Below are 72,089 nucleotides of genomic sequence, written 5' to 3'. Positions count from 1 at the left end.
TTGGCCTCAAGAAAGTCAGCCAAAGAAAAAACTTTGATAACTCATCTTTAAAAACCAAAAAGACGTAGAGTTGAAGTCTTATTGCAATCGCAGAGTGCCAATGAATTAACAACAGCTGCTGAAATAGAACATCATTTGTCGGGTCAAAGAAACGTAGCTACTTCTTTTAGAAAAAGTACAGAAACCTTAGAGCAAAGAAAATCTACTTATGTTATTTGTGGTAGCAGGCAGTTGAGTAGCGATGGGGCACTAGCTTATTATGTAGATTCCAAGTGTACTAGTCACTCTTATAAAAAAACAAGAAAGTGGTCAATGAAAGCAGGGCATGAAGTGTTTCCGTCTTACTATAATTTATGTAAATCCAAAAAGTTGTGTTACCCTCCAGAAGAATTTATTTCTATCTAAGAAACGCGAGGTGAAAATAAACTTCAAGCCATATTGAATAAAACAACTGAACGTTTAATTGAAACGCTAAGTCAATTTCCCAAAAATGCATCCTCTAGCTTGTTGCTTACATTAATAAGCAAATGGGGATGTGAAGGAAGTTGTGGCCACAATACCTATAAACAAAGATTTGAGAACTCCGATGCTAATAATAAGTTTCTGTTTGTGTTTGCGTTTGTCTCGTTGAGATTGAGACTCTAATACTATTATTTGGCAAAATCCTCAGCCATCGTCAATACTTTATTGGCAACCCATTAAATTCATATTTTCAAAAGAAAAAGGAACTTGCTGTAATAGAAACTGACAAAGTTTTAAAAGAAATATCTGAACTTTTTCCAACATTGTGTATTGTTGGTGAATTTAAACTTATTGTGAAACACAATCTGTTACTTACAATGACAGGCGGAAAAGTATGCAATGCTTTTACCGATACGCGTCTACACAAAAATGTTATATTTGTGATGCAACTCCAAAAATGATGAATGGTGAATTAAAAGGTATGGTTAATAAAAAAGAAAATTACAATTTTGGTCTGTCTAACTTGCATGCTTGGATACGTACTTTTGAATGTTTGCAAGACATTAGCTACCGTTTAGACATTAAATAGTGGCAAGTTAGAGGCAATGAGAATAAATGTCGTATCAGAAAACGTTCGGAAGAGACTAGGCAAAAGTTTTGAAAAAAATGGGACTTATTGTGGATTGACTGAAACCTCATTATAGCAGTACACACGATGGTTACACAGCTCGCAGGTTTTTTTTAAATCCAGAAAAGAGCGGAGAGATTACAGGATTAGACGTTGAATTAATTAAAAAATTTAGTATTTTAATAAGAACTCTATCTCCTGGCCATGGCATTGATTGCGTTAAATTTGAAAAGCCTTGTTCTGAAACAAGGGCTTCATATTTGCATTTATATTTGTGGTATTACATGTCTGTGTCAGTGCATACAACTTTAACGCATAGCACGGAAGTTATGAAGTCGTGTATTTTTCCGATTGGCCAGCTCTCAGAAAAATCTCAAGAAGCACGAAATAAAGATTGTAGGAGATTTCAAGAACATCAAACTAGGAAAAAGTCACGTATTTCTACAAATATGGATTTGCTAAATATGCTCTTAATAACATCTGACCCTGTTATCAACTCACTTAGAGAACTGACTGCAAAAACTTGTTAGTAGAGGTTTTGAATTTGATTGTTCCAGCTCCAAGAATAGGAAATTGTAACTTGTCCGATGAATCAAAAGATGAGTCATCTGAAGATTCAAGTGATGAGTATTTGATGGATATAAACGACAAGTATTCTGATAGTTGTGATATGATGAGTGTTTGGTGGGTATAAACGACGATTTTTCTGATAACTAAATATAAAGTTTATTGTACAATATTATGTACCCTTGATTCATAAATATATTTTTTTACTAAATTTTTTTATAATAACAGTGGTTTTTGCAATAAGGGGGAATGGGGGGTTGTAGGCGAGGGGTTTTCCCCCTATCCTTCGCAAAAAAAACTTCTAAGTTATTAAAACCAAGGTAATTATTCAATAAAATAGCAAAATATTATTTATTTCAACCTTTCACAACTAAAACAATGAAGTTCATGAACAAAATATTTTAGTCCAGCTAGATTGTATGAAACAATTCACTGTGCAGTCTATAAAATTTCAAGCATGCCTAAAAATTTTAAAAATGGTTAAAACGAATAAAATAGTTGTCCTGATGATATTAATTGTAATATAGTCATAGATTCACACGATACCATAAAACATGCTCTTTTTAAAGTTTTTAAATTTTCTTTAAATCAAGGAATTTTCCCCGATCAATTGAAAATAGCCAAAATAACGCCTATATTTAAAGAAGGTAAACCATCAAATGTCAGTAATAATCGACCATTATCTATCCTCTCTGTTTTTTCAAAAATTTTAGAAAGAATTTTGTTCAACCAAATATCTAGTCATCTTGCTGTTAATAATATACTTTACATAAATCAATACGGTTTTAAAAGGAATAACTCTACTGAACATGCAATAATTCATCTTACTCGTAGTATAGCTGATTCATTCGAAAAGTCAGAGTTTACTTTAGGCATCTTTATAGACCTATTTAAGGCTTTCGACACAATTGATCATGAAATACTTTTTAAAAAACTTGAACATTATGGTATCACCGTTAATGCTTTAAAACTACTAAAAAGCTATTTAAAACATCGCAAACAATCCGTCTATGACGACGGATCTTCTTCACAAGATTATCAAAATATAGATTATCTAAATATAACCTGTGGAGTTTCACAGGGATCTATACTAGGGCCCTTATTATTTCTGATTTATGTTAACAATCTCCATGAAGTCTCAAAATTAACAGCTATAATGTTTGCTGATGATAAAAACCTATTCCTGTCTAATAATAGCATCAATAAACTTTTTTATGATATGAACATTGAACTAACAAAAATATCTGACTGGTTTAAGTCAAATAAACTTTCACTCAACATTGATAAAACTAAATGGATTTTCTTTCATACGCAATTTCAAAAACATTTACTTCCAAGTAATATGCCTCTTCTTCATATTGATTATATTCATATAAAAAGAGTAATTTTCACAAATTTTCTTGGTATCATTGTACATGAAAATCATGGAAGAATCACATCGGACATTTATACAACAAAATTGCAAAAAGCATTGGAGTTTCATATAAAGCAAAAAGCGTTTTAAACAAACATTCATTAACTCAACTATATTACTCTTTTATACACTGTCATATTAATTATGCTAATATTGCATGGGCTAGTACCAATAAAAGTAAATTAAAGCCACTTTATTGTCAGCAGAAGCATATTGCACGTCTTATAAATTTCAAAAATCGTTTTTACTCACTCAAGGCCACTCTTATTTAACATGAATATTTTTAATATATATCAAGTAAAGTTTGTAATGTTCTTTATTTAAATGTAAAACCAACTCATCTCCAGCTTCCTTTTTTGATTTATATTTTTTAAAAGAAAAAAATAAATATTCTTTAAGATATGATAATTTTATTAAACAAACAAAGTTTCAAACAAACTTTGGTAAATTTTGCATTTCTTTTCGTAGAGCTTTTTTAAGGAACTAAATAATTTAAAAAAATTGATTTTTTACATGAATGGAAATTATTATATGTTCAAAAGAAAACTGAAAAAAGTTATATACTCCATTATTTGAATTTTGTTAAAAGTTGCACTGACATTATTTGTACAGTAGTCATTTATTATTTACTTGTTTACTTTAACTTTTATTTTAATTCATAATGTTTGTAAATAATTTGTATTACGATAATTATTTATATTATGATATAATAATATCATAATATAAATAATTTATATTATGATATTATTGTTTTTGCTTGAGTCATGCGGTTCAGAAGATTTGGTATTTTAATTCAAGCCATAAAGACCATAACTAAAGAAAAGTTTAAAATTTGTGTTTATTTATTTTTATTTTTTCTAAAATCTAAATTAAGTTCAAAGTTCTTCAACAGCGGTTCTCGGTGACAAGACCTGTATGGTCTTCTTTGAGTATCCGCGTTCTTTATCTTTATTCTTAATTTTTTTTTATTTAACGATTTCTTTGCATGTAATTTTTCTTATTGATATTTTTGTAAATATGTATTAAATATTGTAATAGGGAACAAAAAAAAACAAAAAAAACATTGCTTTCAAACAAAAAACTCAAACGGTTTCAACAATGACTTCATTGTTAAAAATTATTTAACCCGCCAAGGCGAAATCTGGCCTTTAAATTCTGGCTAGTCTGACCAAGATTGGATACCGTCAGACTGGTCAGTATTGTTACGAACTTTAAATTACGTTTCCTATAATTTTTAGTTTCAGTTGTTCCACTACATTAAAAAATTAAAACATCTGTTAACAAATTTTTAAAAGCAAATCCTAAGTTTTTTTATAAACTGATAATAACTGAATATGATATTTAATTTTACAATCCAAAAAATATCTTTTGACTAAAATTTTATCTTTGTTATGTTAAACTTAAGAATCAATTGTTTTTTTGTGAGATGAAACTAGACTACGAACAGTTACCTCAAGTTGATATGATACCAAAGTTTTCTAATTTTTTGGGTTCAATGTTTAAAGTATTACGTTTAACATATTATATATATGTCTTTTTTATCATATTTATGTGAAAGCACTATTTATTTGAGTTCAAAATAACTTCCAAGAAATTAAAATACAGTAGCCTTTGTTGTCTAATTTCGCTATGAACTCAAAGTGAGTCTAGTCTCGTAATTTGTACCTCACTTAAGGCCTTAAATTGCACCAAGGCTGCCATTTTAAATTATGAATATTTTTAACTTTTTTAAGAACAAAAATTTTCTGCTTATTAATATAATGTGCAGTAATATCCATCATTTACCTACCAAAATTCTAACTACCACATTAATATGTTATAAATTTAAAATAAAAGTTATACCTTATTGATGATACCTGTTTTCAGACTATTATAGGAAAGATTTATATTTTCATAGTTTATTAAATTCAAAACTTTTTTACATTGCTTGGAACAGAAAAAGATCTTTTCGAAAATTATTCAAAATGTACTTTAAATTAATATAGTATTTAAACTTTTTTTTTTTTTTTACTTCCGTGAACACTTTAATGATAGGACGTGCTTATTTTGAACTTAAAAATGGATAATAAAAGTATTACAATTGCTGAATTAAAAGAAATTATGGATATTCACGAACACGCAATAATGAAGTTATTTAGCGACAAGAAACTAGAAGGTAAAATATCAGTTATACAAGAAGAAAATAAAAATTTCAAAAATAAGTGACCTGAAAAAAAGGGTTGAATTTGTTAATAACAAATATGAAAGTTTACTTTCGGGAATAGATGTTTCTAAGAAAGCAGTAATATCATCAGCAGATCAACTAAACGATACAAAAATAAATTTAGAAAATGATAACGCTAGTCGCCAAAATAATTTGAGATTTAATGGAATAGAAGAAAACGAAATTGAAACCATGAAACTAAAGGTAAAATAAAAGAACTTTTGAAAACTAAATTAGGATTAAATGATTGAAATTAAGAGAGCTCATAGAGTTGGATAAAAGGAGTTGGGGGATAAAAGGAAAAATAGAACGTATGTTGTAAAATTTTCAAGCTATAAAGACAAGAAAGCGATTTTAGAAAAGTTTGTAAAGGCAAAACTCTGGAATGAAAATGTGTTTATAAATGAAGATTTTAGCGAACCTACAATGGAAATAAGAAGAAAGTTATTAGCGGAGGCAAAGGAGCTTCGAAGAAACGGAAAGTATGCTAGTTACTTATAATAAATTATTCACACGCAATTTAAGGTAAATTCTCTTTTCATTTCATAGTTATAAAATAATAAAAATTCTGAAACGGATTTAAACCAACTAAGTAGTTTTGATTTCATTTAACTTTTTTCAAACTTATGATTTTTCACTAGATGTCTATGACCTCTTTGAATTCTTTGAACTCTTTGAAATCTATGACCTCTTTGAATTCTTTCCGGTAAAAAGCTTTCATCTCCACTGCTATTAATCTATGGTGTTGTTCGTAATCATTTTCTGCATCAATGTGTAATTTCCAAGAAAATATTATTGCACTTTCAATCAAGTTATTCATAGCATCTGTATCCTTACTGATATTTTGTATGTTCTTGGCAGTACTTTCAATTACATTAATACTGTCAATGACATTGAAGTTTGGACTTTCTAAGATTTCTGTTAATATTTTTATCTTCTCAATGATATTTTTCATGTAGAAAAGAGTAATAATGAAAGCAAAAGTTGTTACTTTTTTCAGAAGTCCCATTGTCTTAGTTCTCGGGACAGTATTGCATGTGTGGTCCATCTTGTTCTAGACAGGTTTACAAGCTGCATTGCACTGTCAATGGCCTTAAATTTTTCTTTTAAATAACTAAATCTTTTTGTGCTTGATGTGAAGAAAACATGCAACTGTTCGAGGACATTAAACAATTCTCGTATTAAAGTATTAACATTGCAGGCATGTTCAAGAGAAGTGTTTGTTCTGTGGTCTTGATAAGGTATGTAAGGTACATTATGGCCAACTTCTTCTGTTGTATACTTTTGTACTCCTTTAAATTGTCCAGACATTGAACTCGCGTAGTCATACGACTGAAAAATCATCTTTGATGTGTCAATGCCTTCTTTATGTAAAGAAGATAAAATTAGCTCAGCCATCCCTTTTCCAGGCTTATCAGTGCATTCGACGGATTTAAAAAGCCTTTCCTGAATCTCACCGTTTTCACTGGCTGTTCTCACAACTATACTCATTATGTCCTTATGTGACATATCGGGAGTATTGTCGGCCATCACGGAAAAAAATTAAAGCTATTAATTTCATCAATGATCTTACTCTATAATTCAGTTGCAATTAAACTAATCATTTCATTTTGAGACGATGGACTCGTGCATGTAACTTTATATAGACGAAGAGCTCTATCTTCAATCCAGGCTTTTAGTGTGGGATTGTGGCGAGAGATAAGATTTACAACAGCAACAAAGTGACTCTGATTAGCACTGTCCGACTCCCTAAACGCTAGCCCTTGGCTTCCCAAAGTCTTGCATGTATTGATAAGAATTTCGACAGTTTTTCTATTCTGCACCTCTATTTTTTGCTCTAAGTTCTAATAGAGCAAGTCTATTGGATTTATCAATTAGGTGATCTATATGCCATTTTTTCATAAGAAAGTGACGATATTCACTTAATGCAACTTTATGTGCTTGAGAGGTAAAGTGCGTCTGAAGCTTTCCAAGTTTGTCTTTCCCATAGCTTTTCATTTTGGACCAAGATCTCACCCCAAAATTTATCCAAGCATCTTCAGTTTTTCTCTTCTTTCCAACACCCTAGGGGAAAAGGCGGCAGACAAAACAAAATGTGGCATCCTTCTGGGTGCTGTATTCTAAATGTTCAAACTCTTTGTACCACTGGGGATTAAATGTACTTTTACCGTCACTTGGGAAACTAGCAAGTTTTGGTTGGTGTGGCCCTAACTGGATTAAATACAATTTTTGATTATCCGTAATGGTATGTGGACGTAAACCTGGGTCATGGCTTATCAATGCTGATGAATCTGATTTGTCAATTATAACATTTTGAGCTTTGATATCAAGTTTTTTTATAAAAGCGTTTCCCATTTTCAAAACATTTTTTGGTATTTCCACCACATAACTTGCTGCATTCACAATTTCAATTGCAGCGAATTTTTCCTTTACTAATTCTTGTTTACAATATTTTTTATAAATGTTATTACAATCTTTAAGATTATCTATTAAAACACCCAAATTCCTCATAAGCGAAGTCCAATTTGTTGTTTCACTGCTTACTTCAGTAGTATTCAAGTTAATAATATTCGTGTCATCCTTTTCATCTCGGTCATGAAACTGGGTTAAATAATCTGATTTAGAATTTAATTCTGTAAATTTCTCTACTTGTTCCTGGACTACAACATAACCCGGGTTGTCCCCTTTTGCATCATTATCTTGAATTTTTGAAGTTGCGTCCTCTTTAAATTTTTTATCAGAAGATGTTGTTTTTTCTTCTATGGATATACCACATGTTGAAGTTGATGTTTCAATTATTATCAAGTCTAACTTTGTATGTTCACTACTTTGTATTTCATCATCCACTTCGACATCAGTATCACCATTCTGAGGTTCCATTTTTCATTTTTTTGAAGCTAAAGAGGCTACAAAAGGATTCTCTGGGGCTCCCACTGTTTGTATATGAACCTTTCTACCACCATAAACGGATCTTTCATAACTGGTTTTATAGTCGTTATTAAATACTGCTTTACATACGCAACATTGTAATTTATATCTTTTACTATTGATATTTAGTGCTGGAAAACAAACGCAGATACTATTACTTACCGTAATTTTTAAGTGATTTAATGTTTATAAAAGTTATCACTCTTAACAAATGTGATAAGATATAAGAGTCTTATAATAATAGAATAAGACTAATAATCCTATTATATATTCTTATTAGGCCTATTACTCCTACAAACCTAATTCTGATCCTACTTTAGTATACTGATAATTGGAAGTAATAGCAGGCGCAAATCGTTCATATCAGAGTTTACCATTTATTTTCTTATACTTTTTGATAAAAAGCTTTATATAAAATTATTATATTAAAAAATGAATGTCATTATTTTAAATGCGATCATATCTTTTATACAAAGACAGAAATGTTAAAATGAATTCATGGAAATAAATATTCACGTTTCAAAGTAGAAAGTATGAAAAAAAATGAATAACTGCTTTTAGTCAAACATAAACTTGCAGCTGCTATTTTTATTGCATAAACTTGCAACTGCCATTTTTATTGTTGATAACAAAAAAAAAATAGCGCGAAAAAAACAGCAACGTGGAAATCAAAAGGTCGCACAGTGGGCCAGAATGCACTTTTACTGGACAAAATTCATAACTAATTTAATATTTGAGCTATATTCACTAAAATTAGTATGAGTACTAATATGATGTCTGCGCTTTTTATGAAGGTAATATTTTTTTATTTCGTTGCTATGGATACCTTTATTTTGCTTAGCAACAACCTACTTTTGTTATCTGCAGATATTTTATTAGTGCTATATTCACTAAATTTGGCATGAGTACCAATATGAGATCACACTTCTTACAAAAGTGATAATTTTTTAAATTTAGTTGTTATGGATACTTATATTGCTTAGTTGCCGGATACTTTCCTTAATTACAAAGTGGTAAATTGATATTTGAATATCTTATCGGATTTTTGACCCACCTATATTGAATAAAAATTGAGTATTTAGGTAAATAATGTTTTAGGAATAATAAAAGCAAAAAATAGTGCAAGAAAACGTTATCAATTTTAAATTACATCAAAAAATTATAAAACAATAATATCGTTTGAAGATTGTTTAAGTAATTGAAAACATCTGAAGGAAATGCTTTATGATTTGTTTGGTGTGATGTTGATTTACGCAATGATGAAATAACAGGATCACTGGAAACTAGGAGTCTATTGATAAGATCAGTATTTGTTGCTTTTCTGGATGTTTTTCGGCTAAAATTTTCGCGATAAGATTTAAAGTCTTTATTTCTAGCCTCTTGAGCTTCCTCTGACATAAGTCCGATGGGTAATGTAAGGCTTTTAATTATGTCATGTCCATGTATCAATACTTTGTGAACTGATTGAGCCATGTAATACCATGGATAAAGGGACACATATAGTCTAAAAGTGTCAAAACAATAATCCTTGAACTTTAAGCAGTCTATTTCATATCCTGAAGAGAGCGTTACCAAGATAATGTAAAATCTGAATATAAGGTTTTGGTCAATACCCAGAATTTCAGCTGTTTGTTCATATGCTGCAAAAGCACGCCTTGAGGTATTGCCATCATTACTTGTTCCAGAACCACCACTTATAGGGAAATCAACAACAAGTCCCATTTTGTTCATAAAATCAGTCTGAATCTTTTGTTTAGCTACAGATGCCTTTTCTTTGTGTTCTTTAGATCTTGCTTGCCACTTTCTTGTTTCTTTTTTATATGCAATGTGCAAAACATCTCAAAAAATCGAATCCATGCATGAAGACTGGAAAGACCATATTTGAACTCTCTGTTAGTATAATCTATATTAAGGATATCAAGACTATTCATATTTTTTGGAGAGACACCACACACTGAACAGCATTGGTATGAGTTATTTTTTTCAGATAATTTTGTTTGAACCTTCCCATCAATCATTGTAAGTTCAATAATACAATTCACTTCAATAGAAGATCCGCAAACCTCTAACAAAATCATACCCAAGCTTTCTATCTCACTTTTAATGTACTGATCTTCTTCAATCACAGATTCCTTGGATTCCATTTTGTATGCAAATCTTATGGGTCTACAATAGGCTGTGGAGGACGACTTTTGATTTCTCCAAATAGGCACCTTTTCGTTGCTGTTGTTAAATCCAGTCAAATCCAATGGGACAAGACAAGTAATAAACAATGATTCTTCACGCTTTAAATCTCTGTTAATGTCGGGTTCTGATAAAACTTGTTTATAAATGCTTTGGCCAGTAGCACCATCAAAACCAGCCTTACACGTTAGTGTCATTGTTTTTATTGCTTTGTCGTTCAATATCAAGTGCCTTAGCACAGGTTCCTGAACTGTACAGATTCTTTGCAAAGTATGAGTCATTAAATCTTTTAAAGGAACTGAAGCTGAATAGTCCTCCACTGTTATGTTTGCAGGATAACATTTCAATTTTGCATCTCTGACATCATTGTAAGCGGGGTAGATGTTATATTCTTTCTCCAAGGCTCCGCTTCTAATCAATTGATAGGAAGCTTTTGTCAGACTTGCATCAATTATTAAAGCCAGTGCTTCGTCTGCTGAATATTTAGTTGCTTTATCTGTATTTGATATATTTAAAACATTCTTGGCAGCAATAACAACAGATTCATCTCTAAATTTTTTATTAGCAACAAAAAATAATTCATTGGATGAATGAGATTCAATTAAACAAGATACACGCCGTTTTTTAGTTTTATTAGAACTATTATCAAATGCAACTGGTTTTCGACCACGTCTACTTGCAGTTGGTTCATTGTCTTTTTTTCTGACAATTAAATATTCATTAAGCCAGTTCACAAACTTCTTTTCAAAATTTTTCACAGTATAGTTTGCAGATTTCCACTTTTTTTTATACAAGTAAACAAATCGTTGAACAGCATGTCTAAAATCAACGTCTTTAAAATCAGCAAATTTTGGCTGAATAAATTTTAATATATCTTCAGTAATATTTTGTTTTGAAATACTAAGATTGTTTTTTTGGAGAAAATTATGAATGTCTAAGTTTAACAAAACCATATCTAAATAATTATTGTAACAAGTATTTTGTATTTAAAAGTAAAATGTTATAATATATATGCCGCCTGGACTACTAATACTTGTTAGTAATTAAGTTACTACAAGTGTTAGTAATTAAAATTAAAAGTAATTAAATTACTGTCAGTGTTAGTAATTAAATTACTAACAACTACCGAAAATATGTTGTTGCTATGTTATGCAAAGTAAGGTATCCATAGTAACCAAAAAAAGTTAACCTCATAAGAATTCTGAATCTCATTTTAATACATACCCCCAATATTGTGTATTTAGCGCAAGTAAAATACTGTTAAAACAACGTTAATGTAAAAATGAGTTGTTGCTATGCAAAATTTAGTACCATAGCAACCAAGTTAAAACATACATAAATCTGAACGGGGATTTAAGGGGACGAGCAATCAATTAAAACTCGATTGAAGCATCATATAGCTCAAATAAATATAAGACAACACATGGCAAATTGTGGTAATTATTAGTTATTGTGCGGCAAAAAATAAGTTTCTTAAGAAATTTTTTTTTTTAATCTGTGATTTTCAAAGTATAACTGAGATAACATGCTATAACAAATTTATTTCACACATTGGTTTTTCTTATCTCTAAATACTCTAGAATAACATGTACTAATTTTTTGTTTCAAAAACGTAGATGTAATTGAAATATAACACAACGTTGATGTCACCGTTAATTACTTATTTATAATTTTTTTTTTTTTAATTTTATCTCAATATTCAAATGCTTAGAGTCCTGGTAACTAAGGGATTTAATATAAATAAATTATCAATAGATTTCTCCTAATATATGTAGATAATAAAATTAAATAGGTTTTCAAGATTAGACAACTAAAATTTTTCCCATTTTGTCCACCTACTGGCCCACTGTGGGTCGCTTCGTTATGACTTCGCAATTTATTTCGTCTTGTGGAAAACAGCCTTAAGCCGTTTAATAAACGTAAAGTTTATTTGTCCAAGTCAAAAAAGAATTAGATCTTTGATGAATTTTCGCAAACATTTTAATTTTATTTAACTAGAAAATATTTTTTGATTTTATCACCGATTTCCCAACTGTCCCAACTCGTGGCAAGGAAATTCCCAGCTTTTCTCTTTTCTAGATTCTGGGAGGGAAAGACTCCCCCCTACCTCCTCCAAGGCGACGCCCCTGATTGTGTATGATATATATCTATATATCCTGTACATCCGCATTTTTTCTAAAATTACTGGTATTGCAAAAATTTTTATCTGATAATATATTTTCATTTTTATATTTACATTGCTATTATTAGTATATGATATATTTATAATTTCATTTTTTAAAAATTTACATAGTTATTATTATAAGAAATTGACCATACTCAGTCACTCTTCATATACTATGGGGCGCAAAGAGCAAAAAGAAAGAAAACGAATATCAGCAGCTAAAACTTGTCAATCTCTAGATGGATGGTGTACAAATAAACAAATTGAAAGTCATAATCAATCTCTCAATGAAAATGCACCAAATACTAATACCGCAATTTCTAAACAACATGATTCTATTGATAGTCCTCCCGCTAAAATATCTCGTACTACTAAACAATCAGATTTTAAACCTCTCGCTTTCACCAATGATGTTGGTAAATTATTGAATGCTACAATGAATTATGAAGAATTGAGTATGGCGATGAGGACACTCTATGATAGTCGAAAGTTCTTTCTCTTGAATAATCACTTCAAGCCACCTTTAGAATATATTTTTCCGTCACAATTTCTTCACAAATGTCAGCGTCAATTTAAGGCAAGATACTTGACAGATTGCAAATGGATGATCTACAGTCCATTAATAAATGGCGCATACTGCATCCATTGTTCGGTAATGATTCCTATCTCCAAAAGACAGAATTTGGGAATATTCGTAAATAAACTATTTACCGCGTTTCATAAGTTAGACGAGAAGGCAAAACAGCATCAAACAAAAATAAGCCACCGCGATGCAATGATTTTGTCAGAGACGTTTTGTAATTCAATCAAGAAACCAACTGAAAACTTTGATACTCGTTTTGATGAAGAAAGAAAGATTAACGTAGAAAGGAATCGACCCATCGTAAATACAATAGCTGAGGCAATCCTTTTCTGCGGAAGACAGTGGATTGCTCTGAGAGGTGATCAAGAAACATTGTCGGCATCTGATAATTCAATAAAATACAACCCGGGTAACTTTTTGGCTGCGTTCTAAATTATTGCGAAACATGATGAAATCCTACATCAGCGTCTTTTCCATAATGGTATCAGTAATCGAAATGCGAAATACACCTCTCCGCGTATTCAAAACGAAATTATAACAACTATTGGATACGATATCATCCGTAGTGACTTGGTTAAAGAAATAAATGCTGCTACGTTCTATAGTATTCTTGCAGATGAGGTGACTAGCCATAATCGAGAAGAGCTTGCATTTTGCATTAGATTTGTTGATCAAAACAAAGACATTTGTGAAGAATTTTTATCTTTTCTCCATGTTCCAAGAATCACCGGAGAAGTCATTGCTAGCACCATGATTCAATTTCTGCAAGACGCCAATCTCGATTTAAAAAACATTCGTGGTCAAGGATACGATGGAGCTGCAAATATGTCCAGTGATAATGTAGGTGTTCAGAGAAAGATAAAGAATGAGTCTCCAAAGGCAGGATATATGTCCACTGCAGTGGACATTGCCTTAATCTTGTTATAGCCCATTCGTGTTCTCTTTCAAATACAAGAAATACCAATGCCAAACTGAAGAACTGTTGTCTGTTTTTTCTTGCCAGTCCAAAGCGCGAGAGTCTTCTGCAATCAATCATCATGAAGGCATTACCAGACATTTCTAAACCCAGAAAAGGTCTGATTGACCTATGTAAAACAAGGTGGTCTTCACGGCATGACTCATACAGACATTTTTATCAAGCATACTGCTACGTAATTATCGCTCTGGAATATATTGCTTATGGTGCGAACAAAGATGCATGCGGAGAAGATTTCACAAATGTTACATGGGATACAACATTCAGAGACAATGCCAATTCACTGCTGACAAGTCTTACGTACTTTGACTTTATTATAAGTTTCTTGACTATGTACCAATTCCTGTCACATTTGGAAGGAATAACTGTGAAATTACAAGGCCGCACTATGGATATCATCATAGCATACCATGAAATTGGTGAGGTGAAGTCTGTTTATAAAGATATTTTAAGAAACATGGACGAAGAATTTTCGCGTGTCTACACCCAAGCCAAACGAATGGCACGTTCTGTCAACACCGAACCAACAAAGCCAAGGACTATTAGACGTCAAATAATGTGCAACAATGCTCCTGCGATTAATCCTGAGGAGTATTATCGGCAAAATCTCGCCATTCCATTCCTTAACTAAATAAGCTCAGAGTTGGAGAGTCAATTTTCTGATCTTTCCATCCTCTCCTCTAAACTGTTGGGGCTTGTACCATCTACTCTCTGTGAAGAGGGAGGAGCATCTCTTCAAAATGTTGTCGAACTTTATGCAAAAGACTTACCATCTGCTGATTTGTTTCCCCAAGAGTTGTTTTAATGGAAGCATTGGTTCCAAAACAAACCTCCGGAAGAATGTCCTTCAACTGCAGCGCAAGCATTAAAAGAATGCGACGAAGAGTTATTCCCAAACATTTTCACTCTTCTAAAAATTTATTGTTCAATCCCAGCGACCAGCTGCGAATGCAAACGTAGTGCTAGTGCATTGCACAGGCTCCATACATATTCGAGAGCAAGTATGAAGCAAGAAAAACTCTCTGCACTTGCATTAATGCATATCCACTATTGTAAAGTTATCGACGAAGAGAAAATTGTTGATATATTTTCACAAAAATATCCTCGGCGTCTACAATTACGATCTGTTTTGACAGAAATTATTTGACTTTACACAAATTCAGTGTCGGTGCTTATTAAGCTTGTGTGTCATTATAAAGTTTATATTTGCGTATTATTTTGGAAGCAATATATTTGATATGTTGTAAAAATGGTCCACTTTTTCAAATTTCGCACCCTCCCACGAAAAATCATGCGTACGGGCCTGTATATCTTCCCAATGCGGTGAGCTCTTTCAACTATCATGTTTTTAGAGATTCCCAGTTTGTTTCTAAATAGATCTTTAACTTTCTTTTCACATTCATTCTAAGATTTCATGGGCAGTTCAGTTAAGCCACCAATCCTTAGGTTATTACGGCGTGAACAATTTTCAAAGTCTGTATGTATATATTTTAAATTGTTAATTTCCCTGGCCATCAGACTGTTAGTTACCGATATTTTTTTCAAGAAATTTACTTCCTGAAAGTTGATACTTTTCTTTATATTGTTGATGTCTTTTTCAATTATTATAACCTTCGATTTGCTTTTATTGAACTCGTTTTCAAGTTTGTCGCGCCGATCTGTTATTATTTTTAGATTTGCACTTATGATGTCGCTAAATATCTTTTCCTGCTTTTTTAAAAGGTTAATAGTTTCAAACAAAAGCATTATGGGATAACTGAGGCGCAAACAAACGAAACATAATTTTCAACCATTTAAGTAAAAGGAAATAAATAAAGAAAAACAAAGTAAATTAAACGTTAAAATTAGACATAGCATTGTTAAAATTAGATATAGCATTGTTCAAAACTACAAAAACGATAGAAGATAAATCCAAATAAATACGTTATCAAAGGCCAAAATATATTGTATTGTTAACATAGTTAAATGTATTATTATTGACCATATCATATATATTAACAGTTTTAATGGTACTTTGTAACTAAAATTTTGGAGATGCAAGGACACTAAGATGTTGCCTAAATGGAATTCAAAAATTAGACTTTTTAGAATTTATTGTAAAATTTCTCTTCAGTCGCCAGTTTGTTCAAATCATTTTAAAGTGGGCCACCTACTGATATTTATCCCTACCTCACAGTTAAAAAACTGAAAATCTTCATTAAAAAGAACACAGCTTAAGAAGAAAAAGTTTGTTGCTAAGCCTAGCGGTAATCATTATCAAAATGATCATGACCAAGATCAAAATGAAATTAATTATAATAAAAATAAAAAATATCTTTATCAAATGAAAACACTCAGCCTATGGATACACAAAAAACCTTTGTCATTAAAACATCGTTTACGATTGCTGAGTAAGTTTTCTTTGGTACCACAAACAGAGTTTAGTTGGAATAGTTTATACCATTTGGACAGATTGATAAAGTTCTATACTGGGTGCACAAAACAAATATTTATGTATTTTGTTAGTGGAGAAAAGAAAAACAATGAAAACATATGTTATTTCAAGGGAAAATTTTCACAATCTTTTAAATTTAGAAGCGAAAATGAAATAAAGCCGCGGAAAAAACGCGCTATAACAAGTGTGGATGAAATTCTGCTAATGTTTATGAACCTGCAATTAGACTTGGCTATTATAGATCTAGCATTTAGATTTTCAATTTCTAATTCTCAAGTATATTAACGACCTGGATTACATATTTTGAAAAAGAGTTTAAACCTCTTTTTCTTTGAACAAAAAAAACAAACAAATTTGTTAAATAAAGCAAGGCATTTTTCTGCAAATATATACAGTATTGAAGGTGTAATAGACTGCACTGAGCAAAATATTTAGAAACCATTAAATGCGTAGGCACAAAGTCAAATATTTAGTACTTAAAAAAATTGTAACACATTAAGAAAACTAGTTTTTACTACAAAAACTAGTTCTTTTACTGTTATCTTTAAAGCTTATGGTAGCCAAGCTTCAGATAGACATATTAAAGAGGACTGCAATGTTATTAGTATGTTTTTTGAAGGATCTATTTGCTTGGCTGATAAAGACTTTAATTTCCAAGATTTGCTTTTTAAAAAAAAGTGGTATTGGTTTGTACACCTCTTAAAAAAAGGGCAACATTTTACACGAGCAAAAGTCCTCTCAGCCAAAGAAATTGCTAGATCACGGGTCCATGTTGAGCAATCAATTTGACGACTTAAAGAATTTAGAATATGTAAAAATGAGTCACCACTAACAATGCTAGATCTCATTGATTACATATATGCTATTTGTGGAGTTTTAAGTAGTTTACAACTCTCAATTGTAAAGGAATTTAAATCTGATTTAAATTAAATATGCTACTACTAAAAAAATGTTTTTCTCTATTTTTTTTTTTTTTTTTCAAAAGCATCACAGAATACTCATAATAAAAAATTTTTCAATAAATTTTTAGCACATTACCATGTTTTTTGTTGCTCAAGGTTTATGATGTCATTTGTTAATTTTTCATTAACTTGTTTACTGTCTGAATCATTAACGCATTTTTTGATAAGATCATTTAGATTGTGGGAACTATTTCATTTTTCTCAAGTTTATTAGTAATTAATTCAGGGAAAACATTCTTTGTAAAAAATATCTGAAGTTTTTGTTCATTTTTGTTACAGCTGGGATCAGAATAAATTTTTTTATAGTTTTGATCACTTGCTAAAAATATGTAACAATATTGCTAAACATACATAGTAATCAGCATGAGGGTAGCCACTTATAAATAACTGGTGTTGTATTTGTGTGCAATATTGATGACTTTTCAGTGTGTATGAGCTAGCATAAGATATTTTTTCTAAGAGACTTTGAGCACTTTGAGCATATTCACATATTTTTTTTTGCCTGAATGTCCATGGACATTAAATTTCAACCAAACCAAACCCACAACATGTAAAAGTTGTTATACCATCTGAGTATGCTGCAAAATAAGGGGTTATGATTAACACTACAATAAAATTTGAAATAATAAAAAATAAAATTTGTCCGGTTTGGTAACGTATAAAGTTTTTATGACCGTTTTTCATTTCCCTCACATATTTTTTATGAACATGGGGCTCAAACATGTTACCCTATTGAATTGAATTACTTTAAGTATTATTTTTGTAACCTAAAATTTGAGCGCATAAATTAAATGCTGCCTCTTTGTTTTTCACTTCCAAGTCATTGTCAAATTTTGCTATGACTGCATGAGCAATAGATGACAATATTGTTCCAGCTCTATATGGTTTCCAAAAAAAACTTTTTGATTGAGATATCGTAGCTTCTTTTATAAGTTCTTCATGAGATAGTGTTATTTAAAACATCCGTAAAAAGTTTTAACATTTAAATGCTATTGATATATTTTCATTAGAACATTCTACTTGAGCTATATATTCTTCTATGGTAGGTGGTAGCGCTTTGTTTTTAATTGTATTTGAAGGTAATTTTTCATTAAGTATTCTGACTGTTTATCTGGCTTGAGTCAAACTACAGCACTTTTTCCATCTGTGGCTTCTGCAACTGGTTCTCAATCTTTCTTTGTAAACTCTGACTGCTTTAAATAATAAGGAAGAGGATCGTATAAAGATTGACTGAGTTTTAGATTATTATTTTCTAAGCTTGATTTGACTTTTTTAATGTAAATATTTTGTTATATCTGGCTCACGTCATTTTCTATTCTGTGTTTTAGTCCTCCGCTATTGTTTTACTGGTGTGCAAGTTACATTTTCTCCTAATCGCACATGCTCTTCCACAATCAATAACAAAATTTAATATAAATGTTTTCTGCTTTCTCCAAAATCGGCTACACAATTGCATTCTGCATTTAATATACTTCCGTTTTTATTTAAACACACCCTTGATTCATACTTTAATGTTATGTATTTGCCAGTTATTAAAAAAATTTTACAATCGTAACTAATAAAAGAAAAATTTACATGACTGGGGCTAGAAGAAGACAAAATTAGTCTTATTATTAGGCCCCGAAAAATGCATCATTATAAAATAACATTTTCAAAGAAAATGCAAAAAATACATAAAATATAAAATGTTTTACAATATTTAGCCTTAAGACTTTCAAAATATTTAGTAATTTAAAGAGTTAAATTTAAGAATTGGTTAGTAAAGTAAGAAATTATAAACTAAAAAATATAATTTTAGCTGGTTTAATTTACAAATAATTATATTTGAGTTAATCTCAATTCTTGATGTTGTTTTAATAAGAGTTAACAAGCAGTTTTACGTGGAACTATAAGATTAATAAACACAACAAAAGATAAAAAAAAAAATTACAATAATTACAAATTAATATCTAAAGTTTGAAAAACTGCAATAACATCTAATTACAAGTTAATTAATTGTTAGTATTGTTCGTAAATAATATAGTAAAAAATATATATAAATATAGTAAAATATAGTGAAAAATTAAAAATTTTAGAAGAAATTTGATTCATTTTCAATTGCCATCAGCAATTGCTTAATTTTTGTTTTGAATTGGTTTAGAGAATAATTTGTTTTCAGTTTGTTATTTAATATAGTATTCCTCAGTTTAGGACCGCGGTTTGCAATTGAGAATTTAGTAACTGAATTATATATTTTGGATTGAATATAATTGTTTTTTGAAAATCTGGCAGGGTATATGTGTCTTATTTTTTCAGAAATTGAATTAAATAAAATTAGGGATATTTTTTTATCAAGTTTGAACATAAAGATAAGAACATGATAGAGGTTTGATTTATATACATTTAGAATATTGAGTTCATTAAATATAGTTCGAGTGTGAGTGAAACGATCTGCGTTTGAGATTATCCTTATAGCATGTTTTTGTTTACTCAGCAATTTTTTTACTTTAGTTGAGTTAGTGCTGCACCAAGCAATGTTTGCGTAATTTAAGTAGCAGTGAATTAAAGAAAAGTATAGGTTTTTCAAACAACATAGATTTAAAAACTGTTTGGCTTTGTACAATATACCCAAATTTTTTTATATTTTATTTTCAATTAGTCCTATATGGTCTTTCCAGGTTACATTTTCATCTAATAACACGCCTAAAAACTTAATTGATGGTTCTCTTTTTATTTGTTTATTATCAATAAACAGATCCGGTAGTTTTAGGGGAATATATGCTTTTTTATGAAGACGATGGAACAAAGTGTATTTAGTTTTATTGATGTTTAAAGACAGTTTGTTTGACTTAAACCATTGGGTTAATTTTTCAAGTTCCTTATTTACAGTTTAAAACAATAAACTTATAAAACAAGTTGGTATCATTAGCAAACAAAATGGAGCTTAAGATGTTAGAGAATTTATTTAAATCTTGACTGTATCAAAAGCTTTACTTTTTTTACTTTTTTTTAATTTTTTTTTATTTTAGGTGCCCCAAGAAGTCCTAACGGTCTTGTCACAGAGCACCGCGGAAGTACATTTAACCAGATAGTTCTCGCCTCCTTCCTTACCGTGACGCGAAAATTTGTCCAGAGCTCGTTTCGAACCTGGATCTCCTGCTTATATAGCAAGCGCTCTAACCACTGCGCCACGGCCGCACTTAAATTAATGAAAACCCCTAGGGTATACTTGTCTTCATTAAATGATTTATATATATCATGAACAAAATGAGTGAATGCAATCACTCACGCTCTGTGGAATGACCAGATTTAAACCCAAACTGTTTATTATAAAGAATATAGTCTATTATACATAACCCGCTCTAATATTTTAGAAAAACAAGAAAGTATTGAGATTGGTCTATAATTGGCAACATCGGAAGGATCACCTATTTTTAATATTGGAATGACTTTTGCGATTTTTAGGTTATCAGGAAAAACACCTTGCTGTAAAGATAAATTAAAAATGTGCAATAGTGGAATTGTGATTTGTTTAATTGATTTGATAATGACATTACTACTTATATCATCAAATCCTAAACTTAAGGCTTTAATAAAGAGGCTGCGTCTAATAATTATTTTTCTGTAAGTTTATAATTACACATAGATCTAGTGTTGGTTGAGGTTAAGTTTGAATCAAAACTTACTTGAGTAGTTTCTATATTTGATGATAAAGTAGACCCTATATTTTCAAAAAACTGATTTAGAGCTTCAGCTACTAAGGATTTATTTATAATGCGAATATTATTTATCTTAAGATTGTCAGGAAGTAAATTTCTGTATAATTTTTTTTTCCGATTACCTCACTAATAATATTCCACGTTTTTTTGGAATCATTTTTGTGCTTTAATAATTGATCTATTCTGATCAATTATTAAAGCACAAAAATGATTCCAAAAAAACGTGGAATATTATTAGTAATTTTTTTTGAGCGCTTTAAAATTGATTCAAACAGCCGTTTAAAATTTTTATAACTGTTTTCATTTTTAAGAGTTCTTTTTTTAAGAAACTTATTATATAAACGTTGTTTTTTTTAGAAGATTTAAGAATACCCCTCGTTATCCAGGGGTTTAGAAGTGTTTTAGTTTTGATTACTTTAGTAACTACTGGAAATGCCTTGTTATAAAAATTACGAAATTCAGTGAGAAATATATTATACGCTTTATTAGTGTTTAGATTAAGTTGAAGGGTATCCCAATTAACACAGGATAGAAGATTATGAAAATGACTAATTGAAGCTTCGTTTACTAAACGTGTTTTAATTATTTTTTTCTTTTCATTTTGCTCATCATTTCTGGTTTTTTGGGATAAAATAAAAATCGGAAAGTGATCAGAAATCTCAGACTTAAATATTCCCGTCCTTATTTTTGTATTTATAAATTCATTTGTAATAATTTGATCTAAAGAAGTTGCACTTTGCCTAGTTATTCGTGTTGGTTTATCGATTAGTGGAATATAGTTATTTTGAAAAATGATGTTAAAGAAAATTTTAACTTTTTTTTTTTCGTAATCTAATATATTGAGATTGATATCACCAACAATATAAACCGTTTTATTTATAGATGATTTGTTTTTAATTATATTTTTGATGTGATTTTCAAATACCTTGATATTTCCTGAGGGCGGTCGGTATAAAGCATGGACGACAATGTTTGTTGAGGTTTTATTAAAGACTTCAATGCATAACGATTCGTAATCATTTGTGGTTAAACTTAAATCTGTTTTAACTTTGAATAATATTGAGTTTTTTATGTATATACACAAGCCCCCACCTTCCTTATTCGATGCTCTTATTTGATGAATCACTTTATAATTAGGTAAATGAAAATTAGAATTGTTTTCAGTGTTTTTATCGTGACACCATGTCTCACTTAAACAAATTATTTGAAATTTAATATCAATGTTATATAAAAACTGTTTAAACGACTCAAAGTTTTTTGAATACTTCTTATATTAATATGAAGTATTGAAAACAAATTTTTCTCCATACCGTTATCAATTTTTTTTTGAATTTGGATTATAGTATAACGGGTTAATATTTTTAATTATTTCGTTATTGTTATAAAAATTAATATCGGGATCAGAATATTTATTTAAAAGTATTGACTTTTTAGATTCAAATGAATTAAAAATTATGTTTGATAAATCAATTTCATCAGCCATTTTAAAATCGAAAGTAAGTCTTTATTAAAATATTAAAATTCAAAAATTAATATATAAAATGTTAGAAAATCATTTAACATGATTTTTTTAAATAAATTCTCTTACAATTAGCTTATCATAGTTAACAACAGAATATTTACCGTTTTTCCTATGCGTTCTGCTGTCCTCGAGAAGGTTTTTTCTTATCGAAGACGTTTCCAGCGAAAAATCCTCGTTTATAAATTCCGGATCCTTTTAGTTTATTGGCATTTTTTAAAATTTTTACTTTGTCTTTAAAGTTAAGTAATTTGATTACAATTGTTCTTGGCTTTACATTGCAAATTGAACCAGTTCTAAGAGCTCTTTCTATGATTACGTCTTTTACATTAAGATTGTTTTCAAATAGGTTTATTATTTTTATTTCTGTATCTTTCATTTTCATTTTCTTTGACTCCTTCGATTCGAAGATTATTTCGCCTTTGGCGATCTTCTTGTTATCTAATTTTTTTTTTTTCGTCCTCTCCCATGTTTGTATTTGATCCTAAGTTTGAATTCAGGCTCCTTTTTTTTTTTTTCTTTTCTTCTAACGCTCTAACTTTTTTGTCGTTGCAATCTTGGTAAAACGTTAGACTTTCCTCGATTTCTTTTTGAGTTTTTTCATATTTTATTAATTGATTGTTAATTATTTTAAGATCGGTATTTCGGTTTTCGTTTTCTTTTTTTAAATATTCACAAGTATCTTTTAATTTACTAATTTCTTTTAGCAATCCATGGATTCGATTGTTAAATAGTTTTTAACGCTAATATATCTTTTTGTTGCTTACGGAACATTTCTTGAAATATTTCCCGAACTAATATAATCGAGACTTCGGTGTTTTCTTTTTTGATAAAAGTCATATTTAATAAAAATACAACGTATATATGATATTAAATTATAAATAAACAAGAACTTGCAAATTTATCGTTTGTGTCTTTTATGATAATATAATTATTTTTCAAACAGCAAGAAAATACACGTCCGTTCACTTCCGCGTTTGTGTTGATACTGGATGATGGATATATGGAATATATTTTTATGGGATATATACTAATAAAGACAAAAACTATTTATTATTATGACAAAAACTATTTATTTCTATACTCTTCAACATTTATTTTTTTTGTTTGAAGGGCTACAGTTCCTTTTAGCTAACAAAATTTTGCAGCATCTGATAAACTGTTAAAAACTACTGAGGTTGCATGATTGGAAGAATAAACAGAAAGTCCTTCTTTTAAGGCTTTTGAGCTGTGAGTAAGAAAAGCATAAGTTTTAATATCCGAATAGTTCGTGGTTGGTATTAATTTTATAACTAATTCTTTTTCTAACACCCAGTTTCTGATTTCAAAAGGATAGGGGAGATGAATACTTGATTTTAATTTTAATATTTGATAAAAGCAGAGCAGCCGTGGCGCAGTGTTTAGAGTTCTGAATCAGAACCCAGAGGTCCGAGGTTCGATGCCAGCTCGAGCCAAATAAGCGACATTGGTACGGAAGGAGGCGTGAACTTCTTGTTAAATGCTCTCCCGCGGTGCTCTGTGATAAGACCGAAAGGACTTCTGGGAGCACCTAAAATAACTACAAAAAAAAAAAGCTGGATTAAATTTCTTCAGAGTCTTCGTGTACAGTTTTTTTTTATGGTAATTTAAGTTTATTGACATAATAAACGTGAAGAATTTTCAACAAAAGGAATACTACTTGCTCGTAGAAATCATTTCAGTTTAACAACATTCCAACTTTTAAATTCATCCATATATCGTTAATTTTTTTCGTTATCAGAGGAAGAATCAGACTTAATTAACAGTATTGTTAAAAAACTGTTTTGACAATTTTTGTCGTCTATTATTGTTCTCGCCTGAGTTATGGCATAATGCTTTACTAGAGAAATTTGAAAAATTATTAGCAAAAAGGCAAATTGGTGAATAACGGGTGGGGCAGGGGGAGTGGGAGGGGGTTGGGCCACCAAAGTGAAAGATGCTCGGGGACCCCAAATTCTATGCACGGCTCTGCACTCACACACACACAAACACACACGCATCTAGTATTATCTTAGATGTACTTTTAGTCATCTTGATTGTCAAAAAATATAGTACATCAGCTATGAATCTTGCTCTATGGATTGAAGAGAAAAACTTTAAAAGAAAGTATTACAGCTAATTGTTTGATAAATACAAAAACGACTTTAAGCAAAAATGGGAGCTTGTTAATGAAATCACTTGTAACAGTTAAATATAAATATATGTTTTGCCAAAGGCAACTAAAATAAATACTGAGCTTTTGTATAGTCCTAACGTTGTAGCAAACTAAATAAATAAGTTCTTTGTATCACTTATACTGAATTTAGCCAAAAATATCTCTATAATGAGTAATTCAATCTACTTAAAACAGACTTGATTTCCTCTGAAATATCTTCTCTCAATAAATTTAAAGTATCTTTTAATGAATTTGAGATTGCTTTCAAAATGCTTAAGGCTAATAAAGCAATTGGTCAAGACGATGTAAACGGAAATATTGTTATTGATTCATATAAAATAATTAAAAATATACTCTTTAGGTTCTTTGAAACATCGCAATATACATTAGGTATTTTCATAGATCAATCGAAGCTTTTGTTACTATAGATCATGAAATTCTTTATAATAAACTAGAATATTATGGAATTACTGGAAACACTTTATTATTACTAAAGAACTATTTAACTAATCGCAAACAGTTTATTCAAATAGACTCATCATAATCATCAAATCTATTAGATATAACTTGGGAAAGCCACAAGGCTCAATGGGGCCTTTACTTTTCCTAATATATATATCAATGATCTCAACAAAACCTCGAACCTAATGACAATTATGTTTGTCGATGATACTAATCTTATTTTAACAAGCAATGACCTTACAATATTATTTAGCAATATGAACACCAAGCTTATTAAAATTTCTAATTGGTTTAAATCAAACAAGCTATCAATTAACATAGAAAAAACCAAATAGATGCTTTTCTACCCAACTCCAAAAAAAAATTAATTCTAAGTATTCCGCCTCTTATTTTTATTGATAATATTGAAATAAAGCGAACAAAAACTACAAAATTTTTAGGCATTTACATTGATGAAAATCTTAAATGGAAAAATCAGGTTAATAATCTAAATAACAAAATTGCTAGAATTATAGCAAAATTATACAAATCAAGAAGTTTTTTAAATAAACATACTTTAACGCAATTATATTATTCATTTATTCATTGCCATATCAACTACGCTTATATTGCTTAGGGTAGTGTCAATAAAAGTATACTAGAACCTCACCATCGTCAACAGAAACACATTGCGCGTCTTATAATTTTTAAAGATCGTTTTACTAATGCCAGGCCTCTCTTACTTGAAATGAATTTTTTAACTTTATATCAGCTTAACGTTTGTTATTGTTTATGTTTTATGTATACATGTAAAATCAACGTTTCCCCTACTTCCTTTCATAACCTGCACTCACTAAAAGAAAAAAACAAGTACCATCTACGAAATGATAACTTTATTCGACGACAATTTTCGCATCCTACCTTTGGTAAATCTTGTGTTTCATTTTCAAGGAGCCTTTCTTTAGAATAAAATAGTTTTGAAATATTTTGACTTTTCTCATGAATGGAATTTTAACGCATTAAAAAGAAAACTTAAAAAAATCATTTTATCTATTGATAATATACTTTTACATTTTTAATTAATAAAAAATAGTTTTTCTACCCATACCATGAGTTTTCATGAATTATTCAGACTCAATGTTCTACACTTTTTTCGTTGTAAATTTCCTTACTTTCTCATAATAGCATATATCATGCTTAATTTTTATTATTATAATAAAAATTTTAAACTTATATTTCAGTTATAGAACGGATAATTATATAGCATTTAAAAAAAAAAAAAGTTACGTGTACAATGTATATTGTATTGTATTGTATATGCTTGTATGTACGTACCTATATGTCTATTTGAACGCGTGTACATATGTATATGTAGATGTGTACCTGTATCTTTGTATGTATGATATGTATATGTGAGTATATGTGACCTGTACATATTGCTCAGTCGAAAAACGAAATGAAGGACAAAAAAGAACTTTTACGACAAACCAAATCAGTTCAAACAGACAAATACTTTTATTTACATGAGATTCAATTTGCGATATTGAAAATGTTTACCCACAAAATAGAATGACTGTATACATAAGTGTGCAATGTGCAAGAAGAAAATGTGTGACAACCATAAAAAAAAAAACATCAATAAACTTAACTCAACCATTAGATTACTACAATCACCTAAATCACCACAAACACCCAAATACAAAAAATTTAAAAAATTTTAACATTAAAAGTTCAAATCCAAACGGTTCTCTGCGACAAGACATCAGGGTCTTTGTTAAGTTTACGCATTTTTTTATTTTTTATTTTTATTGATATATTCCTTTGTATGTATATATTTTTACATTTTATATATTGTATAAATATAAACAATAAATGTAACATAGTTACAACAAATGTAACAAAGGGAAAACAGGGAGAAAAAAAACAAATTATATTTTTATTTCTTGTTACCCTATAATCGCCTAAGTTTGGTCAACATCATGCATAAGAATCACTTCGTCATTAATATATCACTTTGTGCATAAAAATCATTAATGTTTATTTAAACTGAAATATTTAGTTTTGAAAACAAAAGTTTTAGAATAATGCATACTTTTTTTTCATACTTTTGAAGACTAAAATGAGCAAAGTATAAAATAAAATGATCAAGTTTAGCGCTAAATTATTAAGAGTAGCCAAATTAATAATATTTGAAAAATAAAAAATAATTTTCAAATATGAAGTACTCCTTTTCTTTAAAGTAAGTGAAATTTTAAAATACTATAACTTCGGTCACTTATGGATTATACAACAACGCGTCACTGAACGATAAAAAAAAAAAAAGCAGAAATTGTGTGTAAACCAGACCTGTAACTATAAATTTGTTCCCACCCCCCTTCTGCAAAAAAGTGACGGGGCTTTTTCCCCAAAAAATTTTTTTCTATTACATTTAAAAATAAATTGTAAAACGTTTGCTACTTATATCCAATTAATAAAATACCATCATGTTTTATTAAATTTTTTTTAATAAATTTATATACTCAATCGGGATTGAGTATATAAATTTATTAAAATTTATTTAATTTGCAGAAGGATTTTTCTGCACTAGCAAATGCACAAGCAGTTTTATCAATTGCAATATTGCAGTATTTACATCTGTAAAATCTCACTCCTTAAAACTCTATATTATTTTGATTAAATCTTTTATTGTAGCTGTTTCTGTGATATCGTTTTAATAAAAATGATTTCGTTAACTAATTTGGCTGGAAATAAATTTTCAAATGTCTGGGTAATTCTGTTGTAATAGTTTAGCAGATTTAGTTAAATCATCACAGTTTTATTAAGTTTTGAAGTTGTATAAACATAGAAAGATTTGAATTTTTTTCATTTCAGTAAATCTATCGTTTATGATATTTATATAAATAACTGTCACTTAAATCATCAAAATTTCTTTTTTATGGTTTTATTTGCCACTTACTGCAAAAATAAGTTTAAATTCTCTAATTTAAACAAATAAATATTTTGTTTTACATTATTTAAATATTTTATTTTAAATTATTCTAAATATAAAATAATTTATAATAATATATATAACGATTCTGCAAATAAAAATTTCAAAATTGTCCATATTATTAAAACTTTAAATAAGGGAACTCTGAAAGTAGTTTAGTTAATTAAATTTTTTTGCTAAAAATGCATTCGCTTTTTAATAATTTTTTTATCAAAGTTGTCAATTGAAAGTTTTTTTAAAAATTAAATAGGCAATTTTGTTTTATAATTTTATTATGAAATAATATTCGAAAACTAATTTTTATAAACTTTGATATTAATTTTGTGATGTTCGAGTCTTATGAACCTCTAACATTAAGTCTTATGAATCCCCAAAAGACGTTCTGTTAATTGGATTTAAGTAGAAAACGTTGTACATTTTATTTTTAAACTAACTCCAATCCAGTTTCTTTCCATAATTTATATACCTTAGAAAATAAAAATAAACAGAACTTAAGAAATGATAATTTAATTCGTCAACCATTTTTAAACTAATTTTGGAAAATGAAGCATTTCATTTCGTGGAGCTTCTGTAAAATAAAAAATTTAAAGAAACTTAAGTTAAATTTTTTTTTACTTAAAAATAATATTTTTATAAGATTTCTATTTAAAATCTCTATTAATAATTGTCTTGATAAAAAAAATGTGCTTTATGAAAATCAAGTAGGGAAGAGTGGGGCACCATGAGGTCTGGGGCACCATGAAACAAAGCAATAATACAGCGATACTAAAGTATTGTGACAAATCCTTTTAAGTGATAATTAGTTACTACTAAATATTTTGTTTAACTTCTAATTTTAATCAGAACATGTCAATAATATTGCGAGAGGTTCAAATTTGTGTTTTTTGTTGCAAAGTAATTTATAAATCTTTTGAACTGTTTTAGGTTGTTTTATTCTATTCTTTGGAATGTGCTTCTATTTTGTAAACTTTATTTCATGAGCTCTTCAGTGCGGCAAAAACATTTAATAAAATGATTTTTTGAAAAACAAAAACCAGCCACCTTATTCTATCAGAACGTATGAGGTACCATGAAACGGTTTTAGTGGGGCACCATAAAACTAAACTAATCTATCGTTTTATAAACTACTCTATAGTCAAGCATACTTTAATTAGTTCCCGGCGGGAAATATCGAATTCTATACTTTAATGTTTCACCTAACTTGGTAAAATATTGGTCGATCATTAAACAAAGTTTATATAGCAAAATATAAATTTTACATTATTTAGTATTTATGCATGTAGTATGGTGATGTACTTAAGTAGTTTTAAAATTAATTTTGTCCTATAAACATAAGTTACAAAAGTTTACATAGACATAAGTTTGCTTTATTAACCCTTTTTTGTTGAAGGATTAACATTCATTTAATTTATATTTTTATACTGATTACAATTATTATATAAAATCTATGTAAACTAAAGCTCAGTGTGATATTAAATCATGATATGAACATGAACTGAATTTTTATTAATTGTAAAGCCTCTTTGTTATTGCTTTAATATTTTTAGATTAGAATGAAGAGCTATGTAAGAAAAACTAGTAAAGGAACCTTCTCGAGTAATTCAATGGAGGTAGCTGTTGATTTGTTTTAAAAGGAGGGTGTTCATTGAGAAATGCTACAGAAAAAATGAATCTTAATCACAGCACCCTTTGCAAGTAAGTGATGATAATATATTCTGCACCAATAAGTACTACTTTGTTGTACTTAGAAAATGAAACTTTGCATAAGTTTGAAATTAAAAGCAAATTCTCAATGTGTGTTTTTATGTATACAGATATGGTAAAAGAAAAAACGGAATAAAAGAAGGAGAAATCATAGCTATGAAACCTAATTTTTCTACAAGAAGAGCATTTACTAAAGAGCAAGAAAATCTTTTGAAGCAATATGTTTTTACCTACTCTCAAATGGACAGTCTGTTGTAAATTTAAGATCTATTGCTTTTGATATGGCTATAATAAATAATTTAAAAGTTCCCATTAACTGGGTTAAAGAGGAGAAAGCTGGAGTAGAATGGATGCACTTGTTTTTAAAGCGGAATTCTTTAAGCATTCGAATGCCAGAAGGATGTTCTTTGTCAACAATGACATCTTTCAATAATTACAATGACAAAAGTTTTTTTACTAATTTAGTGGTACTATTTTTAAGGGAATTAAAGTTTGGTGATGGATTTTGCATTTGGAATCTATATGAAACAGCAACCACTACTGTACAAAGATATAATAAAATTATTACTAAAAAAGGCATCAAGCAAGTTAACTCAGTGACAAGTGGAAAGCGTGAAGCTTTGGTGACAAGTTGTTTTTCATAAGTGCCTCAGGTGTTACCATATCACCTGCAATGATATTCCGACAAAAAAGTTTAAGCAACATATGCATAATAATGCACCATTTGGATTTTTTGGTTTTGCAAATCCAACTGAATGGATGAATACAGAGTTATTTGTAGAAGTAGTTTAACATTTTATATCAAAAACATTCTCGTCATAGGATAATTCATCTCTACTTACATTTGATAATCACGAGTGACACTTATCTATAAAAGTTCTTGATCTTGCAAAGAATAATGGTGTTACTGTTCTTACTATACCACCACATAGTAGTCACAAAATGCAGCCCTTAGATGTCTCTGTATTTGCTCCATTCAAAGTTTATTATAATGATGCTGTAAAATCTTGGATTCTAAAGCATCCTGCAGTGCAAATCACTATTTACGAAATTGCATCTTGTGTTAACATCGCATATGAAAAAAGTTTTACTATAACAAACATTCAAAGTAGATTTAGGAAAAGTGGAGTATTTTCTTTTGACAAAAATTTATTTTCAGAAGCAGATTTTTTATGAAGTGTTGTTTCTGATAGAAACAATCCAAGTACATATCAAGAAAATACTGAAGAAACTCTGAATACTAATAATTTGTTATTCTCATCAGAAAAGCTTCAAGAGCCTTTTATTAGTTCCTAGCCAAGAACAAATCAAGCCAACGATTCTGATGTTATTAACTTTGTAAACCCTTCTCAGTTTAAAGCATTTCCAAAGGCCGCTGAAGAAAAAAATAAAAGAAAATCTCGTGAGAACGCTAGCAGTGTAATAGCAACAGATACACAAACAAAAACTGTACTCGAATTAAAAGAAAAGAAAAGTAAGATAAAAAATAACTTATCTTATCTTATCTTATCAGAAAAAAAAAATGTTTCAGAAAGTGATTTATTAAGTGATGAACATGATTCCTATTATTAATTTTAAAATACTATAACAAGACTTAAGAAAAAGTTGCTTCTTTTTTTTATATAAATTTTTTGTGTTGCTTTCATACATTTTATAATTTTTTTATCACCCTGTTTCATGGAGCCTCATAGACTGTATAAAGGTACCCCTGGTGGGGTACCTTGATACAAAATTCGAATTTTACTCCAAAAATTTTTACAAGTTTGACCTCTTTTAATTTGTTAATTTAAGAATTTAATTTTGAAAGTATAATACTTGTATACAAATTGCACTAATCGCTTAAAAAAAACGTGTTTAAAAATGAAGTTACAAAACAAAAACCAAAAGTGTTTTATGGTGTCTCACTCTCCCCTAGGTTGTCATTCATCCTGGATCAAATTTTTGTCACAAACAATCAACAACAATCCAGCAGCAAAACTCGCTCAGACTAAATACTTGTTGAAGAGATAGCCACTGCATAAAACAAAAGTTCAAGATTGGCAGTTCTCTTTTCAGTGGTTTCATGGACCAACATTTCTTTAAAAACAATTTCCAGTTTGTTTTTTAAAATGTATCCTGAGTGAATTCTAAGTCTTTTTGATTCGTTGAAAATTGTGAATACATCAAATTTTTGGCAGTCTTTTAAAATACAGACTTTTAACACATTTCGAAAACCCCATGTTCTCAATATAGGATAACCATTCTGAAACTAGATGTAAACAGTTATCTTGATACGCTGGTTTTTATCAAATGTTACTTTAAATTAAAAAAGTTGAAAAAATAAGAAATAAAATAAAAAACTAAATTAACTATTTGTATTCTAAAAATAACTTTTCTAGGATCCGAGAAACACCATAAATAATTCAAAAGTTTAACCAAGTATTTCTATGTGAGCAATATGTAACTGCATTAAAAAAGCATCACAATCCATAAAATAATAATGTTTATCTAAGGTGGTACCAGGGGAAAAAATTGCTATTTGTGGTAAAAACTTAAAAAATGCTATTTTTGAATTATTAAAACTATCTTTTTTAGTAAATAACAATACAAAGCAACTTTTTTATATATTCATATATGATATATATTGGTTTAAATATATATTTATTTTTTAATATATAACTATCTATAGTAACTCTTAAAACACCTAAATCCATTTTTATAGAAAAATCTAACACTGTTTTTAATAAAAAAATAACTTTTGCAAGCTTAAAATTTTCACAGTTTGTATTTGAAAATATTTATCAAATCAGCATTCATTATAATTGACACTAAGTTGTTACACTAACTATACGATTTTGAAAAAGGGATTAAATCTGATGTTAAAATAGTTTTGTGTTTTGTATCACATTTGCGTTTCCTAAAAAAAAAAAAGGTCCTCTATTTCTGTGATATTTTAGGACTTGCAGATTCTGATGGTGGTGGTGGTGGAGGGGAAGAGGGGAAAGCATACCCAATCCCCTGGATCCGTCACTGACGTTGTTCTGCACATCCTTGTTTTATACAGTTGATTTATTGAAGATGCTAGAAAAATGAAGACATTACATTGCTAACAATAACAAAGGTTGATTGGCTTTAATATTCTAAATGTTCTTTATATTACGTTGAAGGTAAGGAAGACCAGGCTGAACTGCAAATTTGAGATATGGGCGTATGGGAATTGCATAAAGTTCTTTTATTGCGTTTAGGCCTAACTATTTATACGTTCTTTTATCTTATCTAAAATTTTTATCATACCTAAAGTTTTTGCTTTTCATGAGTAAACTTATTTACATACGCATTACTTACTTTATTTTGGTCAACTTGTAAGTAGTTTACATTTTTCATAATTAAATTTTATGAGACTAATAGATGACCAGGAAGTTATATTGTTCATTTTATTCTTATTAAACTATTTGAATTTTTTTATAACTTTCACCATTCTGTTTTCATTAGTATAAAGGTTGATATCAATTTTAACCAAATTTGGCAGATCGTATTAAAGTAAACTTTGTTCAGACATAAACCAAAAACAGATTTTGGTGCTACATTACTTACAATTTGAAACCCGTTTAAAACTTTATGGTGGAGGACAACGCTATTTTTTTTTATTACTTTAAAAGTTTTTTTTCTATTCTAGGTAGTCTCTCACAATACCATTTGAGTTATATTCAGGTCTGATTACCAAAGTTTGGTGATTTGACGAAAATTTGTTAAAGTCCATCTTTTGTGCATTAATTGGATGGCTATTACAGGTATCTATTTTTATACGCAAAAGTTTCCTTTAGATTGATTGTACAGCTTTAATTTTTACCAAACCCACTTCAATTTTATATATACAATCATATGTAAAAAAATTTTATCACCCAATGTTTATTGTAAAACAACGTTTTTGTGCTGCAGAGCGTGTACAGTTATTATTAGAAAACAATTTATAATACCATAAATTATAAGATAACAACAAGTGGGCATAAAAATAGAAAAAAGTTGTAATATGAAACATGCATTAAAATTTTAAACAACCTCAATTCTTCGTAAGATCGAGGCAACAAGAAATTCCTGACTCCACAGCTAAAAACTCTACACCAAGCTTTTATTATGAATTTTATTAGATCTTATAGTGAGGTTGGGTTCTGTTTAGAACGTTTACTTTTAGTTTTACCCCACAGTTTACGATCAGGTTTAAATTGGGTAAATTACCCGGCCATGGGAAAAGAACATTAACTGTATTTTCTTGGAACCATATCATAACAATTTTAGCCAGATGAAAGTTGCGTATCGTTCGTGAAAGTAAAAAAAACTTTTCTTTTCAAATATTCATGTGCTACAAAAAGTATTTACGGTCCTATCACCAACCAGAAGTCTTTACGGTTTTTCAGCCGGTTTTATAAAAAGTAAAACAGCTAGCAGAGATTGCAAAACATTGACCTGTTGCTTTATGTGAGCTTCTTCTAGAACATAAATTAAACTTAAAAACTTAATGTGCAAATTTAAAAAAAATTCATACAATAATATTATAATAATAAATAATAATAATAATAAAAAAAAAAAGTTAAAAAAAAAAAAAGAAAATCATAATTCTATTGATTGTAGTAAGTAAAAATAATTAATTTATATATATATATATATATATATATATATATATATATATATATATATATATATAATAATAATAATGATAATAATAATTATAATATTAAATAATATAATACATATTATTATAATAATGATGTATTTTTTTACTTTCTATAAAAAAGTCTGTTATAGAAGAGGGTAAATTTTTATTAAGAGAATCAAAAACAAAAAAAAGAATAGCATATTTTCAAGCGCTTAAAGGGGCTCACCCCCCTCAAAAATATTTCGACAACTTCCAAGCTCATAAGATTTTTAGGGTACTCATTGGAAAGGATATTATAATAGTGTTTAAAAAAATATGTTTTCATGTTTAAAAAATGTCAGCTGTTGCCATGGTTACAAATTCAAAATGGCGAAAGTCATAAATTCTTGAAATTTGGAAAGCTAATTCCCTTGGGTTAACACTATTTTTCAATGAAACTTTCTAACAATATTTATTCACATTAGATGCATGCAATAAACCAAAAAAAAGTGAAATATTATTTCGGGAAGAATGACTTTTTGAGTTCTTAAAAAATTAGCAATATTTTTCTATATTTTCAGCATAAAATTGAACTTTAGACAAGTTAATCACAGACAATATAAAATATTTAAATCAAACTTTTGGTTTGTTGCATGAAACAATCTATTATGTGTGTTGTGTGAAAATATCAGCTCAAAAGCTATAATAGAACCAAAGTTACCACATTTTCAAATTCTATTAAATTCGGAAAAAATGCAATCTGAGAAAATAAGCCAAACGTAAAACATTTTGTAAAAAGAGTTATAGTAAGATATTATATTTTAAAGCTTTTCAATTCTAAGCATAATAAAATCAATTGAAAAGGTGTTTTGATAATGGAAATTTATACAACATCTACATTATCTATAATTTTATATAAAAAGACTATATCACATGAAAAAGATTTTTTATCAAAAAAACGATATATAACTAAAAATAAGAAAACAGCATATCCAGAATAAAAAAACTAAATAAAATTAAAAACAACATCTTTAAAATTAACTTCAAAATAATCCTGTTTTATAGGTTTTTGCTTCATTTTGCTTTTTTTTATCATCCTTTTTGTTTTTTTTTGTCCTCTAATTTGACGACGACGGAGAACATTTTTAACTTTATTATGTTTTATTGAATTTTTAATCCTTTTGGTATTGATTTTATCACACCCAAGATTGGAACAAAATCCTGGAACAATATTTAGTCTTTCATACAAATTAATAACAGCTTAAGCTCCAATGTTAAAGTTAAAATGAAACAGTAAGTTGAAATGCAACTTACTGTTCCATTTAGCGATGAAAATCCTCGTCTTTGTCAGGTGCCATCAAATGACACAGGTATATCATAAAAATTATTCTGTGGTTGATTTTTGGATAACTCTTTTAGTTCTTGAGCTGCATCATCCATAGTTTGAGTGGCAATAAAGTTATCACTTTTTTTTAACTTAAAAACAATCTTGTTATAGTTATTTGATGTAAATCGTGGTGGAAAATTCATAAGTGCATTAAAGCGATTAATACCAGCAAAGCCTTGACCACTTCTACGCATTGAGTATACTATTCTGTAGTTTATATCAAACCCTCGTGACATAAATGGCAGTTTTTTTGATGTCCAAAATGAATGCTCCATTGGAAAAAATATTTTACAGTCATTTTACTTGCTTATCAATGTTTTAAACTTTAACTTAACTTTAAACATGAACTTTATTTACATTGAGGACAACCAAGAACTGAAATTAAGTTTGATAAATTAAACATATCCAAAATTCTATTTCCAGTAATACCATCATTTAAAGGCTGAGAAACAGCACGGCTTGACAGCTTAGTAAACGATCTTGTATTTGTTAATGATGCTGAAGTACTTGGAATATAATTTAATAGTTCAGATTGCATGGACACGAATTGTTTTTTGCTTGTGTATTGATTTCCTTTAAATTTTCTTTTCTTTTTGAAAAGTTAATACTTCACAGACTCAGATTAATCAAATAAGATTAACTTTTAAGAAAAAGGTGTTGTAGATAAGTGGAAAAGAGAAAATAAAATTGTTGCTATGGACGTTGCTAAGAAGGTTATTTTTGACTATGATCAAATAATCAAGAAATAAACATACTTATGTGTTTTTTTTGAAAATTTTAATTCAGAATCAGATTCCTCGTTAATTTTTACACTTGAAACATGAAAAATCAAAAATTTCAAAAGGGGTGAGCCCCCTCAAAAGGTTGGATTTTTTAGTTTTCTGAAAGGTTCTGATGTTTCTGACTTAAAAGGTTGGAAGTTTATGATTCTTATGAATTGACGCTGAGAGGACATCAATTTTTTGATGTGATAGTTGCCATTTTGACCTCAAATTTGACAACAGTAACTAAGATGCAATAAAAATAATGCTCAGTAATATTCTTTAGAAATATTCTTTAGAATGAATTTATTGACATAATGACGAAGTATTTAAAGTACGCCGTTAGCTCGAGTTTCTTGCGTAGCTCATCAATATGATAATTCCACGAGAAATTGAAGTCAATCAAAATGCTAAGATACTTGCTAACATTTTTAGGATAAAACCGTTTATTACAATTTTGATTTGAATTTTAGAATTGTTGTTAAGATGTGTTTTTTTCTAGAAGATGAAAAAAATATTAGTTCAGTTTTTTTGGTGTTGAGACATAATACTTTCTCCTGATTTTCTTTTGGATATTACTACAGTTATCATCAGTACTTTTTTGTTTGTAATTTTTTCCTTTTTTATTTTATAGCCTGAAAATTATGATTTCTACATGTTTATTGTTAATGTATGTTCTATGTGCTTTAATCTATTTTAATACTATTGTAAAAGTGAGATACGGAAATAAATCTCGTTGTTGTTGCTGCTTTTCAAAATTTAAGTTTATTATTAAATCAATACAAATTACAAATAAGAAAAAATTTATTATGAGTAGATGAGATAATTTATTTTACTTATTATTCAAAATACTAAACATAAAAAAACTACATTCAAAAATAGCTGTTATGTGAATGTTGTGAAAGCAATCTATGATATTATAGAATCATCGCTTTTCATTATATTTTATTTTTCGTTAAAGAATGGATCTTTCCTGATCAATTAAAGTTTGTAAAAATAATTCCTATTTATAAAATCGGCATTGATTTAATAGAAATTTAAACAAGACTCAAGATCTCAACATTTTCCTGTTTTTCAAAGCTTCTTGAGCTTGTAGTGTACTATAGAATATACAATTACCTTAAAAAAAAGTAATAATTTATATAATAAACAATTTAGACTTGGAAATAATTATTGCACTGAGTATGCATTAATTGATTTAACCAGCAGTGTTTTAAAAGGATTTGATGACAGCAACTATACACTGAGAGTTTATGTAGATTTATTAAAAGAATTCGACAATGTTGATCATGAAATCCTTTGTTATAAATTTCAAAATAAAGAAATTTGAATTCAAATTTAAATGGCTTCAATGTGTTACGCATGACTTAATTAGTGTACAGTTAGAAATTTTTAGAATATTTGGAATCCTCCAAGGCTCAAGACTTGGTCCTCTACTATTTCTCATATTTAGAAATGATATCCATTTATCATCCAAAATCCTAAATGTTATTCTTTTTGCAGATTATACTAATATTTTATTTTCTGGTAACAATTTAAAATTCGTTTTTTCTACTGTTAATAAAAACAAATTACATTTTCTTTTTGTATCACAAAACCCTCAAAATCTGATGTCTTACCCCTTAAACTTCTAGGATTTATTTATAAATAAGAATAAATTAAAAAAAATTAACTAAATGAAAATTTTAGGTATATTAAATTAATAGAAAATAAAATCTCTTTAACTCTGGAGATCATGTTCAAAACGAGAAAATTTTTAAACAGTATGTTCCTAAAAAGCTTATTTTTTTCAGTTTTACAAATTACTCTAGTAGTGAAAGTTCAAAAGGTAATAGTAAAAGTGATGTTTACTTTACCCCATTGAAACGTGAAAAATTCATTAGTAAGATGGTGGCTAAAAATAAAAGGTATCCAATAAGTTGTACAGAAATGATTGTAGAAGGTGACTCAAAATGGTTGGTGAGCCTTCGATTTGCAGATCCGCATTACAAAAGACATCCTCAACACTCGCTCATGAAATATGCTTGATTCGGTCTTATATAAACTTTCAGAAAATTTGTGGTGCTTACATTTAGTAATGGAAAGAGCATAGACAAACAACATTATTGTAGCCTTTGCATTTCAAGCATATTTTCATTTTATGTTATATCTTTAAAAATATTTGAGAAAGGCAACTTTTTCTCTATTTGCAACATTTTACAAAAAGTTATTTTAAAACTTAAGCTGGATTTATTATATAAAGGATACACGTCTTATCAAGACACAAAGGTTACAAGTCTTACCAAGACCCTTAACTTATTTTTATACACTTGGGCCTATTTTGAAATTAAAATTCAAGAGCTTGAAGTGTTATTGACACAGAAAGTGTTATTGTTTATTGCTTGAAGTGTTTTTGACACAGAAAAAAAAGAATCAATAAGATAGGCGTGCGATTTTTTTGTAGATCATTGGGCCAAGCCATGATTCTCTTGTAAAATGTTTACTATATAACGAAGTTAAAATTAGCATTAACTGGTAAATGTCTTAAGTGTTAGGAAATAATCTGTGATAGTTGGAATGATTGTCCATAAGACATCGATTGTTGATTACACAAATGAAGTGTGCAAAAGGTTGATTATGAAAGTTAAAACATTACTTTAAAGAAATGCCACCAACCTAGAGGTCAAATTTACGAAACACTGCAATAAACTTTGATGTGTGTTTTTCTAATAAAATAATATAGTGTTTGATCTATGTTTGCTTCAATGGCGCAATTTTTAAAGGCTTATAACTGAAAATTTAGAATTCTAAAAACAGCAACTTTACCCAAATTACATTTGAGTAAATTAACCTTTATGCGTAGTTCGTAAATAGGAAGGCTAGACAGGCTCGGCAGCTCGCTGGGCCAGTAGTCATTTTCAAAATTTAAGAACTTTTTTAGTAATTGACCAAGCATTAAAAGGTTTTTTAATATTTTGGCTTCTTTTATGACAGATTTTTGTTTTTTTTGAGGAGGCGGAGGGGGGGGGGGAGGGAAATAGGCATTTGGCCCTCTTGCCACCATACTGTTCGTAAGGTATAATCAGCCCTTTTTAAAATTTTTTACATAGGGCTGACAGAGCGTTATGCTATTTTTTATTTTAGTTTATAAAGGTCATTTATTTAAAGAAAGCAAGACTTTTCAAACTGCTATTTTATCCTCCTCCGGCTAATTTTCATATAGAGACCACATACCAAGGACCGCGACGACAAGTTCAATTTACGAAAAAACATAATACTCTTTTCGACGGACTACTAATAATTGAATTTTAGGAAGATAAAAGTATATAAAAGTAAAATTTATAAACAATTAAGTTAGCCTAGAAAGAGAAAGATAGCATAGAGAAAGCGGATAGACGTTGCACTGCATGTGCAATATTAAGTTAACAACAATAAGAACTTTTCATCAAATTTTTTGTCAACTTTTTTATCTGTTCCAACAACTGATTTTTTAATAATTGCAGTATTTCATAATTTTTTAAATAATTTTAGCATGTCTCAATTAAATAGTTTTATCATTTCACTAATTTTTTTAATAATTTAGGCATTTTTTTCTAAATATTTTTTTATTTCCTGCATATTTTTTTTTCATTGTCAATAGGAGTTTTATAAAAATTAGTAACGCTTTTACCGAAATTTTATAAGAATTCGTGTAGACCGTATGTTTTAAATGTTTATAATGTTTATATAAGTTTAATGATTATAAGTCAGACAGTAATTTCTTTCTACAACAAAACCTAAAGAATAGGAGTCCTAATGTTTTTTTAATAAATCCATTTTTAGAAAAACATTCCTTAAATTACCTAAAATAAACAAATAAAAAATAAAACAAATAAAATAAAAAACTTTTTTCGGTAAACAAACATAATTTAGTTTTCATTAAATAAACAAAAACTTTTAAAAAGTTTTTTAAATGAATAACTACGATTGTTGGGTTTGAAAAATAAATTAATGTAAATATATATTTTGGAATATGAAATCAATACAAATTCGACATGCGGTTGTTACTGATTGCAATGGAGTAATTGACATGATCAAAGAATTAGCCATATTTCAAAACTTTGGTTCATCTGAAATTACTAATACGAGCAACATTTTAATTCGGGACGGTTTCGGAAGTGGGGAAAAATGGTTTCAAATTTTTGTTGCAGAAGCAAATAAAAAGGAAAACGAAGAAGAAAAAATGCTTGTAGGTTTTGTACTATTTTTTCGAAGTTACTCTTCGTGGAATGGTCGTATTCTTAGAATAGATGATATATATGTAAAACCTGAGTTTAGAGGTAATGGTATTGGTACTATGCTGTTAAAAGAAGTTGCAAAGCAAGCTATACAAGAAAACTGTGTTAGAATACATTGGAATGTTTTGGATTGGAATAAAAATGCTAAAAAATTTTATGAAAAATGTGGAGCTAAAGTTGAATCCGATTGGCAGATGTGGGTTTTAAAAGGCGAAAGTTTACAAAACTTTGTAAAAAGTTGACATTTACACAAAAATAAATTAAAATGCATTCTGTTTTAATTACCTTGTACACTGATACTGACAATAGAGTAATCCACTTTGAGATTTTTATTTGTGATTTTAAACAAGGTTTATCGTCAGTTGTATTATTAGTTTTAGATAAAATTTAGATTTGATAAAAAATTTATACCCCCTTGACCGAAAGTTTGATTGACAGATTGCAAAATTTTTGAGTTTTGCATAAAAAACTCAGACAATAAATAAATCCACGCTTATCAGCTCCAATGTTAAATATCCCAAGCGTCGTTTAAAAATAAATAGACGATTATCAGCTCCAATAATAATTGTCCTAAGTTAAAAGCTCAAATGATAAGTATCTCAAACCTTATTCAAAAAATTTAACTATTTTAAACTTTTCTTGATTGATTTAAGAGTTGATATTAAATAAAGGAAGTATATAAGTTGGGATTTTTGATAGTGAGCATAAAACATTTGGATAAGTTAATTTAACTCAGCATATTGTTTGAAAAAGAAAAAATTAATTTAAATAGGGTTTTTAAAAATGAAATAAAATTTAAATAAAACTTGCAAATGCGAAGTTTTGTCATTTAAAATTGTCTTTCCCCAAACCCCCAGGCCCTTACTTAACAATTTGGATCCACCAAAACAAAAAAATTAAAAATTACTTCCCTCCTTACTAGATGGTTTGGGTCCGTCCATGACAAGGGCGGATTCGAAAGAGGAGGGGTTTTTGGTTGCCCTAACATGATTTAAAAAAACTTTTTTTTTGTAATTAATACTTGGTGAATGCATCCCTTTACAAAACAAGCGTGCAATATTAACCAAAATATTACTGTATCTTAAAGTAATTTAAATTTATGAAACAAATGTTTGAAAAAGATTAGAGAGTTTAGTTATTTAAGTAAACACGTGTTTAAAGTCTAACTAAACACGCATTTAAAACCTAATTAAACACCTACAGTAGCGTACAAAAGTTACCGGACAAGAGCATAACTTAAGATAACTTTTAAATGAAAAGTCCAATTTCTTTCAAATTTTCACTAAAATGTCAAAAATTGATTACAAATCAAAAACAAATGAATTTTTACTAAATTTAAGTTTATGCTATTTGGATCTGATGATATTAGATATGTCCGTCGACCAAAAGGCCATAAAAACGATCCTAAGTACCAGCTACCAACAGTAAAGCACAGAAGTCGAAACGTTATGAACTGGGCTAACTTGAATAGAGATTGTATTGGTCCTATCCATTTGATTGATGGCATAATGGACAAAAATAAGTACAAATATATAGTTAAGATTGTTATGCTACCATATGCTTAAGACAAAATGCCTCGAGGAAGGATGTTTTAGAAGGACAATGACCCAAAGCACGCTTCAACCCTTGTGAAAAGCTTTTTCAAAACCAATGAAATTCGATTAATCGAATAGCTTTAGCAAAGTCCTGACCTTAATTCTATTGAATGTCTTTGTAAGCTCATTGATCGACAAATTTCAGGTCGAAAACTAACAAGTAAACGTGACTTATTGAATACTATGAAAAAAAGGGAAAAATCAAAATTATTGTGATTATGAAGCTTGTGGACTCAAGGCCTTGTCACTGTTGAGCAGTAATTAATGCTAAAGGCTTCCCGACAAAGTAGTAAAGCAATACTTTAAAATCAAGCATTTTCAATTTAAAAAATGAATAAAAAAAAAAATCTTTTTCAAGTTTTTTTTTGTCCAAAAAATTTTGCACACAAATATCTTAATTAAATGAACTTTTAAGATTAAATTGCTTAGATTTAGTAAAAATTTATTTGTTTTTAAATTTGTAATAAATTTTTTGACATTTCAGTGAAAATTTGAAAGAAATTGGACCTTTCATTCAAAAGTTATTTCAAATTATGCTGTTGTCCGGTTACTTGTATGTATGCACGCTACTGTATTTAAAGCCTAACTAAACACGTATTTAAAGCCTAACTAAACACGTATTTAAAATTTATTGATTGTTTTAACAACTTTAATTACAAGTTCTAATTCACAAATTGCCGACAAAACAGTCAATTACATTTTTAACATTTACTGGAATTTTTTAGTACACATAAAGTAAGGTCAATCAGACTTGTTTGTTTTCTGTCATTTGTGTCCTTAGCCAGTTTTTAATTTTTTGCAGTGATGAGAAGCTACGTTTAGCACTGGCAGCATTAACAGGGCATGACTTAATAATTTGAAACAACTTGTGAATGATTGGATATTGCACCTGGTAACACAAATTGATGAGGGAGGAAACACAATGTTTCCTCCCTCATCTTTTATTCTTATACATTTGCGCTGCCATAGTTTAAGATTCGATATAAATTCAGGTACAGGTAAGTTTTAGAGACTAGACCCAAGAATGTCACAATTTTAACAATACCTTTATGATTCGGTATAAAAATACTTTTTTACACCAAATAATAGATTTAAAAATATTGCAAATTTTTATGCCCAACATTAGCACATCGAGAAAAAAATTGATTGCCCTAAATATTCTTCCGTTACTTTTGCAGGTATACCAGATCTATAAGTATGAAATGAGTGTTTTTTTTTCAAAATAAAACACTATTTTCTAATGGAAAAGTAAAAAAATAGTTTCTTCAAAGTATTTGCCATTGCTTTCTAAACATTTTGACCACCTTTCTGGCAATTTGTGGATACCACGCCAATAAAACTGATCGTTTTTTGAGGCAAACCATTCGGAGACCAGTTTTTCGACTTCTTCGTAGGAATTGAAGTGTTGCTCATTCAATGCGTGTCCTATCAATGAAAGAAAATGGAAGTTGGAAGGAGCCAAGTCTGGTGAATACGGCGGGTGAGGTAATTCTTCCCAGCCAAGTGATATTATCGTTTCCTTGACCGCTTTTGCTGTATGACTCGGAGCATTATCATGAAACAAAATTACGTTTTCGTGTCTTCTGGCCCATTCTAGTCGTTTTTCAATTAATGCATAGTTCAAACTGATCATTTGTTGTTGGTAGCGTTGCCTATCAACAGTTTTGCCAGGTTTTAGAAGTTCATAATACACCACTCCGTTCTGGTCCACCAAACACAGAGCATTGTCTTTTTTCCGAACCGATCAGGCTCTGCAGTCAATGTTGATGCTTCTCCTGGATTTACCTATAATCTTTTGCGTTTGGGATTCTTAAAATAAATCCATTTTCATCACCAGTCACAATTCGATGCAATACTGACTTCCTTTCGTATCGTAACAGCAACATTTCACAAGTGGTTTTTCGCTTTTCCATCTGCCTGTCATTAAACTCATGTGGCACCCATTTCCCGCACTTTTGGACCTTTCCCATAGCTTTTAAACGGTCAGAAATTGCTGGTTGTGAAACATTTAACATTTCTGCCATTTGTTTTTGACTTAAAATGTCATCTTCATCCAGTATTGCTTGCAATTCTGTGTCTTCAAACTTTTTTGGTGGTTTTCCACGTTCTTTATTTCGCACATCAAAATCATTATCTCTGAACCGTTGAAACCATCTTTTGCATGTTGCTTCCAATAGAGCATGATCGCCATAAGCTTCGACAAGCATTCGATGCGGTTCTGCAGCACTTTTCTTGTACAAAATTCGACATTTTTAACACGATTAAAAAATATGATGTTGTTTATACAATGACTTGATGTTTTCTAAACATGTTTGACAGATGTCATAGCAACAAAATTAAAAAAATTAAGGTCCGTTTACGACAAATGTTCTCTATCGATACATTTGTAACTCGACGCTCACTTCATGCTTATAGACCTGGTATATTAACAGTAAAACTACAATTTTTTTAAATTGCTGTTTTTTCTGCTACTCTAAAAATTTTCTTGGACATTTTGTAGCAGTTTTATTATAGTTACTTACTTATATTACTTTTTTTAAAGTTTTCTCTTTGTTGTTTTAAAACAATTAACAGATTTTTATTGCATTATATTACTTTATGTAAATCTTTTTTTACTGAGCTGAGCTCATTTGTTAGAGAAAACACATGTTCGGCACAGGCTAAAGACGTAATAAAATCACTGTCTTTAATTGATAATAATATCGATTTTATGGCCATCATGTTGTTTAGGTATATTTTCCAGTGTACCAATGGTTTATGAAACCTCAACACTAGACGTCAACAAAAGCGTCATTTGTCTCAACCCGTTGCTTTTTGAAGAGTGAAATCAACTGTGAAAATAGCATGTCCTTTATAATTAAATTTCATTTTGCAGAAGTACTGAAAAAATTAAAAAATTTGCTTATAACACCAAAACAATTATGATATTCAAACAAAAATTATCTAAAAAGTGATTGATTTATAGGGCTGCTGAAAAAATCCAAAATTGCGCCTCCTTACTTGAAGGTCTGGATCCACCTCTAATACAAATCATACCAATTTATTGTATTCTTTTTTGTTACTTAACTTATTATCAAGTGCAGTTACATGGTCCACAGCTTCCAACATCCATCAGTTTTACCCCGGTTGCACGAAACCTTAATGTTACAACCTCCTTTAAAACTGTTTTTACTTCAGCCAGCTCTTTGAGAATTAGATGTTGCGACTCTATAAAAAACTATGCACATCTCAAAAAATAGGAATTTTTGAAGTTTACTCTTAGTAGTTGCATCAATATTTTTGAAAATTTTTTATGTTAGCAATAACATCTTATGTAGAATCAAGCGCCGGTGCAAGAGACAGACTGGAAATCTAAATAAAATAGTCACGACTGTAAAAGTTTAAGAGTTTAACATATTGAATTGAAATTTAAATTATGGTCATTGTTGCAAATTTTATCCATCTTTACGAAGTCAGCAACTTAAAAAATAATATGCTAATTTGCATTAACCTGTTATTACTAATAAATTCCTTTTGTTTTTCATAGTGCTGCGCTCAAGAGCAATAGTTGATCCTTCCTCGTGTAGTTTCGCTATCAAAGAGATTTTGATAACTATTCACACTATACTAAACCTAGATCTACATACAGAACAAATAATATACTACAGATTTTAGAAAAACAACATTGACATTTTTATATTATATGTATTCTTATATCCTAATAAATTTAATTTCTAATCTACGTTGTATCTATAACAATTTTCTTAGGACTAAATAGAAACCAGTTATTAAAAATACCTTTATTTGTTTAGATAAAACTACTCACAATCTAAAATCTTTAATATAGGAAACTGTTTTGTTGTATTGCGTTCAAAAAATTGACTTAAAGCAACTGCCTCTTCTGTTTCTGAATCTGTTAATAAATCTATGCAAAATAGATCATTGTTCTGAATTAGTCTGAACAAGACAAAGAATAGAAAATATACTATTATGTGAAACCAATTACACAATATAAAATATAGCAGAAGACTAGACCCCAATAAAAACATCTCATTAGATCCAAGTTATATTTATAAACAGTTTTAAGATATACTAATATACTACTATTAGATTGATATTTCGCATTTTTTTATACATCGAAAACGATGCCTCATAAACTGATATCTATTTTTCAAAGAACAAAAAACATTTAAAGAACTTCTAAAATATATATCTATAATAAAAGATGTGTATTATAATAAAAGGTATATATTATAATAAAAGATATATATATATATATATATATATATATGTATATATATACGTATAAAAATATATATATATATATAATTATTTTATAAACATATATATATATATATATATATATATATATATATATATATATAAAGATATATATATATATATATATATATGTATAGATATATATATATATATATATATATATATATATATATATATATGTATATATATATATATATACACTACCGTGCAAAAGTCTCCGCTCATTTGTAATATTTCAATAAAGTAACAAAAGTTTGCAAGAAAATTGCGTTTATTTTTAATTGTTTATTAAACAATGAATTAGACAGTAAATACAATACATTTTAGGATGATTTTAAATATATAAAATCAATAAAATGTTAATATACAAAGTTGTAAATGTTAAATTTTATTTTCATCAATATGAGACCCCTTGGAGCGTATAACAGCAGCACATAATCTTGGCATTCGGGCTAATAATTTATTCATGGTTTCCGCTGTTATCTCATTCCAAGCTTTTTGCAAACGTTCCCATAGCATTTGCTGATTAATAAAAGATGTTTCACCTGCTTCTCTGATCTTCCGATCCAGTTCATCCCACAACTTTTCGATGGATGATAGATCTGGTGATTGAGGAGGCCAAGTCATAATTTTGCAAACTTTTCCCCTTTCTTTTAGTTTCAAATAATTTTTGCATAATCCAGATGCATGTTTTGGATCGTTGTCCTGCTGCATGATGAATCCTTTCCCAATTATACGAATACCAGATGGAATCGCGTGCTTAACCAAAATATTATGGTACATGTGTTTATCCATGGTAGATGTGATTTTAACTAAATCTCCAGTTAACCCATTGCCAAAACATCCCCAAAGCATAATATTACCACCTCCATGTTTTACAGTACTTTGTATACATTGAGGAAGCACTCTTTCATTAGGTAAACGCCTAACATGCACGCGACGTCGGGTACCAAAAAGTTCGAACCTACTCTCGTCTGTCCATAGAACTTTCTTCCAATCTTCTAATCCCCAATTTTTATGCATTTTTGCCCATTCCAATCTTTTCTTCTTATTTACTGCCCTCAACAAAGGTTTACGTGCAGCAACGCGTCCAATTAAGTTGACTGATCTTAGTCTTCTTTTTACAGTATCAGTTGATACTGGCTTTACCCTTGTTTTGTTGAGTTCTGCTGTTAAAATTGTGGCTGGAATTTTTCTATTTCTTTTGCTGGACACAACAATAAACGTATCTTCTTGCCGTGATGTAACTCTTTGTCTTCCAGAACGTGATCTGTCACTGTTGGAACCAATATCATGCAATCGTTGTAGAGCATATCTCACACCTGATTCGGATATTTTTAACCTGGAAGCAATTTTTCTATATGAATAACCTTCTTCACGTAAAATACATATTTTGCCACGAAGTTCTTCACAATATTCTTTCTTTACTTTCACCATTTCTCAAATTCTTTATTAAATTCAAGACATTAAATGCGCACACTAATGCCATTTTCAAGTATAAATATAAACATAAGTCTATTAAAAGCAACCAATTAAAATTACTGAAAACATCCTTACCATACCGGAAAGTATCATGCTACTGTCAAACCTTAGCTTACAAAAAATATTTTGATCAAAACTTTTGTGCAGTTTTAAATTTAATAAAGAATACTGAAGAACTTTATATGTATTTTACGTGAAAAAGGTTATTAATATAGAAAAACTTCTTCCATGTTTTTAGCAGCAGAACTCAACAAAACAAAGGTAAACAAAATTATTTGAAACAAAAAGAAAAGGAAAAAGTATGCAAAATTATGATTTGGCCTCATCAACTTTTTATGTTAACATTTTATTCTTTTTATATATTTAAAATCATCCTAAAATGTATTGCATTTACTGTTCATTGCAAATATTACACATGAGCGGAGACTTTTGCACGGTAGTGTATATATTAACAACTTTAAGAAGTATTCTACACAATAGAGTGCTCAATGTTCTTAAGAGAACAGAGCAATTATATATTAGTAGAAAATCACTTAAAAAAAAAAAAAAAAAATTTTGTTAAGTGATTTTCTACTAATATATATATATATATATATATATATATATATATATATATATATATATATATATATATACATATATATACATATATATATATATACATATATATATATATATATATATATATATATATATATATATATGCATATATATATTTATATTTATTGATGTTTATAAAATAGTTATATGTATATGTATATATATATATATATATATATATATATATAAGTATGTATATATATATATATATATATATGGATAAACAGGCCAACGACAAAGTAATGCTTGAAAAAATAATAAAAACAATCAACACTGCAAAGCAAAGCATTTCAAAACTAGAGTGCTCATCCTTGATAACTTACGACAAATTCAAATTCAGTATCAGCAACACTTGTCCACGTGCACAATGAGCATCAAAGTGATATGTTGTTCCAACAATGTCTAAGTATGAACTTTCTTACGCAAATGGTAACTTTTTATACTGAGAAAAGTAATAGAGAAGAAAAGTCAAGAAGAACAATTGACTTACTTATTACGCACAAACCAGACCGAAGTACCAAACTACATAAGTATGACATATAAATAAAATAATGTTTGAATACACAGATTTATGAATAACTGTTCAGGGTAGCTTTAACTAAAAACATTTCTCAACTTAAAATTTTTTTTTCATAAGCTTGAATAAATTTAACGAACTTTGTTTAACAAAGCGTTATTGTGACTTTTATAATTCTTTCCATATTTTTTGTACAATGTAGCTAACTTTAATTATATTTGAATTAAAAAATTTATGCAATTTATTAGAGGGCGGGAAATGCTTATCAACCAATTTAAAAACACTTTTCTAATGTTAGTGAAAACGTTTTTGCTATATGGAGGGTTGAACCAAATTACATTTCTAGTTCTATTTCACTTTTTTGAATTCTTTTTTTTTAGGGTCAAACTTTAGTTCAAAATTTTCAAAACCACTTTTTTTAAGGGCATCTTCAAATATTCTTTGAGAGGATTTGAATACATTTTTATTAGAGGAGTTTTGGGTCAGCCTGTTGTTACTTGAAATCGGAATTCTTTTTATAATAATGACTAATAATGACTTTTTATAATAATATATATATATATATATATATATATATATATATATATATATATATATATATATATATATATATATATATATATATATATATATATATATATATATATATATATATATATATATATATATATATATAGTCAGATGTATTATTTATGTTTTACGACTTGAATAAACTTATATGGCATGAAATGGTATTTTTTATTTTTTCACAATTTTAAATTTCATGAAAGAAATTTATATAATATCTTGTTTTCATTTAATATTTTCAAAACATCAGCAGCCATATTCACACCTCTTCGTTAAAGGAGAATTTGAGTGTCCGTTAAGAAAAGAAATCTAAACGGCTGGTTATAAAACAGAGTAGATGCTGTTCTAATCCTTCCATTAAGGCTCCGTTTAATAATCGCTCCGATAATTCTTCTAGTTAAAATTCTTCCGTTAGCCAGCTCCGTTAACTAGTATTCGTGCTGTTTTTCTCATCGCACCTAAACGTCGCGATGCCAACAGACGATGATTTTGCTTAAGTGGTAAATCGCAGCCGGTGATTTTTTAAATAATGGTTGCTGATAAGTTCTCTAAATTTAATTTAAACACGCGATAATAGGTAAAAATCAAAGAGTGCAAATTGGTATTTTACACTTATGCCATTTCACACTTATGCCAGTTTTTGTAACTGCTTCGCACTTATGCCGGTTTTTGTAACTGCTTCACACTTATGCCAGTTTTTGTAGCTGCTTCACATTTATGCCAGTTTTTGTAGCTGCTTCACACTTATGCCAGTTTTTGTAGCTGCTTCGCACTTATGCCAGTTTTTGTAGCTGCTTCACACTTATGCCAGTTTTTGTAACTGCTTCGCACTTATGCCAGTTTTGAGCTCCAATACTTCTTTTACACTTTTTCCTTTTGTTAATTGCAAGATTAAATTTCTTACTTCAACATTAATTTAATTGTCTTTGTGCGTTATTCATTAATTTAGAGTTTTAAAAAATTAAAGAGAAAACGGCCTTAAATTGTATATATGGAAGTTAAATTAAATGAAGCAATAAAATGAACCATTAGGCAAGTTCTGCAAAGTTTCAAATTAACACATTACAGATTGCTATATTTTTATAATGACTAAAATTTCACATTTACACAAACTTGTACATATGTCAGTGTCTTTTTGTAAACAATTGTATACAATGTATTGTACACAACTATAAACAACATTGTATACAATGTAGATTACAATGCAGATTACTTAAAAATATGTAAAGCAATACTTGTATACAACTTGTATACATTACATTGAGTAGAAACATATAATAAATTGATCTATATGTTTTCTATCTAGCACCTATTTAAAATTTAAAAATTTAAATTGCATAAAAAATTTAGAAAGAATTACAATAGACAAATAAATCCGCCCCAGTTAGTAGAAATGACAAGAGTTAACAAAGCTAAGTAGATTTAAAAATTTCAAATGTTAATGATCATTCTGTAGTAAATACTTCTTTTGAAGCTGGTATGCTGAATAGTGAGTCACTTAATTTAAATAAAAGCAAAACCAATGAGCTGTGACAAGTTTTTATTGAAAATTTACAGCCCTCTGTACAAAATACATCTCCTGAGATGATTAGACTATATCAAAAGCACCTCCAAGATTTTTCTTTAGTCCAATGTCCATCACTTGTTTGATGATGTTAGCTTTCGTTTGCAGAATTAAAGAAGTAAATGCATGTATTTTGGTTGTTAATTTGTTGAAGAAAAAAGTAGGATTTTATATTATTTTAATTTTCCGATATACAAAATAAGTGATCGGTGCTTATTGCAGAAGTCTTTACAAAATTCCTGTCAAACAATGAAGGAACGATGTCAAGAGGTTCTGGTATGACATTTAAATTTGATTTTTCCACATTTAAACTTGGTTGAACGTTATAAAATTTATTCTTTCAGTTTAACAACAAAAAAACTTTGATGTTTATCTATACCTGTTTTAATTCACATTCTTTGTTTTTTTATCATTTTATTTGATTGACTAAGATTTTCATTTTAGCTGTTTGAGTATGGTATACAAGAAAACTGTTTAATGATTTTGAGATCTTTATAAAATCTGTTACTGTCAATGATTTTGTTATTGTAAATAATTACTTCTAATAAATAAAAAAGAATTTAAAGTAACATTTCTTGCATTTTTACTATGTTTTCTACCCCAACAATGTCTGATTCTACCCCCTCTTGTTGGGTAGTTTTTGACATTGAGTAGCTTTATTTTTCAGGTAAAAAATCAACTAAAATTTTATTTGAACTAGCTCAGGTTTCCTTTTTTTAAAGAATATAAAGCTAAATTACTTTTTTCAGCAAAAATTTTAACTTTTTGTCACACAGTATGAAAGCTGTAATATTTTTAAAAGTGTCCTAAAATCATCAAAACCTTCTACTAATTACTTGTTATAATATAATACTGCAAATGCATATCTTATTCTTATATTTTGACTATTAATTTCTATCTAAATAATTAAAAAACTTGAAAATAAGCTGTTTTTTTCCGAATACTGATAAAGTTATTGGAAAAAACCGTTTTAGAATGGCAATAATGTGCAGAAAATATAGTGCTGCGACGCTGCAATTTAGAAATACTGTATTTTTGCAACTTTGCACATGGATTTATTTTTTTAAACGTGCTGAACAAATTGATGGATAGAACATGGTCAAAGATATAGAAATTTGCATACACATTATTAGAAATGTCCCATACCCTTATACTAAAAAAATTATTTAATTAAAGGTTTAATTTTTTTTGCTAAATATTTTCCTACCATGAAGGCCCCATCTATATCTGACGCCCCGGGCCCTTTTAAGCCTGTCCATACCTGGTAGCAAGATTAGTAATCATTATTTTTTAATCTTGTTTCCAAATTGGTCAACTTTTGATTTGATCAAATTGATCCAAATTGATCAACTTTGAATTTAAGATATTCGAATTTGACAAGTACTTCATGAGATGAACTAATTGAATGCTTTCAATAATTCTAAGTTCAAATATCTGTTTAACAAGTTGACTTATGGGTTTATTAGCTTCATGAAGTATTTCAAAACAAGATAAGTTTGCCGAGCCCTCAAATTAAAATCTAAAAAAAGGTAGTGGGTGAAGAATACTTATATCTGAGGGTAAAATAGCTTTTATTATTAGATGTGTATACTTAATAATGTCACTTTATTCTATCAAATAAAAAAATTTTTTCAATATTTTTGTCACAAAAATTGTATAAGTTTAAGTTAAAATTTGACTAAATTTTAATAAATATAAATCTACATACACAATAGTGATGTTTTACATGTTTCTAAGTTTTTCTCAGACTAATCTTGTAAAGTAGTTTGCAAATCCTGGTATGCTACTTGAATTTCAATCGGCATCTTTAAACTGTTTAACCTATGCTGATTTATTGTTGATCTTGGATAACTTTTTAAAAGTTTTAATCTAGAAAATAATCTTTCTCCAGAAGTAACGCTCACTGGATATATTAAATATACGTGGAGGACAATAAATAGGTTTGAAAATACCGTAGCTCTGTTATTCTCAGATAAAAGTTGAAACATTTTAAATGGTTTTTTGGAGCATTTTGATAAAAGAATATATTTTTTAATTAGCATTTTAAAGGTCTCCGCGGGGCTCTTTTCAGCGCGGGGTCCAATACGACCGTGTTACCTTTTATCAAGCCCTGACTATATTACTGAGTGCATTAGGGATCGTCCATAAAGTACGTACGCTCGGATAGGGGAAAAGGGAGTCTGGAAATGGCGTTTATGAGATAGGGGGTAAGAGGTCAATTATAAAAGTATAGAGATACTAAATTTAAAAAAATATCATAAAATGTTAGGTAGGTAGGTTAAAAACGTAGGTACTTTTAGGGAGGTGGAGGGTACTCAAAAAGGCGTATAACGAAGTGTAGAGGAGGAAAGGGGAGGGGAGGTTAAAATAAAAAGTGTACGTAATTTATGGACAAGCCCTTGCTGTAACGGTTTTAAAAGTAATTTAGCAAATGCTTAGATGTTTTTAAGTAAAATGATATTAAAAAAAAAAAAAAAAATCAAAAATCAATTATCTTTTTATAGTTTTACTGTTTTACTTTAAAAAAAAAGATTAAATGCCATTTAAATTTTATCTGTCAAAAAATATCAATACTGTAAAAAAAAGCTAAAAGTAAATATTTATTATTAACAGTTACCTGTCGCTTTATTTTGATTGATATGACAGATTTTCTGTTTATTTAAGGGTTTAAGCATTTTTGATAAAAAATGAATATTTTTTAATTTTCAAGAAGTAGTCACGAATATAATTAATATGTCTTAAACTGCTGTCTAAAACAAAATAGTTTTTTAACGTTAAATGTATAAAAAATTAAGTTAATGTTTTTACAAACAAAAAAATTTCAATTAAAATTCACAAATAAATATAATTTACAACTGACCTTTACAAAATATATAGTTTTTACATATTTATCGGTAACTTTTTTATACTGTGCAGACATAATTCTTCAAGTAAAAAAGGAAACTGTAATACAGTTCGAATATATTAGGAATTGTTAATGAAACAATTCAAACACATTTGGAGTTGTTAATAAATGCAATCAAAGTGATTTAAATATATGAAGTTTTAACAGATTTCGATTTAAAACTATCTGATGGTGAAATTAATTATTTTTATTTTTTGGATCGGATGAAATGGTTTCAGTAAAAACTGAGCCAATTGACTGAATATAGTAGATAGTTTTTACTTTTAATCAATATTTAATTTTATTATTATTGAACGTATTGTTCATAAGTCTTTTTTTGTAAAACATAACTTCTTGTTAACAGTTTTATAAATGTGACTTAGCAGCAACCACTTACAGCAAACACTTACAACGAGTTTTATAGCTGTGATATTTTTGCAACTAATTTTGGCGAAGCACGCACAATATTATTATTATCAAATGGAAGTTCGTGAACTGCCAGTGGATTATAAAATACGGCAGACGAGCATTCAGACGAAATTTCATGCATGTTAAATTGAGGGGGTATTAAATAGTTAGGAGATGGTTGACTTAAAGTATTTCTTCTTGTCGAATTTGATATAGCACGACCGCGCATTCCAATTAGTAATTTAAAAGCAGATCTCAGTTGTCTGCTTGTATACGCGTAGACTATTGGATTAAGTACAGTATTGGATACAGCAAAAAATAATGTTAGTCTTGTAATGCGGATGCTTTTTCTTTCATCATCAAAATTACCTACCGAATACTCTCCAATAACTACGGATAGAAGCCAGTATGTAGCAAAAGGTGACCAGCAAATTAAATAAATTAGCACAAGAACACCTAGCAGTTTAAGGGCTCGTCTTTTTAGTATAATACTGCTTTCTGATGCAACTGAGTTTTTTTTCTTTCTATTTTTACTTAATCGACCTTTGAACCATAGAGTATACAAACTGGTGAAGTATGTAAAGGAGAGAGAAGATAAAGGAAGAAACACGCCTAAAAGTCCTGTAAAAATAAAGTAAGTCAGTGGGTTAACACCACTAGCCCAATTTCTTATGCATAGCTTTAGATCTTCATTGTATTTAAATGATAAAACGTTTGGTATAAGAAGTACCAGACTCAATGCCCAAGATAATCCAAATACCCATTTCATATGTTTATATCCGAGTTTCCAAGTTACCTTCATTGGGTGGTTTATACCCAAATATCTGCTTATAGAAAGCACACTTAAAGTTATTAATGAAACAGTGGCTGCAGCGAAGAAACCATACAAACCTTCAGTAAACCCACATAACACATTTGCTGCAGTACCTCGTATGCTAGTCTCAGACATGTTAAAGTAAATAAAAGGGTACATGCTTAAACATGCAATTATGTCTGAAATTGCTAGGTTCAAAATTAGTAAATTGACAATAGTTCTGAGGTAACGATTGCGAATAATAAGGTAAGAAACGATACAATTTGATATTATACCTGAAAAAAAAAAAAAGAATTAAGGATTTCATCTTAGTTTAAATTATTTCTTTTTCAAACAACCTATAAAAAAGATTATCTTTCAAACAAAAATGCTCTAGATTTTATTAACATATAATATAAAGCATTTTGTGCACTATTTTCTTTAGGAACCACCTTAATAATCAAATTAATAAAACTTCATTTATACCAAAATTTAAATTACAGGAAGTCGCAAATGTCTTAAGTACTGTAAACTTTCACACATAACATATATATACACAAATACATATACATATATATATGTATATATATATATATATATATATATATATATATATATATATATATATATATATTTAACGTGGTTTCTTAAAGAAAATAGTACATAAAAAAAAATTCAAAAACAACTGTTTCTTGTTCGTAGTTAGTTGCTCTTTAATGCTAGATAATTGATAATTAGGGGAAGTTCGTGTACCTAGATCCTTATGCCTTGGGTCATCCCAATTTATTTGAAAACTCTAAAGTTCTGAGTAATGCTTGCTGTGAATATCATTTCTAATACCTAGAGCCATATAGTTTGCTTGTATTTAGGTCCGTAAGTGCGTAATGAATTTGCTTGATAATATGATAGATTATTGATTTGTACAGATTTTTTTTCTTTCTCGTGCTTATTTCGGGACTATTCATTTACGCGTGGACTTACAGTGGCGAGCAAAATAATAGGTGTGAATAATAAATTTCACTTAAATTGACATTTTACAGTATATTTTATAAAGTGACATCTAGGAACTGATTGCTACACAAACTACGCTTATTTTGTTATAACAAAGAGCAGTATATTTCCAATTTCTTACAAATTTATGAGCGGAATACCCTATTTATATATTTAACCTACAAATTTGGTGGAGCAAAATAATAGGTGTGTGTTTATTTTAACCTGTTTGCTGTAGGATTAAAAACATATTAATATTTTTATTTGTTGTTGATATAAAGGTCAATGTTTATGCAACTTATATAAAATAATAACATATCATATTTGTATTGAATTAGAATTAGATATAAAATGGGACGAGGAAAACATTGCACAGCGATAGAAAGAAAACTTATTAGAAATTTAAGAAAACAAGGAAAAACTTACAAAGAAATTTCAGTTACTATGGGATTTCAAAATAAAGTTACAAATGCCTTGAAACCAGAAAAATCACGTGAGAATAGAGGAAGACCACGCAAAACGTGTTAGGGTACTGATGATCACATTACAATTATTTCAATAAAAGACCCATTCAAGCCAGCAACAAAAATTTTAAATGAAATTAATGAAAATATTAGTGTTTGGACAGTTACAAAAAGGCTTTTAGAAAGTAAGTTGCCAGTTCGGACTCCGAGGAAACTACCATTACTTGGTAGAAAGAACATTATGAAAAGAAAAATTTTTGCAAAAAATCATATTGCTTGGCGGGGACCAGATATGACCAAAAAATGGCGTAATATTTTGTGGAGTGATGAAACTAAGATTAATTTATTTAATTCTGATGGAAAAAAGTAAGAAAAATGTAAGACCATCAAAGCAAGAACTTTCACCTCGCTTCACTGCGAAAACAGTGAAACACGGCGGAGGAAATATAATGGTGTGGGGTTGCTTTTCCTGGTACGGTGTGGGGCCATAATTTTGGATCAAAGATATTATGACCCAATATACATACGTAGACATACTAAATAATGTCATGTTGCCATTTGCCGAAGAAAATATGCCGATAATTTGGCATTTCCAACAGGACTGCGACCCAAAACATACATCCAAAGCTGCGAAAGAGTGGTTTACGACCAATAATGTAAAAGTTTTAGAATGGCCACCTCAGTCACCGGATCTAAATCCTATTGAAAATTTATGGAGGCAGTTAAAACTTAAAATTTCTGGACAAAATCCAAAAAATAGAAATGAATTGTGGATGATGCTCCAGGAGGCTTGGTACAGCATTCCTGTAGAAGTTTGCAGAAAACTAGTGGATTCAATGCCGTCAAGATGCACGGAAGTATTAAAAATAAAGGGTATGCAACAAAATATTAATAAATTGCAACCCTATTGACTTCCATCTTCATTTTTTATTTTACACCTATTATTTTGCTCGGAGTGGAATTTTTTTTTTTTTAATTAAAATATATTATATATATTTAATAACTTAATTTTTATTAATTTCTGTTTATTTATGTAATAAAATAAAAGTTCTAATAAAAATTCAAATTTTTATTTTATTTGTTTGAAAGATACCTACTATTTTGCTCGCCACTGTATTTGTCAATCTGATTAAAAACTATTAATCAATATTGCAATTTAAGTGTTTCATTTAAGTAACACTAGATAAATTTGTTGAAAACAATCTAATATTAAATAAATTTTAATTCAAATTTATGTGTCTATCTTTGTTGCCAATTTATTATGGAGTTAAATTTAATTTTCCCTTCTTCATGGCGGACTTTTAAAGTTTAAATCAATATACTTGATTTAAACTTTAAAAGTCCGCCATGAAGAAGGTACATGATCTTACCCTAAATTAGGTAACATGATCTTACCCTAAATTTTAAAATATTTCAATTAAAAATTGATTATTTTCATGTTTACATTTATTTTGAAAAAAGTTCGTTCTTAGCAACATCATAGCAACGTTACTTCCCTCTTAAAAAAAACCTTTTAAAGATTTAAACCCTAACTTGTTACAGCTTTTCTATATAATATCGTATATCTTTTTCAATTTCTGTAAATTACTCAGAAGCTACAAAACATACCCTGAATTTTTTTGTTTTGTTTTACGTTTTTCTTTTTTAAATGTTGCATAAAATTCAAACAGTATATTTAAAAAAATAGTTGTATGATAGCATTGAAGTTTGTACTGCATAATAAATTAATATATAATAATGTCATTTACCTAAATTGAGGTTGAATTAATATGTTTTGAGAAGTTATGACCTAAAGTCTTAAAGAAATCCCTTCATTTATAACCTTAAAACTACTATTACAACAAATGGTCGTTTATTAAAAACAAGTAAAAAATATTTTAATGATTTTGGTAGATGTTTTTAACCTATTAACAAGAACTATTTGGGTCAAATTTAAAAGAATATTTTTATTTTGTTTTTAAGTTATTAGGTTCAGAAAGTACACCAAAACTTTATCAAATTTATAGATTTAGTTTTACGGTATTTAAACTTAATCTATAAATTTAGTTTTAGAATAAAACTAAAGATTTAGTTTTAGGTTATTAGAACATCAGAAGCAAAAAAATACAACTTAATAAGGTTTATTGTAAGATTTGAGTTTTTGCTATTGAAACCACCTATTCTATATACTCTTATATACTGGCTATATACTTAAGGTATATATTGAAATTTTAAAAATAATAGGTACTCATATTGTAAAGGACAATATATCTTTATATTGTAAAAGGCTTCGTGATAAGATACAACCTTCTTGAAGTCCTGCCCATTTTATATTATAAACTATAAATGTTATTAAAATATAGCATTTTATACGGCAATTAAAATATATTAGATAAAATAAAAATCACAAAAAAATGTGCACTATAAACGACATCAAATTTTAGGGTAAACCGGAAACTAATCATGATACATACAACCAAATTGTTTTATTCATAAGATCACATCATCTAAAACTTAATTTTAAAAAAGTTGATTAGAGTAGCACAGCCACTTATTTAAGTTATTTAAATTAAATTTAAAATTTAAATCATAAATTAAACGGATAATGTAAACACAAAAACTTTAAACTTTAATTTACTTTTTGAACAACCTTGTTTGTTAGCTCAATGTACAAGATTTGTAAACACTTCAGACACGGCACCTTTGAAACAATTTGAAAACGGAACGAAGCTAACTCTCGTTATATGTCTCCAAAAACTCTCCAAATGTGATACAAAATACAAAAACGTTTTAACATAAAGTATTTTAACAAAACAATTCAAACTTTAGTCTACACTGTTCACCAGCTGGTTGTTAGCTTATCTGTTCAGCTGGTTGTTATCTGTTAAACTAGTCTAAAGCAGCATAAAAGCTGAAAATAAGATTAACTAAAAAAGTTATATATCAAAACTTGTTTCACTCTCAAAGCGTAATCACACGGTAAATAATAACACTTTCAGTAACTAGAAATTAAATACCATGCCCTACTTGAAACAAAGACATGAACCATTTAAAATTGCTGAAAAAATCATTATTTATACTAGACTTTATGCTAAACGTTTGGAAAGAAGCAAATTTGTAACTAATAGATATATATAAAAAAAAGGTAAACAAAAAATCAATTGCAAATATAGATTAGTGTCTTTAATAACCATAATATTTAAAATCATGAATAGACTGATGAAAAGACACAATGACGCGATCAATACAATTTAACCTCAAAACATCAACATGGTTTTGTGAGGAAAAAGCCAAGTGTTACAAATATACTAGAAATATTAGACAGATCACAACATAAGCACGGAACTCAAGACTCTACGTTATTATAGTATAACTATGATTTTTTAAAAGCTATCATAAAATTTTTTCGTAAAGTGCGAATCCTTTCAAACTGCCAACTGTTTTCTAAAAAATAGAAAAATGCCCTCAAAACTAAAAATCTGCCGACTGAAATGTGGCAAGCTCAAACTTAGCAACAATATAACTGAAAAAAATTGATTATAAGTTGAAAATAGTTTAAAATGGTTACATGTAACACCACCCACACACCCCATAACAAAAACTCATGCTTTTATAGCAGATTTTTAAGTCAACACCTTGAGTATAGCAAGTCTACGCCAACTCCTAACAAGTTCCTCTTTTGTTATTAGTCTATTTCCACCTATAGTATCGGAGCGATAAAGTCAAATGCGCTAACAGCTAATAGTATGTTGCCAAAAGTTTTAATTTTAGTAAAGCATCTTACAATATCAATCGGGCCCAATAGCCAAGACACTGTTGACGATATAGTTATAAAAATCATTTGAGGCACTGATAAAGTAAAACTTAATATTATAAACAGTATTTTATGGGCTTATTTTAAAAGATTTAGGTGTCATAGTAGATGAATAGATAAATTAACATTTTTTTAATACGTGTCACTAGTAGGGAAAGTTTGCACAAGATGAGCAGGTTTCTAAGGTGGTATAACCTCTATCACGGGTAGACAGCTAATTTTTCTTTCGTCATGCAATTTCAGCGGCGTTATTTATTTTAATTTCTTGCTTGTATAGTTAATATTCTTTCATAGTTTTATTTTTAAAAAAATTTACCAATCCCGTTATAATTTTTTTTTATTCAATATTTTGTAATTACGTCAGAACGAAACAAGATCATCAAAAGTTTATTATATCCTCAATATTTCATTCTTATCTACTGCTTATTCTATGGGTTAATACATAATAATGCATAAGCTATCGTCAAGCTATTTAATTTACGGTAGTACTTAGTAGAGTTACTTGATACGCTTCGAGACGCTCAAAATGAAATGCGGCTCTTCAACACGAGGCTTTATTTGGTCAAGAACGAAAATATATCAAAAAGTAGAATCGCAATCTTTTTTAGATAATGGGAAAGATTTATTATTATTTTTTTTTTATGGTTGAGATAATTACTTTTTATATAGTCCTAAAAGATACAATTTTTTTTTTAATTTTGTGATTATTTTTTTGGTTACTTTGAGTTTTTTTTGAGTTCCATTAAAAAAAGCTCATTTTTGGAATCTGGTGCCTTAAGATGAGATGATTGGGTGTGTTGAAAATAATGCAGGTTTTGGTGTAAAGATTTTTCAAATGAACTGTTGATTTATATTCTTTAAAAGGAAAGACTAAATTATGATAATCTGCAAAAACAAATATTATAATTTTTCGGCTGCAAAAAACAATACCTTGCTAACATGCTCAACTTATACAACCAAGTTAAATATTTTATAAATTTATAACCCTCACCTTAGGGATTAAGGCTGCGAATTTTTTTAGGCACTTTTTTTGCCAGGTTTCAAGAACCGCAATTTTTTTAAAACGTTCTTATTTGACAAACCCAAACATGTTAAAGTTTGGAGTTTACATAATCTTTGAAAATTTCGTTTTTGAAACATTAAAAAATCCTGCGTCCGCCACTGAAAAACCGTTAGTCAATTTAATACGTAGTATTAACTACGCATTAAATTGATTATTATTATTGTATTAATAGCTAATTGTTAATAATAAAATCGCCACCATCAATAAATCTGTTTTAATTGCCAACTTAATTTAATATTCACAAATAGAACAATTTAAAAAAATGTTATTACTAACCTATACAAGTAACGATAGCGTAACTTATCCGAATGGCAAGTTTTTCTTCATACGAAAAGATCTCACGATTCTTGTGAACAGAATTTGTATTAGTAGAGTTTAATAATCGAAATGAAAGATTTTCCATGATTAATAGATGCTTATAAGTAACTCATTTTTCAGAAAGAAAACTAAAAATAAAATTTGAAGATAAAAATACCAACTCCAACATCCATGAATCATAAGTATAAACATGATATACATGTATATTAAGTATAATAAATCGAAATATATATATATATATATATATATATATATATATATATATATATATATATATATATATATATATATATATATATATATATATTTATATACATATTTATGTACACATAAGTATTTTTATAAAATGATATAGTTGTATAAAGTGTGTAATTAAAACAGTGTTGTATAAAGTGTGTAATTAAAACATTAATATAAAATTCTATAATATGTTTATAATTACATGTTTTGTTTCTAACATCAACTTACCGACTACCTAAAGTTAATCATACAAAGTGCTGAACTACGATCAGTTAGTTTTTACTTAAAAGTTAAAATTAGAACTTACGAGATTCTTGACAAGTTTGAAGTAAAAACTAGACAAATAATAGGGGTGTTGCAATAAGTGTTTTAACATAACTCAATGCATTTCGAATAACAAAGTTAATGGCATTTATATAAGACTTTTTTTATAACAGCATTGAAGAGAAGTGTTTTTGTAAATATATGTAGTATGCGTCATAAAACTTTTAAGAAAAATGACAACTTTAAGAAGCATTTTATCAAAAATATAAATTATAACGGCAACAAGAAATAATATACAATAATATTAATTACTTTTTTAGATGAATGAATTAATACGAACTAACTCGTTAAAAAACTTGCCTTTATTGAAAAAACACAACCTCCAAATAAAATGTTGTTATAAAAGTTAAAATAGTTCAAATAAATTATCATTTAGCGAAATTAACATAAGCACAAAATATAACATTTTTTTAACATTAATTTAACGTTTTTTAAGAGCGTCAATTTATTTATAATCTACTAATTAAAAGTTTTAAACTAATAGTTTTGTAATTAAAAATCATCAACATTTCAAACTTACCACTGAACAAGGATATCAACAACGAAGGTAACAGAAAAACCAAAATGACGTAAGGTCTACGTTTAAAAGAAAAACACGCATTTTTTTAATTCTTTAAGAGCTGTTCAAACTAATATTTGATATAGGGATTGTCCACCCCTACTATTATACTCTTTATTATATCAATATATGAATGCATTTTTTTTAATTCAAAAAAAAATTTAATAAAAATAAATAAATTATTATTACAAAGTGTAGACGAATTGTTCAACAAAAATTTTGAAGTTAAATTTAAAAAAGCGCTTTGGAAATTATCGGTTAATGCCATAAAAGTTAATTAAAAAAGTAATGAAAAACTAATAAATAAATAAACTAATTTACATACTACTTGTTAATTTTTTAGGATTAATTTATTCGCAAATTATTGTATTTGCATACTGATGCTCTTTGCAAAATATAGAAGTTTATAAACTTAAGAAGTTTAATGATTATATATTAAAAAAATTGACGTTTAGTTTTTTTTAACAGTATTTTAGTCTATAATAATGTATAATGAGGGAGCGTTCCTAAAACGAACTTTTGGAAGAGTTTCGGTTTGAAAGTTATATATAAAAGCAACATTAATTGAAATGTCTAAAAATATGGGAATTTGAGAGTCGTAAATTTGGTGCAGAAAGTTCAAGAACATTCTATGGCAATTACGTGGTTTCTTCTTATTAATAGTTCTTAATTATTTTGATTGTAATTATCTTAATTGTAATTATTTTAATTGTAATTATCTTAATTATTTTAATTGTAATTATGTATTAAGCGACTTTTGTAATGCCGATTTTTGTGGGTAGTTATTTTATATAAATTTATCTGAAACTTTTCTGACGATGAGTGGAATTCCGGTTAAAAAAAAGATTAGTGGAAAAAAAGAGTTTTGCTTGGAGCGAGAAAATATCACGCTAACCGGGCATGGATTCAAGTATTAAATTATTGGATTAGTTTGAAATGTATGATGGAACTTCGGACGCTGTCGTTTGGATACAGCGAATAAAAGTGATAGCAGAAATGCAGGATTTAAAACTGAAGTTATTCGATCCAATCCTACTAAGAGTAACTGTTTATTTAGTATATGATGCTTTAAACGCTAAAAGTAATCAAGACGAAGAAGAAGTTGTGTCTTGTTAGCAGCATTCTCAGTAGATGCTTATACGGCATAGGAATTTTTTAGAAAAAAAAAATTAATTGTTAGAGAGAAAGTTGATGTGTTTTTGGCCGACTTGAAACGATTTTCTCACTAAATTGTCAGAAGAGTCTGTTTGATTGGCGTTTATCGTTGAATTGCCCGAGGATTTATCATCAAGATTTCAAGCCGTTATAGACCCAATTGATATTATGTTACCCAAAGTAAAAGTTGCTTTGAATCATGTACACGTAGTTGATGCTGAAGGTGATGCGTAGACGATGCTGTGTTCGAAATCAAGCTACAAAAGCTTGGTTGGTGTGTTACAATTGCAAAGAATTAAATCATATTGCAAAAAACTGTTCCGTTGCAAAAAACCTTGCTCCGAGGAATATGTTTCGAAGTTTTAAATGTGGAAATGAAGGACACGTAACTGCAAACGAGGAATGTGTGCTAACTCGCTCCTGAACAATGGTGGAATAATTAGCGCATTGTCTATTATTTATCTAAAAGTTAGTGGTATATTAGCGACAGCTCTGGAAGATACAGGATATTCAATGACAATCATAAATCAAAAACTGTTGTCAAGAAATCCAAATAAACCCCAGAATCCTCCGAAGGTAATAACTTTCGACTGTAAAATTTATTGATGTAATGGACCAACGGTTGTCACTATTATTGAGGTTAATGGTATTCAAGTACGAGATGAATTTATTTTAGTGGGTTTCAACCGTTTGGAGTTGATATGATGCTTGGAATGAGTTTCATTAAATTGCTAGGAGGAGTTTTTATTTTCCTATCTGGATTGGCTAAGATTGAGTTCAGCTCATTTGGAATGGCAGTCTCAAACAAAGATAAAGTCAATAAAATTAAAATTAAAAAACAGGATCATGAAGCAATATTTAATGGTGTCAAATGGGAAGTTAAATGGAAATGGAGAGATGGTGAAGGCCCCGACCAATTATTTAACAAAGTTACCCAGTTCGTCATACCAAAATATGCAAAAGCAGATTATGAAAACGAATTACGGATTGGATTAACCGTAAATGGTTAATTAAATATGACAAAAATAAGATGGGACCACTCAAGGGGCAAATTCCTCTAATGGCTATTATCCTTCGGAGAAAAAAAAGTCAGACATGTTTTGGACTGGAGAGAAGCTAAAATTTTTATTGAGACGTATAAAGGAGATGCAGATGTGTGTATTGAGAAGCTGAGGGAATGGAGAAGAATAGGAATTAAACCAGTAGCTATTGATTTACGCAAGGCTTATCTCTAGTTAAAAACTGAGAAATCTCTTTGGCCATTTCAAACAGTGATATTTTGAAACAGAAACTATTGTTTTCACGACTTGGTTTCGAATTGAATGTTGCTCCACAAATTGGTAAAGGAAGGGGGAGCATCCGCTTACGTGGACGACATTTTTGTCAATGAGAAAGTAGTAAGTCTTGATTATCTCAAACGGAATTTCGAAAAATATGATTCGATGAATAAGGAAGGTAAGCAGATTGGATGTAATGGGGTTCGTATATTGGGATTACGTGTCTACAACGTTGGTGGCAAGATGATGTCGTCCAGAGAAAATCGTGTTGATGCAATTTCAAAAAAGTTAAACAGAAGAGTAGTGTTTTACGTTTGTGGGCAGTTAGTAGGTCATTTGCCAGTCTGTGGGTTGTAACATGCAGTTTGCAGCCTGTGGTTGGTAATATGCAGTTTGCAGTCTGTGGTTGAATGAAATATATTGAAAAGGAGAGTGGTTAGTTTGACGAAGGGTTGCAACGATGAAGTTTGCGATGAAAATTGTGTGTACTTCAAGAAGTTTATAATAAGGAGAGAAAGTGTGATCCAGCTTATGGTGATTAGCGTGTACATGGTGAAGAAGGTGATGTGTGGGTTGACAATAGTTTTTCGGCGATGGGTGTTCTTATTCAATTTGGTAAAACTACTGTAGAGGATGCAACATGGATACGAAAAGAAATGTCGAATGATCACATAAACATGGCGGAGCTGGATGCTGTAATGCGAGGAATAAATATGGTATTGACGTGGAAACTAAAGAAAAAGACTGCTATCACAGTTTCCGTGACAGTGTTACACTTAGTATCTGACGCTTTTACTAGTAAGTCAAGATTGAAATGAAAAGCAATGGGCGAAAAGTTGATTCGAAGAAGACTAAGCGTTGTAGAACAATTTATTAAAGAACATTGTTTTAATATTAGAATAAAACTTGTTCCTTTTAAAGATAATTTAGCTGCGACATTGAGAAGATTTCAAAGCAGATGGTTGAATAAATTGACAGAGGCTGAGCATTCTAATAATCCTGTTGGAATAATAGTTGCAGAGGTTGAATCCATTTCTGATTGCGGACCTTCAAGATACTCACTGTGGCGACAACTTTTGAGTTCATATAGAAAAAAAGGGATTACTCGAATACTCTGCCTGATTTTTTGTGAGCGAGGAGCGCTATCTGAAATTTTAACAAATAAATAAACAACTTTTAAAACTAAGAAGTTGAGAAGTTTTCTTGATGGTTTGAGAGTGCGCAATAGATTTCAAGCTGCTTATTATCACAAAGGAAACGGATTTGTGGAAAGAAATTATCGTACAATTAAGAGAATTAAAAAAGATCAAAAATCTCAATACCGGAATCAATATATTTGTACAATGTCTCAGCCGACAAAAATAATGCAAGCCCAACGGAGAAAATTATACGGGTATCAAATTGACGTGAAAGGACTGAAAAAAGATATTCATCCGGCAAAAGCTGACATAAAAGAAACGTTTGAAATTGGTGATAACGTATGGTTGAAACCACCAAATCTAAAGTGCCATACTAAGTGGCAGCCAGCAAAACTAACTGGAAATATTTCAAAACAAGTTGTAAAAGCTAATGGCGTTCCGCGTTCTATAAAACGGATCCGATCCCAAAATGTATAGTATAAAAAATATTTTTACTTAATCTTTTTAAAATTTGCTATAAATGTTTACTATAAAATTTCTTTTTTAAGAACATTATGCGATATTCCAGAAGTTGAGGTAGAAATGAACACAGACAATGCACGTAGGAGTAATTTACGATTTTAGCTGGCCAAAATTGGAATTATTAAAAGTGGCCGTACCCACTTAATTACCTACCCTTATTATCTCTCGATAATGGTCGCTTAATGAGCAGTTAATGGTTTGGTTATAAAAGTAGTAATTGGAACTACACAGTCTAGTTAAATATCCGATCTATATCTGCGTGGTTCATTTTGTTTACGAGCGATTTTAGTGGTGTTTATTGAAGCTGTGTACAAGTGTTTACAACAGAAGTTTTACAGTGTTATATCATGGATGAATCTATGACAGGTATGTACATTATTTACTCTTACTACCCTTTTGAAATATTAATTACCACAAAAGTTATGTACCATGAAACTTAGCATTTTTTTAACAAATTTTAAAGTAAATTTTGACTTTAAAAGTGAAAAAGTTGTAGTGCGCATTGAAACCCTCTTAGTTTTTTTCGTTTTTCTATGAGTTTATACCACTAGCTATTTAAAAATCCTAATTTCAACTGCCTGTTGATGCCATCTAAATTATAATCATGTTCTAAGCACATCAAGGTTCAAGATGAATTTTTCAACCTAATTTTTTTTCTAGATGGATCATCAGGAATGCAAACAATCTCTCGTTTGGATTTCTACAACAGTATTCAGCAGCAGAAGGCTCCAAATTTCAATGAAAAAATGGACTTAGCTGATCAAAATTTGTTATCAAGAAATCAATATACCGAAGAACTAAAAACAGTATACAAGCGACAAATGTCGAGGTTGAAAGCTATTTTTAGAAAAATGTGGTCGTCTTCATCCAGAACTCATGAAATATTTATTAAGAAGCATGACCCTTGGCTGCAAGGGAGTTTCCAAATGCCGGGTACCCCATCCACTCCATCATCAGCAGGACGACCAAGAAAAAGTTTTGTCGATTCTAGTGAACGTTCAAAGAGGAGAAAAACAGAACAGCTCAGGAAAGATGTGGAACCAGAAGCTTTTGTTTTTGCAGCTGAAACTTGTTTGACAACAAGTGGCAAAAGAAGTGCTGCAACCGTCCTCAAAGATTTTAAAACATCTCCCAAACGAGCGGGAAAGTATAAAAAAGTCTATCGCAGCAGTCTTGAACCTACAAAAAAATCATTGACACAGTTAGAAGCTCTTTCAATATTTACTGACGCAGGCCTAACAAAATCTCAATATGAAATCGTACGTACAAGTGACAAGAAGCAATGGCCCTGCTACAGTATTTTGGTCGAAGAAAAAAAAATATGCTATCCTGATCCCGATTCGTTCACAGTCACAGAAAGTTTAGCTGAAGTAGACTTACAAAGTCTGTTAAACCATACTGTCGAAAGATTAGTGTTGTATTTAGAAGAAGTTATCAAGACTCTAACGGAAAGTGGGCGTAAACATATGAAATTACCAACGAAATGGGGTTGTGATGGCTCCCAGCAGACACAGTTTAATCAAAAGTTTGAGGATGACTCTAATTCTGATGCCAGTATATTTCAATGCTCAATGGTTCCATTACAGCTAACTTGTGGAGTAAATAAAAAGGCTATCTGGCAAAACCCTACACCATCGTCTCCAAGGTTTTGCAGGCTAATTCGAATTAGGTTCATAAAAGAAACTGTTGATGTAATAGCTGAAGAAATTGCTTACATCGAAAACAAAATGGCAGGCTTGAAACCAACTCAACTTCAAGACATAGCAGTAGAACATGTGATGATGTTAACTATGATTGACGGAAAAGTCTGTAACGCAGCAACCACCACTAAATCGACCATGCGATGTTATATTTGTGGAGCAACATTAAGACAATTTAATGATTTGGACAGAACATGTGTTGACAATCAAAGCAGCTACAAATTTGGACTATCCATTCTGCATGCTAGAATACGGTGTTTTGAAAGTCTCCTTCACCTATCATATAAATTGCCTGTAAAAAAATGGCAGAAAAGGCTGAATGAAGATGAGAAGAGACTCATAGATAGAAAAAAGAAAATCCAAGATGAATTCAAGAGCAAAATGGGCATTCTTGTCGACATACCTAAGGTTGGATTTGGGAATACCAATAACGGCAACACAAGCAGGAGATTCTTCAACGACCCGGACACATCTTCAGATATCACTGGAGTAGACTTCCGTTTAATTTCCAGAATGAAAATTATCCTAGAAGTAATTTCCAGTGGCCACAAGATTGATGTAGAAAAGTTCAGCAGTATACTTTGGATACTGCAAAGCTTTATGTTGAACTATAACCCTGGTGTCCAATGACTCCAACTCTGCATAAAGTTTTAGTACATGGTCCTGATATAGTAGAGAATGCGCTTTTGCCAATTGGACAATTGTCGGAAGAGGCTGCCGAAGCCAGAAACAAACATTTCCAGGAGTACAGACTTAGCTATGCTAGAAAATTTTCTAGAAAAGATTGTAATTATAATATCATCAATAGGTTATTGTTAACATCCGACCCTCTGTTGTCCAGCATTGGGAAAAAGAAACACAAACTTACAAAGCCTTTTTCAAAAGAAGCTGTGGAATTGCTTCTTCCTGGAGAAGTCCAAGATTCCGACACTAAAAAACAACGAAAATGAAGAATATTCTGACAATGACGAAGTAGAATCTAATTAAATATCAAAATATAGTATGTTATTTATCATAATAAATTTTGAAAAATAATATATCTTTTATTTCCTCAAATCCTATTGAATGAAATAAAATGTAATCCCTAAAGTACCCATCTTTCCCGTATATTGAACGCCACTGGCTTGGATTTGTACAAAAAACATTTAATTTACAATTTCTTGTCATATGGTAAAGTTTTCAGCTGTTAAAAAGAGAGAAATAATTTTGGCCAGCTAAAATCGTCAAATACTCCTACGTGCAGTGGTCGTGATAATGCGGAAAACCATGTTGAGCAAAGTAAAAGTGTGTTGGACACGAGTCAAGAAGACATTCCACAATGAATTCCAATAAACTGCCTCCAAGCACTCGAGGACGGCGCATGCCCCCAAATTACGACGGATATTATTTGTATGATTCTTATTTGTATAATCCTTAAGGACCGAGGAGGAGTGTAAATATGGTGCAGAAAGTTCAAGAATATTCTATGGCAGTTTCGTGGTTTCTTATAATTAATAGTTTTTAATTATTTTAATTGTAATCATGTATTAAGCGGCTTTTGTAAAGTCGATTTTTGTGGGTATTTATTTTATATAAGTTTATGTAAAACTTTTGTGACGATGAGTGGAATTCAGGTTAAAAAACAGATTAGTGGAAAAAAAGAAGTTTTGTTTGGAGTAAGATTACATGAGTGAACTGAGAAACAATCGATCCTGAATATTTTTATTGATAAATACTGCAGGTTAAAAAAATAAAAAAAATTTCTTTATGACCCTGTAACTTTTTGTTTTTGTTTTATCTTTTTAAAAATAAAGTCTTATTTTATATATATTAGTAACATTTATATACTCTATACGAAATTATTTATTTTTTACGGAATCAATCTCGGGGCTTGGCGATAAGACAAATTGTGTCTTCTTCTTGCCCCGGCCATCTGTATATTCAAAAATATTGATTGTATTTATATTTTTATACGACAAATAATGGAGAGAAAAAAAAAAAAAATCCATCAGGATGCCGATATGATTTCCCTCTTTGCGCAATTGTTCATCATTTGACATTAATTGCGTAAAGCAAGGACATGAATTCTTTATGCAATCAGCAAGACCTTATTTTTGCCATGTTATTATTGGTTATAAAAAATCAATAAAATTACTTTTGCATTTGTGAAGTATATTGAAACAGAATGGAATTATTTTTGTCATCAATTAAGATTTAAGACCTTGCTTAAAATGTTGTTGCATCTTATCTTGGATATTAAAATATTGTTGCATGTACTAAATTCGCTCTTTTTAATATTAAGCTAAAACGTCTGAGCAGCTGTGACAAAATGGTTAGGGCGCTTGCTTTAGATGCAAGAGATCCAGGGTTCGATGCGAACTCTAGGTATATTTCGCGCCATTTCTCTTCCACGGTGCTCTGTAACAAGACAGTTATTCTATCTAGGTTATTCTTTTTCTTACCTAAAAAAATAAGAATAACTAAAAAAGGTATTACTAACAGAATGTCCGGACCTGTTGTACTTCCATCTTTTTTTTTTTTAAATTCGTAAATACCACATCAAGTGAATAAAGCCTTCATGATAACCAAAATCATCAATTTATTAAAAGATTTTTAAGTGTGATACGCTAAAGTTTTATTTATGAGGCCTTTATTAGCCGTGGCTGTGTTAAAAGATACGACAGAAACCGTTTTTTGTCAAACCTAAAAATAAGTTGTAATTATCTTTGTCGATAATTTTTCTGTTCTTGAATCAATTTTTGGTACACCCGATATCTTACTAAGTTTTAATCCAGATACAAAGTAGGAAAGACGTTATTTTTTCTGAGGTACTAACTATGACTTGACTTTT

At 29.2% G+C, this 72,089-nt stretch overlaps 3 protein-coding genes and 1 pseudogene across 4 annotated transcripts; 3 read left to right on the top strand and 1 right to left on the bottom strand.

Annotated features, from left to right (window-relative positions):
• The first annotated feature begins 12,725 nt into the window (after positions 1-12,725).
• LOC136091081 (uncharacterized) lies at positions 12,726-14,060 on the top strand. Its single transcript, XM_065818065.1, has 2 exons — positions 12,726-13,451; positions 13,599-14,060. Exons 1-2 carry the CDS (start codon positions 12,726-12,728, stop codon positions 14,058-14,060), a joined length of 1,188 nt encoding a protein of 395 aa, XP_065674137.1.
• LOC136090650 (52 kDa repressor of the inhibitor of the protein kinase-like) lies at positions 14,030-15,310 on the top strand (annotated as a pseudogene).
• A 25,390-nt stretch (positions 15,311-40,700) lies between these two features.
• On the top strand, positions 40,701-41,369 carry LOC100215311 (thialysine N-epsilon-acetyltransferase). The gene has a single exon (XM_065817354.1). The coding sequence runs from the start codon at positions 40,781-40,783 to the stop codon at positions 41,285-41,287; it is 507 nt and encodes a 168-aa protein (XP_065673426.1). The 5' UTR covers positions 40,701-40,780; the 3' UTR covers positions 41,288-41,369.
• Positions 41,370-54,355: 12,986 nt separating this feature from the next.
• Positions 54,356-63,546, bottom strand: LOC100205559 (pyroglutamylated RF-amide peptide receptor). 2 transcript variants are annotated; one of them, XM_065818495.1, is made up of 3 exons: positions 63,428-63,546; positions 62,302-62,471; positions 54,356-56,011 (listed from the first exon to the last, which is right to left on the bottom strand). In XM_065818495.1, the coding sequence occupies exons 2-3, from the start codon at positions 62,426-62,428 to the stop codon at positions 54,933-54,935; spliced, it is 1,206 nt and encodes a 401-aa protein (XP_065674567.1). In that variant the 5' UTR covers positions 62,429-62,471; positions 63,428-63,546; the 3' UTR covers positions 54,356-54,932. The 2 variants fall into 2 exon arrangements, with proteins under 2 accessions (XP_065674567.1, XP_065674566.1); XM_065818494.1 differs by lacking the exon at positions 63,428-63,546 and adding an exon at positions 62,812-62,946.
• Between the last annotated feature and the right edge of the window lie 8,543 nt (positions 63,547-72,089).

The sequence above is a fragment of the Hydra vulgaris genome, chromosome 14, assembly GCF_038396675.1.
Source record: "Hydra vulgaris chromosome 14, alternate assembly HydraT2T_AEP".
Lineage (NCBI taxonomy): Eukaryota > Metazoa > Cnidaria > Hydrozoa > Anthoathecata > Hydridae > Hydra > Hydra vulgaris.
This window is presented reverse-complemented; position numbering and strand designations above follow the sequence as displayed.

Coding starts and splice junctions, on each gene's coding strand:
- LOC100215311 (XM_065817354.1), top strand. CDS start 40,781: ATGAAATCAATACAAATTCGACATGCGGTTGTTACTGATTGCAATGGA.
- LOC100205559 (XM_065818495.1), bottom strand. CDS start 62,428: ATGGAAAATCTTTCATTTCGATTATTAAACTCTACTAATACAAATTCT. Junction 56,012..62,301: donor CGCTATCGTTACTTGTATAG/GTTAGTAATAAC, acceptor TTTTTTTTTCAG/GTATAATATCAAATTGTATC.
- LOC136091081 (XM_065818065.1), top strand. CDS start 12,726: ATGGGGCGCAAAGAGCAAAAAGAAAGAAAACGAATATCAGCAGCTAAA. Junction 13,452..13,598: donor TCGTAAATACAATAGCTGAG/GCAATCCTTTTC, acceptor ATCCTACATCAG/CGTCTTTTCCATAATGGTAT.